General features: G+C 51.7%; 3 protein-coding genes across 3 annotated transcripts; 2 read left to right on the top strand and 1 right to left on the bottom strand.

The window, feature by feature from the left end:
- Positions 1-4,758: 4,758 nt before the first annotated feature.
- LOC119526544 (ADP-ribosylation factor-like protein 5A) lies at positions 4,759-6,466 on the top strand. Its single transcript, XM_037825733.1, has one exon. The coding sequence runs from the start codon at positions 4,999-5,001 to the stop codon at positions 5,536-5,538; it is 540 nt and encodes a 179-aa protein (XP_037681661.1). The 5' UTR covers positions 4,759-4,998; the 3' UTR covers positions 5,539-6,466.
- Positions 6,467-9,774: 3,308 nt separating this feature from the next.
- Positions 9,775-21,045, top strand: RHBG (Rh family B glycoprotein). The gene is made up of 10 exons (XM_037825732.1): positions 9,775-9,978; positions 14,973-15,159; positions 15,643-15,793; positions 15,904-16,051; positions 17,895-18,061; positions 18,358-18,495; positions 18,705-18,838; positions 19,336-19,457; positions 20,322-20,395; positions 20,602-21,045. Exons 1-10 carry the CDS (start codon positions 9,792-9,794, stop codon positions 20,668-20,670), a joined length of 1,377 nt encoding a protein of 458 aa, XP_037681660.1. The 5' UTR covers positions 9,775-9,791; the 3' UTR covers positions 20,671-21,045.
- A 14,725-nt stretch (positions 21,046-35,770) lies between these two features.
- On the bottom strand, positions 35,771-67,291 carry LOC119512751 (translation initiation factor IF-2-like). The gene is made up of 12 exons (XM_037807576.1): positions 67,286-67,291; positions 66,428-66,601; positions 66,064-66,280; positions 65,551-65,840; positions 59,736-59,887; positions 59,394-59,601; positions 56,840-56,913; positions 47,132-47,248; positions 44,987-45,082; positions 44,408-44,509; positions 39,033-39,092; positions 35,771-36,108 (listed from the first exon to the last, which is right to left on the bottom strand). Exons 1-12 carry the CDS (start codon positions 67,289-67,291, stop codon positions 36,063-36,065), a joined length of 1,542 nt encoding a protein of 513 aa, XP_037663504.1. The 3' UTR covers positions 35,771-36,062.
- Between the last annotated feature and the right edge of the window lie 2,296 nt (positions 67,292-69,587).

Genomic DNA, 69,587 nt, shown 5'->3' with positions numbered 1-69,587 from the left:
GGGACAGTCCGAGCCCCCGGCCCCTTGGCCCTAGGGTCTCCCTGGCAGTAGGCTCTCCCAGGTCTCTGGAAGTCTTTCTTTCCTGGAATTGGCAGAGCAGAGGTGCGTGCAGCCTTTTCCTTTGTCTCTGAGCGGTGGGCTGGTTGTTTCCCAGCTCTCCCCTTGCTGAGTGCTCCTCTCTCCACTCTGGCTGACTCTTCTCCCAAACCACAGAGAGGCTCCTTTAGTCTCACAATTCCTTTCTTCTCAGAAGTTACTTTCCTCTCTAGCTGCGTATTTTCGATTCCACTGCATCTCCCTGCATGGTATAAACATCCTTTAGGGTTTGGAGAAGCTTTGGGAGATTTAAGCCATTGCTACTTTACTCCTGAATTCATCACTAGGGTTTAAAGATTTTAGGCCCATAACTCATACTGTTGTGTGTAAACTGCTCAGAATACATTTTTCTCCAACACTTCTGCTGACAGTCACATTACTGTCATTTGTTTGGTAAGTAGGTTGATGAACAATGGTTTTGATGAATTCTAGCGTCTTACCAGCTCAAAAAGGATTTCTTGGCTATTCTCCACATGATGGCAAAAAACACAGGCAACAGTGAGTAACAATGTATTTTTCTTTCTATTTTTTTTTGTTGGTTGCATCTGATTTCTTTTAGGACTAGTCTTACTACTCTTAGTCTATTAGTTGGTTCTTAAAATATCTCCCATCAAAGAAAAGGAAAAAAATTCCTTGACCCTACATTCCCCTCTATCTACTGCTCTATTTCCCTGTCTCCCTTAGAGAAGAACTCATCGAAAGATTATGCTTGTTGTTCCACTTCTCTCCTCCCATTCTCTCTCTCTCTTTTTTTATTAGAGAAGTTGTAGGTTTATAGAAGAATCATGCAGCAAATACAGAGTTCCCATATACCCCCATTATTAACACCTTGCATTAGTGTAGCACATTGGTAACAATTGATGAAAGAATATTGTTATAGTTGTGTTATTAACCATAGTCCATGGTTTACATTACACTTCACTGTTTGTGTTATACAGTCCTATGTTTTTTGTTTGTTTGTTTTTTGTTTTTTACATTTTTATTTTGGTAACATATGTACCACCTAAAATTTCCCCTTCAGTCACATTCAAATATCTAACTCAGTGCTGTAAATTATATTCACAATGTTGTGCTACCATCACCTCTGTTTATTAACAAAACTTTTCCATCACCCCAAACAGAAACTGTACAACTTAAGCATTAACTCCCTGTTCCGGTTTGCTAATGCTGTCGCTTTGCAAAACACCAGAAATGGATTGGCTTTTATAAAGGGGGTTTATTTGGTTACAAAGTTATAGTCTTAAGGCCATAAAGTGTTCAAGGTAAGTCATCAACAATAGGCTACCTTCACTGAAGGATGGCCATTGGCTTCTGGAAAACCTCTGTTAGCTGGGAAGGCACGTGGCTGGCATCTGCTTGCTCCCAGGTTGCATTTCAAAAATGGTGTTCTCCAAAAGTTGCTCTTGGGGCATTTTGTCCTCTCTTAGCAGCAGCTCCTCTTCAAAATGTCACTCTCAGTTGCTCTGAGGTCCCTCAGTTTGTGAGCTCTTTTTATAGGACCCCAGTGAACTAATCAAGACCCACACTGAATGGGTGGGGCCACATGTCCATGGAAACATTCAGTCAAGAGGTCACACCCTAATCAAGGTGTCACTCACAGTTGGGTGGGTCACATCTCCTTGGAAACAATCAGAAGATTCCAACTGAATCAACACTAATACGTCTTCCCCCACAAGACTGCATTAAAGAATATGGCTTTTTCTGGGGAACATAATATACACAAACCAGCACACTCCCCCATCTCTACTCTCACCCTGGCCCCTGGTAACCTATATTCTAGTTTCTGACTCTATGAATGCGCTTATTCTAATTATTTTATATAGGTGAGATCACATAATATTTGTCCTTTTGTGTCTGGCTTATTTCACTCAACATGATGTCTTCATGGTTCATCCATGTTGTCACATGTATCAGTACCCTTTTATGACTGAATAGTATTCCATTGTATGTATACACCACATTTTCTTTATCCATTCATCAATTGATAGACACTTGGGTTGCTTCCATCTTTTGGCAATTGTGAATAATGCTGCTATGAATATCTGTGTGAAAATATCTGTTCAAGTCCCTGGGTATAAACCTAGAAGTGGGATTGCCAGTTCACATGTCAATTCTGTACTTAACTCTCTGAGGAACTGCCGAACTGTCTTCCACAACAGCTGCACCATTTTGCATTTCCACTAACAATGAATTAGTGTTCCTATTTCTCCACATTCTCTCCAACACATGTAATTTTCCATTATTTAAATAGTAGCCATTCTAGTAGGTGTAAAATGGTACCTCACTGTGGGTTTTATTTGCGCTTCTCTAATGGCTAATGATATTGAGTATCTTTTCATGTGCTTTTTGGCTATTTATATATCTTCTCTGAAGAAATGTCCATTCAGATCTTTTGTCCATTTTTAAATTGGGCTGTTTGTCTTTTTGTTGTTGAGTTGTAGGATTTATTTGTATATTCTGACATTAAACCCTGATCAAATAAGTGGTTTCCAAATATTTTCTCTCATTCTGTAGGTTGTCTTTGTACTTTCATGATAAAGTCCTTTGATGCACAAAAGTTTTAAATTTTGATGAGGTCCCATTTATTATTTTCTTTTGTTGTTCGTGCTTTGAGTGTAAAGTCTAAGAAACCACTGCCTAACACAAGGTCCTGAAGAGGCTTCCCTATGTTTTCTTCTAGGAGTTTTATAGTTCTGGTTCTTATATTTAGGACTTTGATCCATTTTGAGTTGATTTTTGTATATGGGATGAGGTAAGGGTCCATCTTCATTCTTTTGCATGTGGACATCCACATTTCCTAGCACCATTTGTTGAAGAGCTATTCTGTCCCAATTGAGTAAACTTGGCACCCTTGTCAAAAATTAATTGGCCATAGATCCATTCTCTCTTGAACTCACTTCCTTGAGGCTTTCACCACCACCAGTCCACTGTAACAGCTTGTGCTGTGGTCTCCAGATCCACTATATTGCCAAACGCAATGGGCAGTTCTCAGAACTCACTCTCAAAGTGGCGCTTGACACAGCTGATAATCCCCTTCTTGAAATATTTGTTTCATGTGGACTTCCATGACCTCATTCTCTCCTGGTTTTCCTCCTACCTTTCACTGGCTGCTCCTTCTTCATCTCCTTTGCTGGATCCTTGTTTCTCCTGCCCTCTAAGTGATGAGTCTTTTCTTCTCTATCTTACTTGCTTTCGAGTTGATCTCAGTCAGTCTCATGACTCTAAAGGCCAGTTCCACATTATGACTAGCAAATTTCTATCTCTAGCCAAGACCTTTTCCCGAACTCCAGACTCAAGTATCTGACTGCCTACTCAACATCTCCATGTGGATATCTGTTGGACATCTCAAACTGGATATCTCGAAAATGGAACTCCTGATCGGACCCCAGATGTACTCCTCTCTCATTGCCCCTCAGGGGCTAGCAAGAATTATACCACTGAACCAGGGCTGCTGTCCGGGCCATAGATACTGAGAGTATATCTCATCCATCCTGGCATTCTGGGAACAGAGCAGATGCTATTCTATTGGTAATGACACAGCCTGGAAGACATTCCCCCAGAATCCAACACAGTGCCTGGCACCCAGCAGGAATGCAAACAGAATGTGTTAAATGAATAAATAAATGGGAAAATTTGATGTAAGATTGTTGCCCTCTAGCAAACCTGTTTTTTTCAAGGTACATACAGTCGTTTTTATTTTATAGATGAAGAAAGTTTAGTAATCTGGTTCTGACAGACTTTTACACGGAGGCTCATATGTGAACTTGTGGTAGAAAGTTCTAAAAGTTAACTCTTAGAATGTGATGTATGTGGATATAACCACCTGGTGTTGCAGTAGCTGTGGTTTTCAGGGGAAACTGAGGTCTGGGATTTGTCCTCTCCCCCTACCCCTTCCACCACAGAAGTGGGCATTGAGGAGCTCTCTAGTATACCCTTTTTCTGTTTTCATACCAGAGTGTTCAGACTAAATGGAATCCCCCTCTCCTCCACCCCAGTTGCAAAATTGGGCCAGGTCTCAGTTTGAGCATCACTTCCTGTCGAAAGCCTTTCCATAACTACCCCCATCGTGTCTTAGGAGCTGCCCCCGAGTGTCCCCACAGGTCCTGTGTCTCCCCATTATAGCCCTCTGCAGTATGATTGCCTGCCTACTCATTCACAGATGGAGCCTCTGTTCAGGGCATATCGTGTTCCATTAGACTGCCAGCGCCTAGCACAGTGCCTGGCACACAGTAGGTGTTCAATATTGTTTGCCAAATGAAGGCAGCCTCTGCCTTCTCCCAAATCTCCTCTGATTGAGAGTTGTTATGACATTGGGGCTGTTGGTCGGCCCTTCCTCAGTGTGCCTGTCCTGGGTCGCTGGCCCTCACTGCCCACTCTCCTCCATCCAATGACAGGACAAATCATGGAGGTTATGCCTGCCCCTCCATCTGTTCCTGTCCTCAGAGATGCCCTGTGCCCTGTTGTTTTGGAGCCAGCAACCATTTGCCCTGCCTGCTCAGCCATCAGAAAAATAATAATCACCACATCTATTGAATGCTTACGAAAATGCCAGCACTCTACATTGATTAGTTGTAATCCTCATAACAATTCCACAAAGGAAATATTATTACTCCTGTATAAAAGGAAACTGAGAGGACGGTGGCCCGTGAGGCGAGGCGCAGACAACGCGGCGGCGATGTCCGCGAGCCAGGCGAGTCCCGCGGCGGTAGCTGCGGGGCCTCGCGCGCGGCAGGGCGACCTGGACTTCGGCTTCCCTCCGGTTCCTTGGAAGTGGGCGGGCGGCAAGTGCGGGAGCAGCAGCAGCCGAGGCGGAGGCTCTGGCTCGTCTCTCTCCTCCCCCTCAGCCTGAGCCGGGGGAGGCCAGGCGGCACGGGTAGCTGGAGGGGGGTCCGCTGCCCAAGAATGGGAATTCTCTTCACCAGGATATGGAGACTGTTCAATCACCAGGAGCACAAAGTTATCATTGTTGGGCTGGATAATGCAGGGAAAACTACCATCCTTTACCAATTTTCTATGAATGAAGTTGTACATACATCCCCTACAATAGGAAGTAATGTAGAAGAGATAGTCATTAATAATACACGTTTCCTAATGTGGGATATTGGTGGTCAAGAATCTCTTCGTTCTTCCTGGAACACTTACTATACTAACACTGAGTTTGTAATAGTTGTTGTGGACAGTACAGACAGAGAAAGGATTTCTGTAACTAAAGAAGAGCTGTATAAAATGTTAGCGCATGAGGACCTAAGAAAAGCTGGATTGCTGATTTTTGCTAATAAACAAGATGTTAAAGAATGTATGACTGTAGCAGAAATCTCCCAGTTTTTGAAACTAACTTCTATTAAAGATCACCAGTGGCATATCCAGGCATGCTGTGCTCTTACAGGCGAGGGACTGTGCCAAGGACTTGAATGGATGATGTCACGACTTAAGATTAGATGATCTCTGCTGACCTCTTCGCATAGACTGTGTAAACGAAGTGCTGGACTTTTCCTGAAAGCTGCAAAAATTAATGGTTTAGATATATTTATAATAAACTGATTTAAACTTTTTCTATAAGAAGAAAAATTAAGACCACTTATTTGAAAACAAAGATGAAGTCTCACCTTCCAATTGGCTTTCTCATTAGTTCCTTCCAAAGTTAAATCTTAAAGCTGTGACTGACATTTTTCTCATAATGAAAATGACCCCTCTCAGGACATTGTGTAGCCTGTGGTAAGTATAAAAGAAGGAAGACATTTAAGACCTTTATTGTCAGTATAAACCTCCCTAGTTGAATGTTGTTCTCTTCTTGTTCTAATAAGTCGCAGTACAAATCAGCACAGATATTCAGTTCCCAATATTTTAATGTGTAGTGTTACCTATGAAAAGTATTTTGCATTATGTTGTGTATGTATTGTGTATATACCTCAAGTTTGAGTTAATGGCTTTGATTTATGTTCTCAAAAAAAGTGAGTAACACGAAAATTAATTTATCCTTAGTTGTAACCATATGTGATGAGTACTGGCATTGGTGTTAAGTGCCATTTTGTACTTTCACCCTTAGGTTCTCTGTATTGTAATAACCAACCCCCAAATCATTGAACTGCTCTTAAAACAAAAAAGAAAGGAAGAAAGAAAAAGGAAAAAAACTTGATGTTGAGTACATATTTTTTTGTTGATCAAATCACACGGAAACATATACTGAAACTGAATGGAACTTATATCAAATTCTTGGCTTAAGTATTTCTAATGGGCAGAATTACATGGCGAATAATTATCAGATCATTCCGTGTATAGGTCCGTATGCCATCTATATTAATGAATAAATTGTTGATCCACTCATCAGTCATTACTTGTGATTAAAATTATCAAGTAATTTTTTTCAACATTAATTGAAAATGTTTTGTGAAACATGTCTATCCAGAGAAGTAATAGAATATTTTTTGGTATTAACTTATATGTTGAGCATTTAAAGTAAATTTCGGATGAAAAGTGAAGCATATTTTCTAAGCAACAACAATAATTTCATATTTCTAATTTTAGGAATTGGAATAGTTTGACATATTTTATTTCTGTTGTCTTGTATCATCTTCGACCACATGAACACAGTTTGACAATTAGAAGAGGCAGATGTTTTTTGAATGCTTTTAATTAAGAATTTCGTATAAAAATTGATTGATGTGATGTATCATTTTCACTAAGAAGTAACTTGACCTGTCATAACTTTTATGTTTACTTAAGGTATTTTTTTTTCATTATCTGAAAGTTGAAGGTATTTCTGTCATACTGTAAATTTATCATAAATGTGTTAAAATATATTCTGGGTACTCTTACTTGCATCTCATTTATGCCCTGAAAATCTGAAGGCTAATTCAAACTGACATGTTTTAGAATATTCAAGAAGAAAAATGACTACTTTTGGATTTCCTGAAGGTTTTAAGTGAGAAATAATAGTACATTCTATAAGCATTGACAAAATTTTGGAAGTTCATTTCAATAAAATAAAACAGCATCTAAATCCAAGTCAGACATGGGAAAAAAAAAAAAAAAAAAAAAAAAAAAAGGAAACTGAGGCTCAAAGAGGGCTCACGAACTTGCCCAAGGTCACAGGGTAAAGACACGATGAATGAATGAATGAATGAACAAATGAACAGTACCTTACTGACTCTGGTGCTCCTTTACTCTTTTGTCCCCCATAAACACTGGGGGTGGCTCAGTGGAACTAATAGGAGCCAAGTGGCTTTGGGGATTCCTGAGCCGAGAAAGCAGGGAGTAGGTTGGAGGTGACCCCAGTAGAGAGCAGCTCCAAGCAACTCTGAGTTACTCAGTAACCTCAGACGCTTGGTCCCCAGGGACAGCCTGGCCAGGCTGGGCTGGGGCAGGCAGCGGATACCAGTTCCCCTTGGCCCCTTCAGACACCTGGCTGGTCAAGGCTAGAAACTGGAGATGGAAGGTCAAAGTCTTCAGAGAGACTAAGAGGTGACAGGAGAGAGAGATGGAGGAAGCTGGAATCAGGGAGGCGTCTCTCAGAAGATGCTGGGAAGGTCCAGCCTCCTCCTCCTTGCTCTCTCTGGTTCTGCAACTTTTGAAGGTTCTTCCCCTCCCAGGACCTGCTTGCCTTCTGTTTGGACAACCCAGAGCATAAACCCCACTCTCAAACAGGGATCCGAAAGCAGGCTGCTTATCTGGGGCAGAAGGCTGGGCCTGGGAGCAGCCCCCAGCTGCCAAATTATCCAAGAATCATTATCCAAAGGCAGCTGACCAGGCATCTCCCCTTGCTGCTCCCCCCACTTCCCCCCAGCAGGACAGGCTAGAAAACAACCTTCCTGCTGATCAAGTGGTGACGGGGAGTCTCTGGGGCAGGGGTCACTGAGGGCCAGAGAACCTGCTCAGCCAGCTGGGAGCAGTGCTACTGGAGGGGGCTATCCAGAAGCTGCCTTCACTCTCCATGCCTGCCTGGCTGGGCACTTAGATCAGGAAAGTGGAATACCTAGAATCTATCTGTCCCCTAGAGCCCAGGCTGAGTGGGAAGAGGGGAACTGAAAAAGGCCTCTACCTCAGTAGGCCCTGTCCCTACCACTCCTGAAAAGGGTCAAATTGGGTTCTAGGAAGAGCTTTATCTGCATCCTTCTACAGAGTGGCTAGCCAGTCTGAGCCTTGGTCATTTACCTGGGAGTGGCCCTCTTCCTTCAAGGGGGTCTGGGACATCTTTGCAAACAACCATGGACCTCTCCCATACCACAGACCCCTCAGGCAGGCCTGGCTGGGATGGGCAGCAGTGCACACGGACGACCTGCCCTTCCACCAGCCCCACTAGCACTGGCCTTCACCTTTTCTTCTTTGAAGCCCCCTGGGGGACTGCAGGTAGAGATCCTGGGGTTAGGAGCTGTCAGAAGCAACAGTGCCAGTGGTCCCCCACCTGCTTAGAGCCCTCTGGTGGCCCAGTACCCATGGGTAAAGGCTGTGTGCCTCAGCAGGGTCTTCAAGGCCTTTTCCAGACTCCCCCACCTCTGGCCTCACTGAACACTGCCAGGCTTCTGCCTTTGCTGAGTCCACTTCCAGAAATGCCCTCTCTTCCTTCTTCACTTGCCCAGTTCTCCATATCCCTCTCTTCCCTCATTCCCTCCTCCTGGGCCCCCACATCTCTGTGCACCCCAAGGTCACAGTGCTTACCCCAGTGATGATTCATTTAATTCCCTCTTAAATGTCTGTCTCCTGGCTGGACAGTGCCTCCTGGAGAGAGGGGACATCTAGTTCATCCCCATAGCCTGGCTCACAGTAAATGCTCAAAAACATAATTTCCTCACTGTCTATCTATCAGGATCCCAGTGGATACAAATTTTGCTTGTATAACAAGGGGGCTGGGAAGGCCTTCCTTTGATCTAGCCTCTCTTCTCTCCAACAGCAGAGGAGGTGATCCAGGCCTTCTCATATCCACAGTGGGCGGTGCAGGGAACCCAGGTGTCAGTGAGGCCCCTGCCCAGCCTGTAGCACTGCAGCGGGGGAAGGAGATTGGGGGTAGGGAGGTGGGGGAGGCTTGGAGTAGGGTAAGGGACTCTACTGCTGAGGCTGAGATATCCGGAGCCTGGTTAATCATCAATGCCTGAGAGCCCTGTCTGTTAATCTCCATTCTCCATCTCCGCTGTTTCACTCCTTCCCTGGCTTTTTCGGTAGCGAAAAAGATTGAGTAACTCCCCCAACTCACTCCTCACTCCGTGTTAACCCTGGAGGGGCCAGGCTGGAGCCTTTCAAGGCCCTTATTTCTTGGGAGACGCCCCTCCATGTATGAGGGACGGATCCCCTCCCTTCCCCCTTCCACAACGGGGTCCCTTAGCTGCACCCCAGCTGGGCAGAACACAGGGCGCCTTTCCAGGGTCATTTCCAAGCACCTGTGCCAACCGGAACAGCGCCAGGGTCAGCCAGGCCAAAGGAGACAGACCTGGGGGTCTGAACTCCCCAGCCGGCCCCCTCAGTTCTTGCCCCACTTGAAGCCCTGGGCCCAGGCACCCGCCCGTGCCCCCTGCCCTACCCTACCCTACCCTCACCACCACTACCCGGGAACGCCGGGCTCCGGCAGAGAGCGGCCGAGAGAAGCCTCGCGCGGGCGGGGCCTCTAGTGGGCGGGGCCTTCCGGGGCGGGGCCTAGCTCCAGTGAAACCCTCCCCGCGCGCCCCAGGAGTGAGAGCCGGAGCCGGAGCTGCGGATCCGCAGCCATGGCTAAGTCTCCTCGCCGCTCCGCTGGCCGGCGCCTGCAGCTGCCCCTGCTGTGCCTCCTCCTCCAGGGCGCCACCGCCGTGCTCTTTGCGGTCTTTGTCCGCTACAACCACGAAACCGACGCTGCCCTCTGGCACTGGGGCAACCACAGTAACGTGGACAATGAATTTTACTTTCGCTACCCAAGTGAGTGCGGGTGAGGGCGCGCCGGGAGCAAAGAACCCCAAACTCCCGCCGTTTGGGGATGGAACGCTTGGGTACCCAGATCCACCCATGGGTGGGCAACTCTGCGCCAAAAAAGGAGGCGTGTTGGAGACTACCTAATGGCATTTCTTTCTCACTCTGAAACGAAGGTGCCCCAGGTTTATACTGACAAGCACCTTTCCATTAGTGTCTGCCATGTGCCAGAGTTACTGTGCTGAGAGGGCACTTGCATGATCTCATTTAGTCTTTGAGGTAGACCCTGAGGGCAAAACTGAGGCTCGGAGAGGTTAAGTGGCTTGTTCAGAGTCTTGCAGTCAGAAGTGGGGGAGCTGAGATTTGAACTCAGATCTAAAGTCTCAGCTTTAAACTGCAGTTGTGCCACCTCCCAATTGGCCTAATTGGGCTTTACTGGCCTAGGGGTTCCTCTGTGACCACAGGCAGGAGGATCCTGCTTGGGCAAGGGAGGCATGGAGGATGCTGGCCACCAGGCGGTAGTGGCAGATATTAGCTATGAAGCCCTCATCCCTATAGGCAGCCAAGACTGGTCTGACTCAGACATTTCTTCCTCAGTCCCCCAGGGCTGATCCTTCCAGAATCAGAGATAAAATGATGCAACCACCTGCCAGCTAACCATTCACAGAGTAGCAGCCCCCAGCCCTGAGAGAAGCGTGGGAGAGTCATTAGCCCATTTCACAGAGAAGGAAGCTGAGGCTTAGAGGAATTGTGACTTGCTCATAATGGCCCAGCATGTGAGAGGCAGAGCCGGAATAGAACACAGGCATCCTAAGCTCCTTGCATCACAGCTCAGCTGCCTGCTGACAAGGCCCAGGAAGGGGAGGTTCGACCCCCTGCTCCTGGCGGGGGATGGTTGGCAACTCAGGGTTGGGGGTCCTGCTTTGTGATTCAGGACTCGGGCAGCTAGGACCAAGGACATCAGACCTCCCAGACTTCTGTTATCACAGATGCTTAGGCAGATCTTCCCTACACCTCAGTTTTCCCTGTTTGGGCACTGGGGGAAAGGATGCCTCAGTTTGAAGGCTGCACATTCAAACAAGGCCCAGGAGGTGAGAGTCTCCTATTAAAAAGTCCCAGACTGTTATTACCCTTAATTCTGTATACAGAACTGGCGGCAGGCTGTCCCCACCCACCACCCTCCAGCCCCAACAAAATGAAGTTCACCATGCTGGGGAAATAGAAGGTGAGGTAGAGACTTGGACTTACTTGGGCATGAAGCACCCCATAGCTATCCAAGGCAGAGAGGGTTGCAGCTCCCTCCTCCCCATATTTCACCCCCAGCCCTGGCTGGAAAAGATGAGCTATGGAAACTGGAGATCAAAGGTGGAGCCACAGATCTGGGGTGGCAGACTCTTAGGGTCATGTATTTGTCTCGATGGAGAGGGAGTTGGGAGGGAACAGTCCAGAAGCTGCAAGAAGGAAGCTCTTATTCAAGGGTCAGATCTGGCTGCTTGCCATGAACCCCCACTTGCTTCTCCCACAGGGCTCACTCAGAGCCTCCCAGCCCTGCTTGTTTGGAAGTCCTTCCTGAAGTCTAACATCTTGTCCTTCTGCTGCAATGATGGACTCTCCTCAGACACATAGCTTTCCATCACTGGGTTGCAATAAGATGGATAATGTTAGGATTCCTACCTCTTTCTCTGCCCTGGGTTTCTATTCCTGTGGACTTAGGACTCTGCTCTGGGGGGAGGTTGGGGAGGAGAGAGATGTGAGGTCCCTGGAGTCTGGGGCTTTGATGAGCTGGGTCCTCACCTGTCCCTGTTTCCAGGGGAAGGGGTCAGGGCCAGAGGGAGGTGTAGCCCCCGCCCTTTGATTTGGGAGATGAAAGGGAGTTCTGCTGCTGTTGTGAGCTGCAGGGCTGGCTAATGTCAAGGGCATGGCCACTCTGAGGATCTGTTATCTCGACAGGAAGGGCTCTCCAAACCCATCTGGTCCACCGCTTTCAGATGTAGAGAGAGAGTCAGAGAGGTCATTGATCTGCCCAAGGTCACACAGAGAGTTACAGCTGGAGCCAGGCTAGAACCAGGTCTCTCGACTCCCTGACTGTGGCCTTTCATCCCTATGACAAGCCTCTTATTCCATGAGGCAAGTGATGGAAAATAAGAAAAAGAACGAGGACTAACAGGCCACAGAAGCAAACATGAAAAAGTGTTCTAAGAGAAAAGATATAAACAGGTCTTTTTTAATACACCTCAGATACCTTACTTGCAGGGAGAGGGATTTGGACAGATGGAATCAGGATCTTCCTACAAGAGGCAGGGATGGGAGATGTAATTGGGACCAGAGTGGTTTGAGACCTCTGCTTTAGGAGAATACAGGCCCATTTGCCTTCTTAGAGGCAGGTGGGTGTGGAGTGGTGGGGGGAGGGATGTGACCTCCCCAGCTCCCAGCTCCCCCCTCCCTTCTCCCTGCTCCTCAGATTTTATATCCTCATTTTACAGAAAGGGAAACTGAGGCTCAGGGAAGTTAAGTGTCTTGCCCAAGGTCACATGGTTAGAAGTGGGGGAGCTGGGATTCGAATCCAGATCCATGAATTGCTAAAGCCCCAGCTTTAATTGCTCTCTTGTCCCACAAGTCTCATCTTGTCCAGGGGTCATCTAGTGGTGTATGAAGAGGATGATAAGTGCCAGAGGGGTGCAATAGGTGGCTCTAGAGGGCATATGTCATCTCTCCAACCAAAGGTGCATAGTTTTGGTGGGGCTGGGGCAGTGTGGTGTACGTTACCTCCACAGGGGTCCCTTGAGCAGAATGTTGAGAGGTCATCTGTTCCATCCCCCTGCCTCTAGCTGGACTAGCCCCTCACACACCACAGCCCAAATAGAGTTTCTCTATGTGGAAAGTTCCTCAGGGAAGGAGACTTCTTGATGTTTAGACTTCAACTGGAAGGCCATGGGGTTGAGTTTTCACTCCAAATAACCCTGAGGAGGCAGATGTAAACATCACTGCCATTTAAGACACGCTCCGGGGTGGTTTGGGTGTACAATGGGCATGGGGCCCTGTAGCCCCCTGTCTATATTCTGCTGTCCTTGGGCACCATAACAGATGTGTGGCATCCTCTTTACCATGTGCACAAGGAAAAAAGAAGTCAGTCATCTAGGCCTAAAAGAACTTGGGCTGCAGGCTGAGTTCTAAGTTGATGCTTCTCCCTTTTGTTGGGCATTAAGATCTGGGAGGGAAGCGAGATCTGGGTGATTCCAGAAAGGGCAGGGCTGGAGAAGCAGTGCAGTGTTGGGAATATTTAGTGAGGCTAGTGACCCTTGCTCTCCTAGGCCTCTGGGACTGACAGCTGAGTTGCAGATCTCCAGTTCCAGCACACACCCAGCCCTCTGCCAGAGGCTTGCAATCTCATTCCTTTTCAGCCCAAATATGGCACATAAAAGCAGAAAAGTTTGCTTCTGTTGAAGTTATTGATTGCATTCTGAAGTTGAATAATAATTTTTGGCTTGTCATGCCTTTTCAGATGAAACAAAAAAGGTGGCCATGATTTATTTTTCTTTTTCTTTATGATCTCTCTTTCTACAAGAGATTTGAAGTCATTTACAACAAAAATATGTGTATAAGAAAAGAAAAAATCAGAGAAGCAGAATACAAATATGAACTCTGTCAGGGTCTACAGATGCTGCTACAGTTGCAGTTCCAGTGTAGCTCTGAGCTTCCAAGCAGCCAAGAAAAAAGGGAAACAAGTTATGTTGTTCCCATCGGAGCCAAGGAAGCCTCACACATGCAATTCTTTGTCTTCCATGCCCCCTTGATGACAACTACATTCCCAGAGCCTGGTCCATGGGTGCTCAGCACATACTTGTTGCATGCCTGAGGGAAAGCAGACGGGTTCCTTGGGGAAGCAACCTTTCCTAGCACTAAGTTCCAGGAGGAATTTCTCACATGGAGCTCTAAAGAGAGTTTAGGATGGTGGTGAACACTGTTTCTCAATAACATATTTACAACAAATAGAAGAACAGCACTCATGAAACTCTTTTTCTAGTGTCTCCTGATTAGTCAGAGATATAGGGTGACTTTACTGTATGCATAGACCCAAGACAAAGAAATAGGACCTGATGGATTAGCTGAACACCAGACTAGAATTTGCTTCAACCCCCATTTGCAAGTAGATGGGGGGAGGGGGAAGAAGAAGTTACAGAACCACAAATTATTTCTGTTTATCTCATTTTCAATACTACCATATATTGTTATTAGCTTAGTTTTTTCTTTTTCCTGCAGAGAGGTACAGAATAGAAAACAAACAAAAAAGGCCCCAAATCTCCCTACCCAGAAACCCCATTGAAACTTTAAAAAATTCAAGCAATTCATCTATAAAGTTAAAATATTCAAACTATATGAAGAAACAAACTGAAATCTAAAATCCTTCCCAGGGTCGCCGTTTTACACAACTCCAGGGACCATTATTCACACTGGAGTTGTGCAATGCAGCAGCCCTGCCCCCTCCCTTCAATCCCTTTCCCCCCAGGTAATCTCTATTAAACAGTCTAAAGCTATTCATTAGTTATTAAAAAACAAAGAAACAAACCTCCTAATGGAAAGGTACAGATACTGAAGTATGAGGGATGGAGTTTAGACATCAAGAAGGACTTTCCAGCAGAAAGGCAAATTTTAAAAGGAGTCAGAAGGGGAAGAGAATTTTGAGCATGGAGGGGTTGGGCCTGCAGCAGGAAAGAGCATAGGTTGGACTTTTAGCCAGTCTGTTGTAAGAGACCCAGGGATGGGAGCAGAGAAGGCCAGCAGGGATGGACTGGGTCCCACTGCCCCAAGCTGGCTGGCTCTACATCCATGGCCCAGGGCAGGGGGGCCCCCCCCGCCATGCCTGGGGAATTTTATAGGCTCAGCTCCAGCCTCGGGGCAGCCCTGGCTGGTGAGGGCTGGGGGTGCTGGCAGGTGGCTGCTTGGTTTATGGGTCGTGGCTAGAGCGGCCCCCATGTGCCCCTATGTGCCCTTGCCCACTGCAGGCTTCCAGGACGTGCATGCCATGGTCTTCGTGGGCTTCGGCTTCCTCATGGCCTTCCTGCAGCGTTACGGCTTCAGCAGCGTGGGCTTCACCTTCCTCTTGGCCAGCTTCTCACTGCAGTGGTCCACACTTGTCCAGGGCTTCCTCCACTCCTTCCACGGCGGCCACATCCACGTTGGCGTGGAGAGGTGGGCAGGCAGCAGCCCTCCCGGCTCCCCCCAGGAACCCTGTTTTTCAAGTCTGCTCCCTGACCTGTGTTTTGTTTTTTGACCCATCAGTTGATTCCTCTTAGGTGCCCTGCCTGTTCTTGTTGCCTGATGTCTTTTCTCATCCTTAACCCACACACTCCTCCCCATTTCTTCAGGACCCTCTTACCCAAGAACTATTAGAAGGATAGATAGCTTAGTGGAAAAGGGCAGGGTTTAGAGGAGTCCTTGGCTCAAGTTCTGGTTCTTCCACCTATCGTGGGCTCTGTTAGCTTAGTCAGCTAAGAACCTCCCTGAACCTCGGTTTCGTCATCTACCAAAAGGGCGAGGTGATCCCTTCCTGCCTCCCTGGGAAGGCTTTGGTGTGTAAGCTTGTTGGCCCCACTCCCACCCTAGTGCTGGCCCCGTTTGAGGCCTGCAGAAGCCACTCGCACCCTCCCCATCCACCCCACCTCCACCCCCCAGCATGATCAACGCTGACTTCTGCGCCGGGGCCGTGCTTATCTCCTTTGGCGCCATACTGGGCAAGACTGGGCCTGCACAGCTGCTGCTCATGGCCCTGCTGGAGGTGGTGCTGTTTGGCATCAATGAATTTGTGCTCCTCAGTCTCCTGGAGGTGAGAGCCGAGATGGGGTGGGGTGGGGGGCGTCCCTGGGCCGGGCTCTGGCTCTGAGCTGGGAGGCTGTGGGAGGGGACTGCCCCTCCAGCTCGGCTCCACCTCCCCAGGTGAGGGATGCAGGCGGCTCCATGACCATCCACACCTTTGGTGCCTACTTTGGGCTGGTCCTCTCACGGGTCCTCTACAGGCCGCGGCTGGAGAAGAGCAGGCACCTCCAAGCCTCCGTCTACCATTCAGACCTCTTTGCCATGATTGGTGAGGGCTGCCGAGGTGGGGGCAGGGCTGGTGGACCTGACCCGGGCCAGGGCGAACTGTCTCCCAGCAAGGCCTCAGGGTGCCACCCATGGTCCTTGGGGTGCAATCCCTGCGATCTGGCTGGGAACTCCCTACCCATTTGGATTCTGGGGTGAGAGCCCTGGGATCTGTGCTCATCATTCTCAGTGGCTTGGTGAGAGGTTGTGAGAACTCAGCCCTGGGCTATGCTCAACTTCTGACCCCATCAGTCCTTGCTTAAACCCTCCAGGGCCCCCACCCTGGAGGATTTAGAAACTCCCTGGAGGGAGTTAGAAACCAAGTTCCACAGCCTGGCACACCCACCACTGCAGGGTCCTGTGGGCACCTTGCACGTTCCCCTCACCCCACCCCCTCTCTCTGCCTCCCACTCAACTCCAGCCAGATTCAGCTTCTCCCTGACTCTTCCCTCCAGGCCTTTGCACATGTGGTCCTTGCAAACAGACAACTTCTGCGCCTTGTGCTGCCTCCTACCCACTAAGGGCACTTCCTCTCAGGCTCACACAGAAGCCCCTGCATGCTCAGATGGGGGCGGGGGGCTCTTGGGTCACCCCTGGGAGCACCCCTAGGAGCACCCCTGGGAACACCTTCACCACCACCTGTTTCTTCTAAGCACGTACTTCCATCTTGATCTCTGCTCCTCTCTCTACCTTCACAAACTGTAGTCAGGAAAAAGAATTGATATTTTATTTTTTGTAGATAAATACTATTTTATTATTACCTATTTATAGATAATCTATTATTATCTATTATTTCTTGGCTATTTTATTATTTTTTGTATTGTATAGTGACTGAAGTGCCAGTTCTTACATTAAAAAGGGAGGCTCTTTTTGACTTTTTTGCCTGCCTCCCAGGTTTGTTGTGAAATTAGAGCACACATGGAACCCTAGTTCAGCAAGGGCTCCTTGCCCTTTGAGATCCAGATAACGTTGGCTTGAAGTCCAAAAGCTTCCCAAGACTTCTGTGCATTCCCCGAAGGCTTCCATTCTCAGATCTCCTCTGCCTCTCGGCTCCTGTTGTGTGTGTGTGTGTGTGTGTGATCCAGACAGGAAATCTGGCCCCTTCTCTGATTCTCCTCAAAACTCTCCACTAGAGGACACCTGTGAGTGCAGTCGATTTCACTGAAGACCATGAGGGTGCAGGAAGAAGTCACATCACCCATCAGCCAGACACTCAGGACCGAGGGGCCGTTCCCCGAGCCTCCACCCTGCAGAGGCCCCAGCCTTTTCCCTGTCCTTGTGCCCTGGGCTCCTTCCCCAACTCACTCCTGGGAATCTCATGTGGGCAGATAGGTCATTTGGGGCTCCCAGCTCTTATCCCCAAAATGCTCAGGCCCACCCAACCAGGGCTTGGCAGACAGAGGCCTCTCATGCACGTTGCAGGGTCCATACTCCCTAGGAGGCAGATGAGGTTAGAAAACAAATATGTTTCCTGATACATATGCCACATACCCAGCATAGGGCCCAATATGCAGTGGTGGCATTTGCCTTTTTACTTCCCTTTTCTGATACTTATAAAAAATCTCAGCCCTCTATGGTCTCCAGTCAGGTAGCTGCCTTGTGCGCTGTGCCCTTCAATAGCTACCATTTGTTGAGCACTTGGTGCATGCTACACCATGGGCTATGCACTTTATATGCATCATCTCATTTAACCTGCCCTATAATAACAGAGGTATCTGTTATTATCCCCACTTTATAGATAAGGAAACAGAGGCTGAGAGTCTGTGATTTGCCTGCAGTTACACAGTTTGTACCTTGTGGGGGAGCCACTAACTTTCTCTCGCTTTGCCCACCTGCTCACCCTTTAGGGACCATCTTCCTGTGGATCTTCTGGCCAAGCTTTAACTCAGCTCCCACAACACTGGGGGACGGGCAGCATCGGACAGCCCTCAACACCTACTACTCCCTGACTGCCAGCACCCTCAGCACCTTTGCCCTGTCAGCCCTTGTCGGGGGGGATGGACGGCTGGACATGGTATGGGAGGGGGCCTTGAGACAGGCAAAGGGATGGACTGGGAGGGGGAGGAGGGGTCTGAGACCCTGCAAGGAAGAATCTCTAAAGGAACAGGTAAGGGCAGGGCCCAGGCTCTGTCATTGGTGGCGGTGAGGACAGAGTGGGAACGGATGACCCCATAGCAGGAGAGAGGTGGTTAGATGGCAGAAGGGACTTCCAGAAGCAGTGGGTGCCACTGGGGTGGATGGAATTGGTCTGGGTAAGTGTGTGATGATCTGAAAGTATCTCCAATACTTTGCTCTTCCCTGCTCCCTTAGGTTCACATCCAGAATGCAGCGCTGGCTGGAGGGGTGGTGGTGGGGACATCCAGTGAAATGATGCTGACGCCCTTCGGCGCTCTGGCAGCTGGCTTCCTGGCTGGAACTGTCTCCACACTGGGGTACAAGTTCTTCACGGTACAAGTTCTTCACGGTATAGATGCCTCTCGGGCCCTGGGCAGAACAGTATGTCTTCAGCACCCTGCCTCCCACCTTTCCAATAGGCCTGGGGTGGGGGTGGGAGGGGACACACGAGACTCTACTTTTTTAAGTAGTTTTACTGAAATATATTTACACACCATACAGTCCATCCAAAGGAGACTGATTCTTGATGTCCTGTCCTCCAGCCCCTCCTTGAATCTAAATTCAAAGTCCAAGACACATGTGGTGTCCACAATCTCCACGGGATGCCAGGGGTCCTGGGAGCCCTCTTGGGGGTCCTCGTGGCCGGGCTGGCCACCCATGAAGCTTATGGAGATGGGTGAGTTTCCCTTGACCACACTGCAGTCACTAACCCCCAGAATGACCTTCCTCTCTCTCTCCTCCATTTGTGAACCAAAAAAAAAAAAAAAAAGCAGTGTCTGTCTTTCATTCATTCATTCATTCATCCACGTTCTGAGAGCTGAGGAGACTGGGGTGAACAAGACCAACCCAGGGTCTGCCCTCCTGGTCCTCAGTCAAGTGGAGCAGAAGGTCACTGAATAAATGATTTCAACAGGGTTGAATGTTTTTAAAGGGTCAGTAAAAAACCATGAGACTTAAAAATGTATTTTTGCACATCAGGGCTCAGAGGAGAGGGGGACAAAGCAACCCGCAAATAGTCTTGAAAGCTGTGTGGGTACCTGCTGGCACCTGGGGAGGGGAGGGTGTCCTCGAGCCCTCCGGGCCACTGAGTGTTCACTGGTGCAAGTGCCAATGCACGGGCCAGCCCTGGCCCCACACGCCACCCCATCTCCCCATAACCTTGTCTCCCCACAGCCTGGGGAGCGTGTTTCCGCTCATGGCCGAGGGTCAGCACAGCGCCACTTCTCAGGCCCTGCACCAGCTCTTCGGGCTGTTTGTCACACTGATGTTTGCCTCTGTGGGCGGGGGGCTTGGAGGTGAGTGACCTTGGCTGGGGGTGGGGGACCCCTTCCCCTGACATTCATTCATTCACTCTTAGATATTTATTAAGCGCCTACTTTGTGCCAAGTGAGGGGTGGGATCCAGGGACAACGTCCTCTACGTGGGGAGGAGCAAGCGAGTGCTTGTTCCCTCCTGGTGCCAAGGGAGGCTGGGGTGCCGGCTGGGGCCTGTGTGGGTCCCTCTCCTCCGGTTCTGCGGCTCCCAGGCTGCCCACTAGAGGGCAGGCCAACCTCAGGTTGAGGCCCAGAAGAGCTTCTGTGGGGCAGGGACCTGGCAGGAAGGGGCCTGCCAGGCTCACCTGTAGACTGGAGCATAAAAACCTTCCCCAGAGGCAGACTTCCCACTGGCCCTGGGTCAGGGAGTCTTTCCTGATGTCTTGCCTTAGGTTTTGGGGAGCTTCAAAACAAAACCATGATTCAGTATTCACACCCTCCCGTTCCCACCTGAAGATTTTCATTCTCTGACAAGGTTCAGTTCATTCATTCTTTTGCTCACTTATTTATTCAATAGACATTTTCTGTGATCTTCCTATATAGGAGGCCATGGAAAGCTAAGCAGCTGTGGTTTGTGACAGAATCACGATTTAGTCCATTAATGACTGTGCACACTTGAACAAATTACTTAACTTCTCTGAGCCTTGGCTTCCTTGTCTGTAATACACCTTGCAAGGTTGCCTTGGTTACTCAGGAAGGCAATGAATGTCAGGCGCTTTGCACAGGGCCTGGCACATAGTAGGTGCTCAACAAATATATATAGCTTGCTCACGCCCCCAGCCCTTCTGTGCCCTGTTGAGCCATGGGCTGGGGGAAACCTCACACACCCTCCCCCACCGCCAACAGGGCTCCTGCTGAGGCTGCCATTCCTGGACTCTCCCCCAGACTCTCAGTGCTACGAGGACCAGATTTACTGGGAGGTGAGACACGACTGCAGCCCTCATGCCCATAGAGCCCTCGCAGCCACCAACATCCCCACTCTACTTCCTGCCTCACCTCCTGCAGTCCAGCCTGCCTCCTTCCTTCCCTGCTTGTTCATTCTCCCCTTGGTTTCACCCTTGAGCTGTGGTCTCCAGGCCCTTCCCCGGTGCTACCCTTTCACTTGGTGTCCACTCCCACCTGCCAGGTGCCTGGGGAGCATGAAGATGAAGCCCAGGGACCACTGAGGACGGAGGAACCAGACACTCAGGCCTAAACTGCTGCCAGTTCCCAAGAGGATGCTCTCACTTAAGAAGATGATGATGGGCTCTCGTTGGGAAGTTCTGCTTTTCTAGCTTCCATCCCTCCTGCTGCAAGAAAGGGGTCAGTGGTAGCGAGCCAGGAGCCTCCTTGCCATGGGCAGTGGGAGGGGCGGGGCTATAACTGGGTGTCATGGGAGAGCCTCACCTGCTGTCCTCCCTCCTGCTGGCCAGCAAGTGTGGGGAGAAGCAGCCAAAAGTGAGGCACCCAAGCACCTCTCACTTTGAGAAAGATCTGAAGCAATGAGAGAAGCTGGTCTACTGGTCCAGGGCCACATGATTACATTGTAGTCTGAGCCAGGGCCTAGTTCTCCAAGGGTGATAAACACCTCTGTCACTAGGGTCTCTGTCTCCTTTTTTGTGTGTGTGCTCAGAATATGGGAACTTTCTCTTACCCTCTAACTCACAACGTTAGACCCTCAGAGTGGGGGGAGTGTTTAGTAGTGACCACATCCTACCTCCTTGGGTACATGGAACTCCCTTCTAGGATGCTGTGTCCTGCTGGGAGCTGTGCCCCAGAGACAAGGAGCTCATCCTCTCCCAGAAAGTCTGCATCCATTACAGGATAGCTCAAGCTGCTGGAGAGCTCGAGCCCCAGAACTGTGCCCACTTTGACCGTCAGCTTGGGCAGCATCTAACAGAGTAGGAAGGAGGCTCCCGCAGGGCCTAAGAGAGGCATAAAGGGATGTTTGTCATCCACCCTCAGAAGCTGGGAGCAGCCACCACCCAGGCCCCACCTTATGCCCTTGTCCAGAGACCAAGGAGTCGGGAGCAGGAGGGCTACGCGTGGAGACCAGGGTTGCTGCCGCCAAGGATGGGGAATGATGGCCCACGGCCTCCGTTGGCCTGAGGTCATTCTGACCACCAGAGGGTGCTCCACACCCAGCAGAGGAAGGTGAAAACTTCATACCCCTTACTTATCCTCCTACCCAGGAATGGAAGTCCTTCCTACAACCTAACCCCCTTCCGGTCTGCTTCAGCCCTGGTCCTCTCGCATTCATGCCACAAGCTTGTTTTGAGCACTACTCACCTACCCACTACATGCCAGGCAGGTGCCAGGGGTTTCAGATCTCTCTCCATCCCAATCCATCCCTTTAGTAGACCAGAGCCCCTTAATCAATCCTGAAGGGCTGGGACCCCCTCTGCCATCTCCTGCCCTTCCCCCCAGATTTTTGGCAGGACTTGAGCATGAATACTGACATCCCCCCCCCCCAAACCCGGACCTATTGAGATCTAGGATCTCAGGGAGGAAACAGAGGGGTTCTGGGCGCGTGGCCCTGAGAAATGGAGAGACTGAACTTGGCTGAGTGAGGAAAGGACTCTTCCCCAGCTAAGAAGACAAGCTTGGAAATGAGAAGGAGAGGAAAAAGGAGGGTGATTGAGGGACAAACCCTCCATGGGAATCCATCCCTGCTCACATGCCCTGACTGCATCCAGCCCTTCAGCTGCCCTCCTTCCTCCACAGCTTCCCCTGCCCACTGCTGGCTGAGATAGGTTAGGGGAAAATCCCTGCACTGATTCAGGGGGACTACTGCTGAGATGGCCCAAGTTTCCATCACAGTCAGTTCCTGCTGGGAGGTAGGGAAGGCGTTTGGGAGCGCTGAGGCCCTGTCCCCCGTCTCACCCAGGAGACCTCAGCTCCCAGCCCTGCACAGATCCAGGGGTACAGCCCCTGACCTCCCCTTGCCCCACAGCTCCCCAAGCAATGCTTGAACAGAGATCGCCAAGAAAACTTTTGAGAGAGGGGGGATTCAGAGATGGGGTGAGATCCTCCCCGGCCTGGCCCATTCTGGAGTGGGAAAAGCTATGAATATTATTTATTCATTTCACCAACATTTTGCAACCTGGCCCTTTTCCTTTACTGCTAGTTCCTTCTTCGCCACAGTCTCCTCTTCTCCTCCTGGCCTGAAAAACTAGGCAGCGCCAGCCCAGAATTCTGCCCAGGGTTGAACTCGTCCTAAACCAGGCCCTTGGTTTTGCTCTCGGTGTTTCTTCCTCTCTCTCTCCCTGCTTTGCCTCTAGTGCCTGGCTCATGGTGGGCTCTCCGTAGATTGTTCCACTTAATTGGACCAAGCCATTATTTGCTGTCTAGGGTTGTTGGTGAGTGTCCCATCACTGCTTTCAGGCAGAGAGCTCAAAGGGCAGGAAAGTCAGGTATCCTTGGAGTTCCTGGGCTGGGCCGAGACTGAGCCCCTCCCCCATCCTCCCTGTCGCCCCTAGTTCAGCACCATTGGTCTCACACACGGTGGCCCATCCATTCAGGCTGGGTCAACAGAGTGACAATGAGCAGGTCAAGGAGATGGCAGGGACAGGGGCCAAGGGGGCTCCTTCCTCACCCCTTCAGGACACTGAGGCCTCTGCCCCTCAGGGACAGCCCCTCTGATCACTGCCATTATTACTCTCAATACAGGACAATCAGACACTTGCCCGCTCATGAACTCTGTCCAGCCCTGATGCCTGAGCTCTGGGGCTCTGGGGACAGTGATGGACGAGGACACTATGCCCCTCCCTGCCTCCCAGGCCAGGCTGGGGTCAGGGCTGAGGACAGAGCCAGAGGCCTTGAAGGAGGGGTCTCCGCAAGAGCCACAGTTCTGACTTAGCACAAGTGTTTGTGGGCAACAACATGGTTTCCTGCTCAAGGGCATCTAGATGGGAGACCTGAGGTCCCCTAAGGATCTCACGGTCACTCGTGGGTCTGTGTGGCCAGAACTACCCTCACCCCCACTAGGGTAGGGCCAGGAGCTAGCTGCTGCTCCTCTGACCTCTGGAGGACCTGGGACTGGAACCCTGCACAGCCTGAGATACCCTCCTCCCCCAATTGGGATTCACATCACGGTGCGCGACAGCCCCAGCTCGGGAAGGAATTAGACACGGCGTGGGTGTCCAAAGCGGGGGGCGGTGGCCATCCCGGGGCAGACAAACTCGGCAGCCGCGTCCCCCTACCTCACCCCGATATTCCGATATTCCTCTCCCACCGTCGGGATGGCCCCCACCCGCCTCCTCCCGGGTCTGCGCGCCCCGTCTCTTTTGTCTGGCCCGCCCGCCCGCTCCCAGCCGGGTCCGCCGCACCGCCCCGCGCGCCCCGGCCCGTGCGCCCGCCGCCCGGGAACAATGCGGCCCAATGTCTCCGGGCGAGCCAGCTATGCAAATGCCCAACGGCCTGTGAGAATCCCCGGCCGCCGCCGCCCCGGCTTCCACGGCCTGAAAGGGGCTGGCGGCCGGGCCCGGGCGGGGGAGGCGGTCACTGCATAGGGATGAGCTGTCGTCCCGGAGCGCCCGGGACAGAGCGCCATTGTCTGTGCCGCCGCCTTCTGATCGCGAGTGGAGTCCGCCAGCCCCGGAGGAAGGCGGAGAGTGACCGGAACCAGGCCTTGGGCTGAGGATGGCCGGTCACCTGTCCCCTCCAAACGTACTCCCCTCCCCAAAGAGGCTTGACTTTTAGGGTCAGGCCGTGGCGGGCCGCGACTCGGCTCCACCACTCACTAGCTCGCACAGGTCAGTCCATTTCTCTGAGCCTCTGTCTCAGAGAGTTAAACTTGGTCTACAGTTGGTGTCCGCCCCGTCCCCCCCTCCCGCCGCCTTCCTGCTAACCACACTTCCCTCCCAAAACGCCATTTATTTTAGCACATGTTGACCCATTGGGCTCTCACAGGTGCCAGTTCCTTCTGGAGCGCTGAAGAAAATACTAGTGTTATCCCCAGTGCAGGTTACTGGGCAAAGACACCCCAAGAGGTCCCTTCTGAACTATGAGCCCCCAGGCCCAGCACGGGACTTCCTTCCTGCCTCGTTCTGCCTTCCACCCCCAGTTAAGGAGCCCCACCTTTTACTGGGAGAAAGGCCAGCCCTGGCAGATCTAAAATAAATTTCATAAATTTCTCCAATGATGTGAAAGTAGGGTGTTGCCATGTAAAGCCCCACCCCCACCCCCTCCCAGTACTAAAAAAAGCTCCCTGCTCTGCCCCAACCCAAGAGCATCCATCCAATGGCAAACAGCAGAGAAAAATACCTGGACAGTGGGCAAAAGGAGCTCTATGCTGGAAGAAGAGCCCATCCCTGCCCCATGCTGGGCACTTGGCCCTCTGAACTTACAGGCTGAGCACCAATAAATGGGCTCAGGACTGTGCAAGACACAGGATCTGAGTTCATCTTTTCTAAACTCCCACCAAGACTTAGGACCAACGGCTGAAGCTATTTCAGGCGAGAAGCCATCTGGGCGATGGTGTTTGGGCCTTTGAAGCAGTGATGTATCTGCAGTGTAATGGTTTTGGGATGACTGGAAAAAGCGTCCAATATGAGAACTGTCCCAGGAAGTCCAGTTCCCTGGTGACAGAAAGGGAGAGAGGGCTGAATGAGGGGAGGAAGGAGAAGGTGCTGGTAGTGCAGCTGGGAAGCTGTGGTTCTGCCACTGGCCTCAGAGACCTGTTCATTTCAGGCTTGGCCCAGCCTCCCACCTAAGATGGTGAGTGTCCTTCCTTCCTGAAAGTTGGGGGTGGGGGACCAGGCTGGGAGCTGAGGCATTGCAGGAGGCTGGGGAAGCCGCCAAGAGCTCTGGTGCACCCCCACCTTTGGAAGTGGGCCCTCCTGCAGTTCCTCACCCAGCCACTCTCCCATCCAGATTTCAGATTGTGATGCTTAGGATTGGAGGGGATTGCAGAGGTCTCTAGTCTGACTCATAATCCCTCTACTGCATCCTAACCCAGGGCTGCCCAATGTCTCCGGAAACTTCTCCAGAGATCCCCAAAGCCATCTCTGAAAGACACCAAAGCCCCATCCTCACATCTCTCCACAAGTCACTGGAACCTGGGCCTGCCTGTTCCCCAGGGCTCACCCATCCTTCCCGCAGCCCTCCCTCTCCAAGGGCCTTTGCAGAAGGGCATCCTTGCTTGGGGAAGCCCCTGGAAGAGGGTTGTCCAGAGCTCCCTGCCCTGAAGACAGCCTTCTCCTTTTTGGCCTGGATGTCCAGGGCCTTCCAGGGACTGCTCTGTGCTGATCTTTGGGTCCCCAGGGAGGACCCAAGCAGGCCAGGTGTTGGCTCTGAGGCTGAAAGAGGAAGTGGGCTTTGTTGTGCCTTCGGCATCATCTTGATTCTTAAACTTGCCTTTCCCACCCTGCTCTTCTTGGCAGGGGAGCCCTCAACTGGAGACGCTGGCCCCAGCCCCCACCCCAGTGTCCCCCCTTCCCAGCACAGCACATCCATCTTCGTCTCCCCAGAGCGAGGAATGTGGCTCCAGGACACTGTGGGGCTTGTTCCCAATCCCCTTCTAGCTCATTTCACTCAGGCTTTTACAGCCTCGCCTCCATCCCACAAGCCGTTGTCTGGGCTCTGGCTCTGAAGGCACAGACAGAGTCTACCCCCCACCCCGGCCCCCACCCCCCACAATTCCTCACGCTTCATTTTGTCCTTACACCATTCTGAGGAAGCTGGGGGTTGAGGAACCCTGGTGTGGGAGCCGGTGGGGGGCGGGGTCCCCCTTTTCCTCTGTCTCTGCAGCAACCCAGGGCAGCCCCTGCTGCCAGTGGGACCCAGCACTACCCAGCGTCTGCCTCATTAGCCGGGCCGCAAACCATCCATCCCCTCACCCGCCCTTCCTGTCCACGCCCCACAAGCCTCGATTATTGGCAGAATTAGCACCAGGCTTCTTGTTGGCGGCTGCTAATTACAACCATTAATAAATGTGATTATTAATGCCGGAGCAGGCGGCAGCCTCCAGCATCTATCACCGGCACCGTTAGCAAGGTGCGGGGTCCAGAATGGCTTCTGCCGGCCTCCATCTTGGGAAGGGTGGCTCCATTTCATGGCCTGCTCCCGCCGGGTGAGGGCTGGTTGGCTCAGCGGCTCAGAGAGGGGTTAGCTGAGACTTCCAGGGAGGTGGAGGGGATGCCTTCACTCCAGGGAGCCCAAAAATTGGGACCAGGGAAGCCAGTATGTGTGTGTGCATGTGAGCCATGCCTCTCTCTTCCCCTGAAGGGTTGGGGGTGGATGAGGACACATGTCCAAGGCCTCTAGGGAGAGCTCGGCTGTGCCCCTAATGTGCACTCTCACTCTCCAGCAGCCCACAGCTCTCAGTGTCCTCCCAAGTCCCCAAATGCTGGCAGCTTCATTACAGGTGGTATCATATTCAAATTTCTCCTCTGATTTTGTACCCTCATGGGTTAGAGAACAATTTCAGTGAGACAGACACTCCCTGTAAAAAGGGGTTATGCATCTGAGTGGAGAATTAACTCACAGTTCCTGAGTCCCCACCATGTGCCAAGCCTTAGGGATGCATTCACAAATATAGTCATCTCTTCCAGGGACCAGTCCCTGGTCCCTCCAGCCTAGTTGAGGTCTGTCTCCTCTGCCTCCTTTGCCCCTTTTACACTTCAGTCCACCTCACATGGTATTGGAATGAGTTGTTCATTCATTTATCTGATGCACCAACTGGACTGTGTACAGCTGGGGGACAGCGGCTGGGTGTCACTTCTGCGAACAGTCGACACCAATCTGGCTTCCTTGGTGCAGGCTTTCCTGCCCTGTCTTCTTGCGATCTTTCTTTCCACTCCCTACCCTACCTTGCTCTCTCCTCCTTGGCCTCCCAGCTTTGTGTCTCAGGCTACCAGAGAAGGATGGGTGGCAAGGAGCCCTTTGGCCCAGTTTGCCTCAGTTGGATCCAAACAGGGGCAAGACAGCCCACTGGAGCCGAGCCCTCTTGGCCCAGCAGGCAGGGTTGGAGCCCTTGGGTGGGGGGCTTCCAGAGAAGCAGCTCTGCTCTTAGCAGACCTGAGTGGGCTTCCCCTCTGGCTTGGCCTGGGCTTTGCACCCCTTCCTCCATCCACTCATGCCCCAAGAAGTGGTCTAATGCGGCCCAGGAGAGCTTGGGCTTCCCCCTACACCTGCTTTCTCCCCATTCTTCTCCACCTCAACTTCAATGTCTTGACTTTTCCCTGCAGCTTTTGCAGGAAGTCTCCACCAAGACTTTAGTCTCCCCCAACCCAGGGGAAAAAGAAGAGAAAAGAAAGTCCTGAGGACAAAACCCCTACAACAACCTTAAAGTAGGAGAGATTGGTTGGAAGGCCTTTAATCCCTTAATCCCTCTCAGATGGGCCTTGAGACGCTAATGATTTTCCTAATTATTCCCTCCCATTTTCCCATCGCTCTGTAAGGACTTTCGAGAGGAGTGAAATTCCGAGTGAGCCGGTGTGGGATGAATGGTGGGCCCATCCCCCCTAAATCGGGCGCAGGGTCCCGGCGGCTGGAGAGGCGGGGGAAGGGCCAGAAGTGCTCCAGCTGGGGGCTCGGGCTTCGCTTCCACTGTCACCCCGTGTGCACACACAGCAGGCCTGGGACAATGGGGTGATCGGGGGCTGCCTGAGAGGGCCAGATGTGGGGCTGGGGTCTCCTCAGTGTGAATGGCCGATTATTGCGCCTTGAGGATGGGAGTTGAGGGTCTCTTTGTGTCCCCCAGGAGAGGCCCCTCTGGAGGATAATCACCCTGGGAGAGAGGTGGAGGTGGTGAGCAGGGTCTTTCAAGGGGACCAGGCCTGCTCAGAGAATGGCCGGCCATTCAGGCTTTGGCCTTTCTCTTGTCTCCAGCAGCCTGGGACCCGTGGGCCATCTGTGGTGGCCGGGGTGATGCAGTAAGAACAGAAAGCGTGGCCAAGTCCTGGGCTCAGGCCCCTCCCCCTCTGCAAGGCTGAGGTTGGGGTGATCTGGTCCAGGAATCTATCCCTAGATCTCCTTCCCAACCCCGACCTGGTCTTCGCGACCCTGGGGCCTTGTCTCACCCTCTCCCAGACACTGAGTTCCTCTGGGGCCAGTCACAGGTGTTCTCATTCCACACCTTCTACCTATGGGATAAGGGCATTAGTCCCATTTCACAGATGACAAAACTGAGGTTCAGAATGGCTAAGAGTCTTACCTAAGGTTACATCAGGAGCAAAACTGGGCTTTTGCACTTACAGTTTCTCTGCCTGGAATGCTCACCTCCCAAATGACCATATGTCTGCCTTCTTTGCCTCCTTTGCTCTTTGCCCGAATCACACACTCCCTGAAAGAATATGATGTCTGGGATTTGCTTCCAAATAACCTGGAGGATGGGGGAAAGTAGGTAGGAGTATAGATGAAGCAAGACTGGCAGTTGTTGAAGCTACATGATGGATCAGTGGAGGTTCATTATACTACTTTGTTGAATTTTGTGTCTATTTTTAAATTTCCCCAAGAAAATATTGATCTTATTATTTCAAAATCAGGCTGTACCCAACCGCCTTACTTTAAATTGCAGTTCACCACCCCCTAGCTGTCCCCCTTCCCTGATGTCTCCATATCATTTATTCCCAGTTGGCATTCTACGCATTTTACTTACCCATTTTGTTTATTGCCCATCTCCCCTACCACTAGCCTCTTGAGGTCAGAGATCTCAGAACCTGTTGTGCACTTCAGTGCCCCAGCACACAGAGCAGCAAACAGCCCTTACCAGGCTCTCCACACATACCAGGCTCTCCACACACACAAAGTCTGGGTGTTGGGGTGATGGCTCTCTGCAGAGCCACTCTGAAGCTGGGAAGGGGTGGCCTGTCAGCCTGGGTTGCTGGCTGATGGGGACCTTCAGCACCTGGAGCCGCAGCCGGAGGATTCTTCCCAGGCACCCCTCGCCCTCCCCCCCAGCCCAGTCTGGGCTAAGCCCCTAAGTGTCCCGTTATGCACCATCCACTTCTCCCTCTGTTGGCCTCATCCTTAGCCTCCTTCATCCTTTTGTCACAGGGCCCAGGAGCGTGAGGGGTTCTTACCACAAGGCCTCATTATTCCCAGCCAGAGCAATAATGAGGAGTCCCTTCCCCCAGCTAACACATTTTACAGGGTCCCTCCCATTTAATAACTATAATAACAGCCACCACTTATGAGCCCTCACTTTGGGCCCCGCGCCGTGCTGACCACTTTACATACATTATCTCATTTAATTCCTCTGCCAGCTCTGTGAAGTACCTGCTGTCTGTATCCCCATTTATCAGATGCGAAAGCTAAGACTGGGCAACCACAGCTCCTTCATCCACAGCTCAGCTACACAGGGTGGGAAGGACAGGGATTCACCCATGTCCCAGATGGGACACCCGAGATTCAGAGAGGGGATGTGGCTTGGAGAAGAGCACACAGCACCTTAGCAGGGGCCCATGGCTGGGGCTGGGCAGCAAAAGCCCCTCAGGCCTGGACAGAGGAGGGCGAGCAGCCCCCATAGCTCTCCTGGCCAGGTTCACCCTGCCTCAGCTGAAGCAGGGGAGTGGCTGTCACCATCCCACCTCTCACGGGGGCGGATGCTGGCTCAGGGAGCTTCCTGTGACTTGTCTGCCTGCAGACAGCTAGTGAGGATCCAGGAGCTCTGCCCACAACACCAACTGGAGAGGAAAGTGGCAGGGGAGGGGCAGGGAGCTGAGAGGCACCTACTCTCCTGGCCAATTCCGGAAGGCTTTTGGAGGAACTGGGCAGAAGGTAGTGTGCACGGTGACCAGGCCCAGCAGGGTGAAGGAAGAGGGAGGTAGAGAAGGGACTGAAATTCCACTGTTTCCCTTCAAATGAAGGGTCTCAGAGGTTCTTTCATGCTCTGGTTTTGGGGATTAAACAATGCGATAAAAATGCACTGCAATAATGTATAATATAACAATGCAATAAAAATGATTAAAAAATGCAATAACTAATATTTTTAATTTACTTCTGAAGAGGCAACCTTTTCATGTGGAACAAAACATGAAAGGCCCAAAAGGGGATACTATACAATATGAAATCTCTCTCCCACTCTGTCTCCACCACTCAGTTCCCCATCCCAGAGACCATGGTCCTGGCTTCTTGTGTATCCTCCCAGAGCTACTTTGTTTTGGGCCTTTTATTTATAGAAGTAAATACCCACTGCTCACCAGGCCACTCATCTGTTTCCTAAATACATGATGAGCACCAGGCCAGGCTCTGGGTGCCCAGAGATGGTCGACTCTCAACTCTCAGAGGAGCCCAGGGGACGGAGGGGAGAGGAAGGCCTGTCTGAGGAAGGGCCGTGCAAGTGGGATGTTCTTCAGAAATGAGTGGATGGGATATTTTCTGAGGAGAGGGAACAGCATATGCAAAGGCCCAGTGGTGTGACATCCCCTGCATATCCAGGCTCATTGTGTGCTTGTGACAGGAGAGGAGGCAGCCCAGGCTGGGGGAGGCTGAGCTCCCATAATGAGAAGGTTTGACCAACCGTCGCTTTCTAGAGAGAAAGAAGGGTCTGAAAGGGGCCACACCTTGGTCGTTCGGTGGGACCTCTGGCATCTGCTTAGCTAGGGGGCTGGGCCAGTCCCTAGAGGTAGGTGTCTCCCCCTCAGTCTAGCCCTGAGCCAGGGTCACCCCCAAATTAGCACCTACTTTCTGTGCAGTTGTGAGGATTAAACAAATTTGTAAAGTACTTAGTACAAGGCTTGAAATCTAGTAAATTCTCCATTAGTGTTGGCTGTTATCATTCCAAAGACAGCCCTCTCTTCTCTCTTCCCTCTCTGTGCCAAGCCTGAGCACCCTCTGCTCATTCCTGACCCCCAAAATTCATCTCCATGCCTCCCCTAAGTCCATTAGGCCACAGTCTTCGGCTTGGTTTCTCAGAGAGGCCAGGAGGGGGAGGAGTCTCCCCAGACGTCAGCATGCGAGCTGGGGTGTTCAAAGTGAAGAGAAACAATTGCCCTCCTGGCCCCTCAACTCCACCTCTTCTCATCCACCCCCTTTTAGAAACACCCCTACTCATTACAGAGCCCCAGCAGCCAGGCCCTGGCTAAAGGCAGCAATTAGATCGTTAGCACCAGCCCCAACCCACCTGCTCGGAGCCCCTCAAATACGTTTTAATTATAATCCCTTAATCTCCCTCAGATGCCGGGGGCTGGCTCTAGGGCTTTTGCCCCCACACAGCCTCTTCTCCCCTCCCTCTTTTCCCCCAATTAAGGGGTCCTCTCGGCAAAGAGCCCCTTTCCCAGTGAAAGGCCACTCAGGTTGGGAGGAGCAAGGTCATGTGCTCTGTCCCCTTCCCTATGGAGGTGCTATTCCACCTGGAAGTTCCTCCATAGGTGTAGCTGAAATCCCTCAGGCCGGGAGCCTCCTGGCGTGGGCTAGGCGTATCCGCTGAGATGCCCGAGGCTGTCTGTCTTCCGCCTTGGTTCTTTTCTGGTTCCTCTATATTCTCTGGCTCTTTCAGAGTGACTTCTATTTTCCCATCAACACCTCTACCTCCGCCCATGCCTCCCTGTCCAGCTCCTTCAGGTGGTGGCCATATATCGACCTCCAGTGGACCCCAGCAGAGCCCTGCCTTGACCTCCCAGCCCCTTGTGTCCACTCGGGGTTCTGGCAACCCCAGTCACACAGGGGTAGGCAGAATGTTGGGCCAGCCTCTATCCCTGGAGCTGTGATCAGGGCCGAGGCAGGGGGAGGGACGTGATGACCCAGCATGCGGCCCTGTCTGAAGCTGAGCCTGGATGAAGTTCTTTCCTGGGAAAGTTCTGTCACTAATTGACTTGCAAATGCCTTGCTTGTTTGTCCCCAGATTCGTAATTAGTCCTAAGCATTTCTAGGGCCCCATCCTGAAGGGGCTTCTTTTTTGGGGGCAGCCTGTTCCTCTCTCCTCTCTGAGGTTGGCCAGGCTGGGGGGTGGGTAGAGCCGGGCACCGGTGCCCAGCTGCCATCCAGCGTTCCCACGGCTCTGGTGCCAGCATGTGAAAGGCGAGGTGCAGGGGGCACGGGGGCTGGGGCTCCCCACCATCCTTCAGCCGGGACCACGGCCAAAGCCCCGAGGCTCCAGGAAACAGCAGAGCTGGGGAGTGGGCCGTGGCAGTGGGTGGGGGTTGGCTGGCACCCCCAAGAAGGAGAGCCCAGCCGGTGCCCGGGGCTGGCATAGGCCGAGCCTCCGGCAGGATGAATGGACCAACAAGGGGCCTCTCTTCCCCGTGGCCTCCCCACAAAGGCCTTGGCTACGCCATTGGACGTGGGGGGCCGGGGGCCACCGGAGGAAGAGGAGAGGCTATTTTCAAACACCCCCCCACCCCCAGCCTCTGTGCTCCCAGGAAGAGGCCCGGGGATGGGGGCCCAGGGACCTGTGTTCAGGCCCAGCTCATGCTTGGATCTGCTGAACAAGGGGAGCTACTCTCCCAGCTTCTTGGGCCTTGATTTCCCCCACTGTATTATCCCTGGCATCCTTCCCAACCTTTATGTCCCTCCCACTGGTTTCTGCCCACCCAGCTGCCCCCAACAGCCCTACCCCACACTCCACTGCCAGTTCCCAGCCCTCTACAGGCCCTAACTGGGCCTGAGGCCCAGCCAGGCCTCCCCTCAGGGTGTACAGGCCCCACCCCAGGCACTGTTCCCCAACTCCTGCCTCTTCTTCACCCCCCACTCAAGTCAAGGGCAGTTGTAGTCTCTGCTCAACAGCCAGGAATAGGAAAGTTCCACACCATGGCTGCCTGCAGGGAGTCAACCAGGCCAGGGCCCTGCCACTTGCAAACTGTGTGACCTTGTCACTTCTCTCAGCCTCTGTGTCTGTAAAAGGCCTTGCAGGGTTATCACAGGATGGAATGAGTCTATGAGTGGAAGCACTCCGTGTGGGGCCTGCAACAGAGTGGATGCTTAGTCAAGGTTCCTTTCCTTCCTTCCTTTCCAGCCTTCCTCTCAAAGCTTTCTGTCAGCCTGCCTGTGTTTTCCTGATGTTCATTCCACAGTCCAGCCCCATCTTTTCTGCCTGGCTCTCCCAGCAGCCCCTCTATATTCTCCATTTCATCTCCAACATCTTCCCTTGGTAAGTCCTTCCTGAGATCTAACCTCTACCTCTTCTACTGCAGGTTGCCCCGCCCCTGGCCTGGTCTCTTCCCAGGCTGCCCTGCAGCTGGGGCCCTGGGGGAAAGCAGGAGGGGATGGGCTCTATGGTAACCCTGAGAAGAGAATGCCCTCTCTCCTCATCTGCATACAGACGGGCTCATTTGCATACAGACAGGCCTCATCTGCATACGCTCAGTGGGACTCAGCGAGCACATTCCGAAGTGTCCCGCCTGGGTCCTCCCACCTCAGTCCTGGCATGTCCGTTGAGGGAGGGGTCCTTCCCTGCCCCTTCTGTCCCTGTCTGGGTCTGGGTCTTTTCTGTTTCCAAAAGGCAGCCCCCCTCTTCTGTCGCTCCCCTCCCGGCGGCTGTTGCTCTTAACCCATTTTCTTTTCTTGTGCTCAGAGGAGTCCTTCCTCTCACCACCTCGTGTCTGTCCCAGCTCCTTCGCCCAGGAGCCTCCCTTCCAAGCCAGGAGGCTACTAGAGGCAGAGGGTTGGCCCCAGTGACCAGCTGCCTCTCCCTGCCCGGGGCCCCCCCACACACGCAGAGGGTTAGCGGGGCCTCAAAGATTGATGCTTAGGCTCCAGGGTCCAAACAAAAGCAGGGGGAGGAGAAGGGCAGACCCGGGCAGCTTCCTCCGTGCTGACCCCAGGCCAGACCCTGCCTCCATTCACTGCCCTCCTCAGGGATCAACCCCTAGGGCCGCGGTGGGTCCTGGCAAGGCTGGGAGGCAGGGAGGCTCCCAAGGAGGGCTGGGAACCTCAGACGTACCCCCCAGGCCTAGGGAGCTGGGGCTCAGCCCCTTAAATACTCAGTTGTGATGCAAATGAAAGTCTCTTCCCGGCAGCAGCCTGTGCCTCAGCTAGCCCCACTAGACCCTGTCCCTGTGGGGGATGCTGGGACTCCCTGGCATGCAGGTCGGTGGGGGGTGCGGGGGTGGTAGGGGCACCTGGATTCTTCTTCTGATTGGCCTCTGCCGTGCCCAGGATCCTGGATATAGCCCTTCCTGCTCTCTGGCCTCAGTGTTCTCTGTAAAATGAAGGATTAGGCTAGACCAGGTGGCTGTTCATGTGAGCGACTGGCTTTCTCCCTAGCTCCCAGGTGCCCAGCCAACACTCTGCAGGCAATTTCAGAGAAGGCAAAAATCCCTGGAGTCCATCTTGACTCCAGACTAGGAGACCTGGTCTAGAGGAGCTAAAAATGTTGTGGGTGTTTCAATAGAAGGTAGGGAGGGGTGTGTAAACATATGTGCTTGGGTGCGTATACAGTATCTCAGGGAGGACACGGATACCCACAGTTGCCTCTTGGGAGAGAGGGTGCTTGAATGGGGACGGGGTGGGAAGGAGGCATGCTTTTTCCCTTTTGTGTTGTAAGAATTGTGCCATGTGTATTATCTCAGGTTTTTTTTATTTAGAAAAAATCCAGGATTGAAACTGTTATTTCCATGTGGTTGGATGGGAGGAAGAACTTTCAGGAGGATGGTAGAGAGCTTGAAAGGTGCTGGCAGCCTGGATTCTGCTAACACCCTCCAGCAGAAAGTCTCTAAAGGGTGAGAGAGGGGTCTTTTGGGGGAGAGTGTGGAATGTTGTGTTACAGGGGGAAATGGGGACAAGAGCACAGTTCCTGAATCCCAGCTTCTTCTCTTGCTCTGACTACCCAGCCCACAGATTCCTCCCCAGGTACTGTTATTGCTGGGAAGTCCTACCTGCTGTCTAACCTGAATCCCTCTTTGCTAGTCATATTCATTCCCATCTATGTCCACTGAGGGTGGACAGGGAAGAAGCAGGAGAGGGTGGCCCTGTAGGACAGAAGTGCTTCCTTTCTATGATCTGTCCAAACCTAGGAGGGCATTTCTAAGGAAGTTTCTCTTCCTTACGAGACAGAGAGCCACCCAGCTGCCTCCCAACCAGGCAGTTTATGGGAGCAGCACCACTACCCTTTCCCATTCTCTTGGTCCTTGGGATGGCACCTGGTTGGGGGTGCCTCCTCAGCTGGGACCATCAGTCCATTGCTGAGTTGGACTGACCAGATCACAGATGGCGTTCCCAGGAGCCTTAGGGTGGCTGAGACAGGTGCAGGGAGCCAAGGAGATGTTCCCTCCCCATCCCCACCAGGTGGACGCTCTGTCTTTAGCCAGGCTTACCCCATTTTGCTTCTGCAGGTTGGCTTCTGCAGCACTGGTCTCTGTTAGCCCAGGATTGCTCCTTCTCATTCAGCCCTTCCCCTCCCAACCCTGTCCAGGTATATCCATTACCACTATTACTGTTGTTCAATATTCAAGAGTCTTTATTAGATATGAGATGGGACTTTTGTCTCAGATGACATGGGAATCCCAGCTCAGATGACACAAGGTAAACCGGACAAGCCAGGATGGAGAGCTTGTGGATGCAGGAGCAATGGGTCAAGCAAAGACTCCCAGATAGCTCCAGGTGAAACAGGCTGCCCAGGCTGGAGGCTGGGTCCTTCCTCCTTCCATCCTGCCCAAAGGCTTCTTGGAGGAGCCAGACAACTTGCTCGAGCTCAGCCTCATCTTTTGATCAGTCCAGGAGGGCTTCTCAGAGGGCACCACGCCCTTTTTTGGTGAAGAAAATTCTTTTTAGTCTGAAAAAACAATTGTCAAGAATGAAAAAAAAAAAATTCTCTGGATGGAGAACTTAGCAGGAGGCAGAGGACAGACTTCCAGGGAGAACTTTCCAGCTGCTTAAAAAGGTGTCCTCTTAATCAGGAAAGGCAAGGAGCTGGGGAAGGCTCCAGTACAAAGGGAGCTGCCATGCTGGGGGCCTGAAACTAGGCAAGAGGGTGAAGTGGGTCAGGGCTCTAGCCAGGGCAGAGAGCAGGGGCAGGGGGCGGGGGGAGACACTCCGGGCGGGCACTCAGATCCCAGGCACATGAGAGATTAGGCAGTGAGCCAAGGGTGCTTGCTTCAGGAAGGCAAGGAGCGTGCTTACCCTTGAGCCAGGGAGCAACCCAGGGAGGATTTGGGTGAGTTCCACAGCGCCTGGGGCCTCTTCCCCAATCTTGTCCTCTACCTGCAAGGACTGTGTGAGCCTCCCTCACACTTCTCCCCTGCACTTGAGGAAAAGCACCCCCTTTCTCCCCTGAGAATGCCCCCTGCCCCTCTTGTCCTCTCTTCTCTCAGTGACTCCAATGGTGTGAGCTGTGCTCTACTGGAAGGCAGCACAGGGGAGGTAGAGAACAGAGGCTTTGGGGTCTGGAAGCCCTGCTGGAACCCCAGCTCGACCACTTCCTGGTGCTGTGACTCTGGACAAGTTGCAGATCCCTCCTGAGCCTTCGTTTCCTCCTTTTGTAAAGTGGGGACAAGGTTCACCCAAGTTTTAGGACACTTGGGAGGATTAACTGAGATAATGACTAAGAAAGGCCCTGTATAACCAAGTGGGTGCTGAATCAAAGTCAATTCTTTCTTTCCTGGGGGGGTGGGTGGGGGTTGGGGAGAGCTGTGCCTGGGAAAGACTAATAAAATCAATAGGGGCAGCCCAGAAATCAGGCATCTGGAGCACAGCTGGGGGCACAGCACTCCTTTCCTGTCCCATCTGCAGTTGGGAGAGGTCAGGAGCTAGCAGCTTTGGAAACCTCCAAAGTTCTGTCTTCTGCATTTTAAACGCTCACCTCACCCAGCTTCTCCAAGGGCCTCAAAGTCTGAGAAGAGAATCTCAGAAAGAGAAGGGGATTGCAGCTATATCCCCATGCTGCCAGCTCCACTCAGGTCAGTATCACCTTCCATCTACCTAGACTCTCCTCAAGGTTTCCAGCTTACCTCCCTCCTCCCTGCCCCACCTCTCCCCCCACCTCCAAGTCCATCGGCTCTTTCCCTCCACAGCTCCTTTCTTCATTCCTTGCTCCAGATCCTCAGGCCACCTAGGAGCCCTACTACCTCCGAGACTGGCTGGATTTGGGGGAACAACATAAGAGACTGGATTCTGCCAGGGTCTGGGGAAGGGTGGTGGATGGCCCTCCATGGTGGGGTGGAGGCATCCAGATGGAACAGTCTCCGCCTGTTACACCCTCCCAGCCCCAGACACAGCGAGCATCTCCTAGCAACTGTACAGTAGCAGGGGGCTGGGAAGAGTGGTAGCTGGGAAAGTGGGGCGGGGGAATAATGATATTATAAATTATCCCCAGTCCCTCCTCTCCAGCCCACCCTTCCTCATTTGGGAATGGACTCCTTTCTCTCTCCAACTGCTCCTCATTCAGGATTCTCTCAGCAAAGCTGGCCCCTGCTCAGTGCCCCTTAGAAAGTCCCTCCAGGTCAAGGTGACCATTCCCTGCCTTCTGGCTGGGCTCCCAAAGGAGGGAACTCTCACCACACCAGGACCTCTCAGGGACCCTGCTGGAAACTTCCCATTGCGGGGAGCCTGCCTTCCCAGGGAGACACCCCCAAGAGATCTGGGAGACCAGCACTTCCCAATGTTCTCTGGTTCCTGCCTTGTTCTTTGGGTGGAGACGGGAGCAAGAAAAGGACATTTCGAAGTACTTTGTAGCAATGACTCTTCTTTTTTAAACAAAGCTTGGGGTGGGGTTCCTAAGTCTTTGAGGAACACTCAGTTCTTTTACCAATCTAGCCACACCTGAGTTGGATGGCAGTTTCCACTTTACCTCTCAACTTCAACATTGTCAAGCCAAGGATCAAAGAATTGGTATTACAACAGTACAGATCTTAGTTAGACTTAAGACAGACTTCTCAAGAGAGGAATAAGCAGCATCGTGGAATTTTCTGGATGGAAAGGTGAATTCTCTCCTAGGTGGCAAACTCTCCAGTTCCTATCTCATTAATGGTTACTTAAGGAGTGTTTAGCACAGAGCCTGACACATAATTTTGGCTATTTAAAAAAATCATGTATTAGTTAATACGAATGATATTTATTGGATGGACATCAAGAGGAATGGACAAATCTCGGGAGACCTACCTCCCATACTCCAGGAGCCTCATGGGAAAATTCGGATATAAGGCAATGCCCTGAGTACAAGATGGCAGCCAGTTGCCATGGCAGCAGCAGAAGGAGCCTGGTTGGTTGTGGGGGTGGCACTGGGAAGCCAGCTGATGCTAGATGGACAAACCCAGCGGAAGGCAGCCCCAGCCGGCTGAAGCCCACGTCCCCTGTGCCCAGGGCTCTCCCTCCATATGCCAGCCTCAGCCTGGTCCATCCCTCCAGGCCTCTAGGAGAGATACTGCTAGAACCATCCCCACTCCCTATTCTTGCTTGTACATCAAGGGATGACTGCTTAAAGACAAAGGACCCTTCTCAGTCTCCCCGGCCCGTGGGTGAAGGGTTCTAAATATGTCTGAATGTGGTTCACTCCTGACAATGCTAAGGAGCTCTAACAGGGCTGCTGAGGACTTGAGAGGGCCTTAAATGGCAGGGCTTGGACACACCACTTTGTATACATTCAATGGAGGTTTCATCATGTCCAGTTTGTGCTCCCTCTGGAGAGTGCTGAGTTGAGGGCCGGGGGTGGGGAAGCGGGGTGCGTTATGGGCAATCTAGAGAAAGAGGGCTACACCCTACCCGTCCTCTCCTCCTGCTACTGCTGGACAGTATTCGTGCATGGTCAGCGGGAAGGTCTTCCTGAGAAGGATAAAAGAAGCTGTGATAGTGGAGTCCACCCCCTTGGTTGTTAAAAACAGGTCCCTCCCATCCCAGACTCACCTGATGGAGACTACGAGAGCTCCAGCCAGCCCACAGCACCCAGCCCCACTTCTCAGATGGGCTTTCCCCATCGATTGTGCCTGAATCCTGCCACTCTGCTCCCCGGCAATCCACGGCCCTCACCTCCAAGCCCTGGACGCCTTCCCTGATTGTCCACTGCCCACCTTCAATGGCTCCTACGACTGTATACCTCAGCATCTATTTTTAACACTGGACAGACTTACAAAATACTCTGACTCATATTACCCCATTTGAGCCTCAGGATAACCGTGGAAGGAAGTTAAGGGTGCAAAGACAAAGTGATTTGCCTCAGGTCACGCAGGCCATAAGTGGGGGAAGCCAGAATTTGTATCCTGGCTAATTCCAGAGTCAAAAGCCAAAACCACTTTCTTTTGCTGTTCTTCCTATGGACAGAGTTCCTTTATCTATCAAACCTCTGAGTGGCCTACATGCTGAGATTTTATCCACTGTTGCTCTATGGTTTCGGATGCCCCCGTCCAAACACTTATTAGGGGGACGGTGTGTACAAGGGCTTGGAGGTAGAGGGGAAGGCCGTTCCACACTGCTGACCAATTAGCAGCAAGCGACCCTGAGGCCAGACAAGGCCAGGCACCTCCCCTGAGGAGGACACGGCTGGGTATTGAGCCTAGTATGGCCTGAGGACCCCCTTTTGGCTCTGTTCCATTTTTTCTTTCCACCCTCCCAACATAGCCCTCCCTGGAGGGGAAGACCCTCTGCTGGGAGGATGAGAGGGGCCTCAGGCTGGGGTCAGTCCCAAGGACACCAAGGGAGAGCATAGGGAGGCTGGAGAGGCCTGGCAGAATTGGGAGCCACAGCTGGGAAGAAATGGGGATGCTTCAGGGGTTCTACGGGATCTAATGAGATGACGAAGAGGAGTTTGTCCTGGGAAAGGCTCTACCATGGCCTCACTGAGTGACCTGGACTGGCCTGGCCCTTCCCAGGCCTCAGCCTCTCTCTCCTTCCTGCTGGAACCTGGTTAGGGCCACCCCTCAGTCCTCTCCTTCCCCAAGCCCCACCATATTCCACCTCCCTTACCCCATGGGCTTTCCTAAGTCCCCTCACCTGACAAGGCCACTTCAGTGGCAACTCACAGAGAGTTCTTTGTGCAGAGGCTGGGCGTGGGGGATGGACGGTAACTTACACTCCACCCCACTGGCCAGCAGGGGCCTCATCAGCTCCTCAGCCCTCTCTCCAGCCTCTCACCCCCTTTCTCTAGGAAGAATCCCTCAGAGCCTGGCCCAGACTCTGCTTCCCTCCTCACTCTTTCCCTCACTTTCTCCTCTAGAAAGTCCCGGGACTGAGCCCCATCTCTGCTTCTTCACTCTACCCCCTCGGCCCTCAGCCTTGCAGCCTTGCCTTACCAAACAAAGTCAGGGCCAGGGCCAGAGCCTGGGACACCCGCCTCCCAGGCCAGTGCCCCTACCTCCCCTGCCCATCTCCTGTTCTGATCTCAGGGCACTCACTGTGCTTGGGACTAACCTTGGCTTCTCATCTTCACCAGAGAGAATTCCCACAAGCCTGCTCTGTGTGCATGCATGTGTGTGTATGTATGCACACACTGGAGGGGATTCTGGAGGGAGGGATGCTGAGACACATCCCTTCCTCGGGTGGCTCTAAGCCTCTCATATGTTCCTTCATTTGTTCAGAACCAACTGAGAGCCAGTTAAACATCTGGTTGGGTGCTGGGCTCAGTGGGCAGCCAGGCATGGTGCCCTCATGCCTCTGGGGAGAGGTTATGTGCTCTCCCCAGTCATATTCTGCACATAGTGTCTCTGAGCCTGTCTGCTAACTTCCCCAACACTCTTGTCATCAAACCCGGCCTCCCTGGGTACACTTGTTCATAGCTGAGCTTCTACCTTCATTTCTCACCCTCATTTCCCATCTCTCCCCAGCATACACTCTCTTTGATGGCCACTCTAATTCCCAAACATGCCATGTTCTCTCCTACCTCCCTCCTTGCCTTCAGAAGTACCCTTCCCTCTCCATCACCTACCTCCTCAAATTCCTTAGGCCAACAAATACCTGATTATCTGTTATCACCTAGCTGAACTGCCCCCTCCAGGAAGCCTTCCTTAACTACTCTAAGGTGGCCCATGGCTCCCTTCTCCATGTTCTCACAGCACTTTGCACTTGTCTTCAGGATAGCACTTTCCACACTAGACTGTAATTATTTGTGGATTGCTTCCCCCACTAGACTGCTAGCTCCTCAAAGCAGCTTGATATTCCACCTAGCCTTGCAGCCCTCAGCACAACACCTGGCACACAGTAGGCACTCAATAAAGGTCTGTCGAATGAATGAACTGAGATGGAGATGGAGGCAGCAGAAAGGGAAAAGAAAGCACAGGTGTGAGAGGTACTACAAAGGAGGAAGTGATGAGTTCTGATGTGACTGATTTAGATTTGAGGGCAAGGAAGGGAGTGAGTCCAGGAAAATGCTCAGGATTTGAACCCGATAGGCCCAGGAATTTAATGATGCTACTGATAGAGTTAGGGAAACAGGGGCATTGGGCACGACTGGAAGCATGGTGCTAAATGAGCAAGCATTTGAACCCTCTCCTATATCTGGGGAATGCCCTCTCAAGAGTTTTGGAGAGAAGTGGACTTATATGCCACTACAGAAGCTAAAAACAGATACTTCCCCAGCCCTCATTGCAGCTAAGGTCTGGACATGTGATCAGAGCTTGGAAAATCAGATGCACCTTTCCAGGCTCTGATCTGGGGGCGAGTGGCAGGACCACAAGGGTAGTAATTAGAGTGCAAATCTGCAGTTTAGGAGAGGTTAAGACTAGAGAAATGAATTGAAGAGTTTAAATTTCAGATGATGGTTGAAGTGATAAAAGTGGATGAGGTTGAGAAGAAAGGAAAAACAAAGAGTGCTGTTGGCAGAACCTTGGGGAACACTTCTGGCTGGGGAACTGGAAGATCCAGAGGAATAAACAAATGGAATCGAGAATGAATAATCAGAGATACAACTGAAGAATCAAAGGTCATAAGAGAAGACAGGGTGGATATCAGTATGAAATGTTCCACAAATGTCAAGGACCAGGCCTGAGGAGGGGTCCCTGGGTCTGGCCTTGAGGAGGCTATTGGGGTTGGGGGCAGCATTTGACAGGGTGCGTTTTCACTGGATTTGTGAAGATGGAAGCCAGACTGCTGGGCTGAGGAGGGAAGCCTTGGAGCTTCACCCCAAATAAATAACAGGCCTTCACGGGCCCTGGAGAGCCCTCAAACTGGCAGACAATCCTGCCTGCTACATCTTACCCTCTTCCTCCTTCTGCCCAGACTCCCAGTTCTAATTTCCCCAGCGCTAGTGTTTCCAGCCTTGGCCTACCCTGGTCTCTCAGCCTCATTCTCTGCCTTGATCTCCGTTTCGTCAGGATTCCAGAGCACACGGTCAGGATCAGCCAGGGTCAAGGTGAGGGTACTGATAATTGACACTCACAGCCTCCGGTTGGTGGTCAGCCAGCCCCAGGGTGAGTGGGGAGCAGGACAGGTGAAGGATGAGTTTACATTACCCACAGTCCTCCAAGTCCTCTACCCACTGTACCTGCTGGCGCCCACGAGAGGTCTGGGAAGTAAGCCCAGTGCCGAGGCCTCTCCATCACCCTGTTCCTGGGTGCAACATTGTGTCTCTTCTCCAGGCCGCCATTTTCTGGTCTCTCCCTTCTTCTTTCTCTCCCCACCCTCTCTTCCCTTTTCCATGAGAGGGAAGACTCCACAAGATTCCTGGTCAGTCAGAAAGTCCTTCTTGTGGTCTCATCTCCCTCCATGTCCTCCAACCAGGCCTGGCTCTCAGCCCACACCTGTCAGAGGAGGCCATTTCACAGGCGCCAGCTACCTAAGATGGCGGCCTCCCTCCCTCCCCTGCTTCCGTTCCCACAGCCCTGCCTCCTACCCCTGCCTCTTTCTTACTGAGGTCTGAGCCCAGCAAGGTGGGGGGCCAGGCTAGGGAGCCAAGGCCGGAGGAAGCAAGACAAAAAAGGACAGAAAAGCTGGCCCCTTGGCATCTCTCTTTGGCATCTGAGTCCAGCCCAGGGAGGGAGGGCAGAAGGGAAGAAAGAAAGTAGTGTGAGTTTTTATTTCTGGCCTCTTCCTGCTACCTCCCCCCACAAACACACACTTTGATAAAAACAAAATCTCTCCCCTTTTCTCTCTTCTCCAACCCCCTCCCCTTTTTTCCTGGCTCCTACCAGGAGCCTCCTGGAATGCAAATGAATGGTGTTATGCAAATATATGCAAATCAGGCTTAACGAGAGCGGAAGGAGGGGGCAGAATGCTTAATGAGTAATGGCGGAGGGTGCAGATGGAGGGTGGCAGGAATGGCCCCCTCCTCTGTTCCCACAGCCTGGAGGTTTGCTGGAGGTAGCGGGGTGACCCTTTACTTCAGGGAAAGAGTGGAAGGTCAAGGCCCAGTTGGCTCGGATGAGAAGCCCTGGGAGAGTTGACGGTGTGGCTAGGATCATCTTGGCTATAGGTGAGGAGTAGGAAAACTGGGAAGAAGGACCGGAAGTAGGTTAAGTGCAAGGGACTGGTGCTCACTTGCCCAACCTTGCTGGAGACTGGATGCACCAGCCTCCCTGCCTGTATGGCCTGCTGATGGCAGAGCCTTCAGCACCTGGTACTGAGAAGAGGGTGCTGCTTATGCATGCCATGGCTCATGCATCAGAAAGGAGGATTCCCAAGGGAAGATTCCCAGCCAAACCCAGGTTCTTCCTGGGGGTGGGGGTGAAAGCTGTCTCTCTTTGTGCTTTGGAAGGTGGGGGTTGGTGTGGCTGCCATGGTAACATAGCATGGAACACCCACCTCCCCAACATCCAGTCCCAGAGGACCTAGGAGTTGGGGGGGATAATGAATTGACATCCCCTGATGCCCCCACCACCTGGCACTGCCAGCCGGAGATGGCAGCATCAAATCCTAGAGAGAATGGCCCCTTTGTTTCTAGGCTCACGGTGTTGGAGGAGCAGCCTGGGCACACAGAAGGGCCTTTCCCAGGCCTTGTTCCAGTTTGTGTGACTCCCCCTGGCCTCTGGAGACTCCTTGTGGCCACCCATTGGCCTCCATGCCCTAACAGATGGTTGGCCCTGGCCTTTTCTTCCATGGGCTTGCCAGCTACCACTAGGTATGCCTTCCCCTGTGCTGTTCCCTGAGGCCTCCCCTCCATACCTCCTCAGACAGAACAGTCAGCCCCAGCTCTCTATGGCTTGCGTACATACCTCACATGCCCAGACATGCATCCATCCGTTTTCTTATGAGGATAGCCTGTGAACTCCCCTCCAGCATTAGGCCTGAGCTGCCCAACCCAGGGAGGGAGAATCCTAAAGGGGCCATTGGATACAATGGAAAGAGCCAGGTGAGAATTCAGGAGCCTAGATCTTAGTATTGCCCCAACCAGCTGAGTGACTAGAAGGTCACACCTCTTCTACTCTCTTGGGATCTCAATTTCCTCATCTGTAAAATGAAAGATATAGGGTTGCTGATAGCTGAAATTCAGTTTAGCTCTATCTGATCCACATACGCTGTATTGTACATAACTCCAGCTCTTACAAGCTTCCTGAAATCTAAAACTCATCCCTCCTATTGCTGAAGCTGCCCCTCTCATTCAGGTACAACCTCCCCCCCACCCCCTCCATACACACATAAGGGCAGACCCGATTTTCTGGAGGTAGGAATGCAAACTGCCCTCACCCTTTGCTTCTTGCTGAGACACCACAGCTGACTGCAAAACACTCCCACAGATTCAAAGCAAACAGGAGGAACCTCCCAAAGTGGGTCAGTGCTGAGACTGCACTCACCAGGAGCTGTCCGCGGTGCTGGATGTAGCTCCGGAGCACGTGTGGAGGAAAGAGGGCGGGAGGGTGGAGGAGCACCCAATCGCCCCAGGTGAGAAACTGAAGGGAAGAGAAGCAGAAACATTTGGAAACAGTAAGAAAAGATAATCTGAAGAAAGTTCCTCCTCTTTAAAGACCAACAAATTGCCAGCACTACTTCGGGGGAGGAAGAGCACAAAAGTCTATGTATCTCTGAACCTGCCACCCTTTGATCCCCAATGATTTAAGTGATGTGGATCAGCACAGTCCTCATCTGGATCCTATTTGGAAATCCAAGGGGATATGGAGTCATAGCTCCTGCCCTTGGGGCAGAGCTCAGATTGAGATGGGAGACACTGTACAGATCTCTAAATTCCATTCTAAATTCGAAGGCTCCTACAAAGAATTTGGTAATAAAGATGAGAAAGATATATGAGTGAAGACACAGAATATGCTTGATGGTATTAAAGATATCAGCAGCTTGAAAGGAGAGGTAGGGAAAGACGGGGGTGGGGTGGGGTGTGCCTGTGTGTGCGCATGTGTGTGTGTGTCCCAGGCAGAGAGATGGTCCTAGATCAGTGGTTCTTAAACATAGCTGCAAATTAGAAACACATAAAGAGCTTTTAAATGATGCTGATGCCTAGGACTTGTTTCCCAGACACACTAGTTTATTGGTCTGGGGCTGGGCCCAAGCGCTGGTGTGTTTTTTGTTTGTTTGTTTTGTTGTTGTTGTTTTGCTTTCTTTCTTTCTTTCTTTCTTTCTTTCTTTCTTTCTTTCTTTCTTTCTTTCTTTCTTTTTCCCAAAGCTTCCCAGATGATTTTAGGGCATAATCAAGTTCAGCATCACTGGTCTAGCAGAAAGCAGGCAAGAAAAGGTACAGTGGTTAAGCCTGATCAGTTGGCAGGAGAGGCAAGGCCAGGGTACCTGGAAAGGATGGGAATGAACGGTGAAGAGGACAAGCACAGAACTGCCCTCTCCTAGGAGCTCCCAGATGGCCCTAGAGACCAGCACACGTATAGGGCTTATCTCTTCTGTGCTGTGGAAACTCAGATCACCCCAAGGCAATGAGAGGAAGGGTCTCACCACTCTAGTTCCTTGTACTGAGACAGGGAATGGGTGCAATGACCCTGAGGGCATTCAGCTCCCCTTCACCCAGAGGGTGCCCAGGGAGGCGGCTGCAGAAGGTAAACAGCAACAATGGTCCCTTTCAGTGTCCAGACTCCAACCCTTCAGTCCAATTAGTAGACACAGCAAACAGCAATTCAGCTGCCTTCAGCTGCTGTCATAACAAACTCAGAGCTGCCTAATGGGGGGATTAGGGCAGGAGGAGGGGGGTGTCACTTTGAGCCCTGGGAGAGCCTGGGTGGCAAGGAGGGGTTCCCTTTTTCTCTCACATCTCTGCCAATCTATCCACCCACCCTTCCCTTCCATAACCCTGCTTCTCATTCTTCTCAAAACACCAACAAAGAAAGTTTTTATACTTTTTTCTTTTCCTTCCCTCCAATGATTTTAAAGCATTAATCTGAACTCATTTCTCTCCTAGGGAAGTTGGCATGTCCTGCCTCTGGACAAGACAGTGCTATAATCCTCAGATCTCTGAGGTCCCAATAGCAAAGGAAGGGAGGTAAGAGGGCCAGTCTGTACCCAGAACATTGAGGTGTGAGGGAGGTGAAGACATAAATACCACGATTCCAACTTCCAAACCTTGGGAAGTATAATGGATGTGCCCATTATAGACTTCAAGAAGAATTTCCAGAAATGAAAAATGTAGAGGTGCCCAGGGTTTTCTGATGGGATACCAACCTCGGGAATTGCATCAGGAGTGGGTGGGCCGGGAGGCAAGGGGAGAAAAGACACCCCTTCTGAAAGTCATTCTGTGATGAAGAAAAAAGTCCACAGGCCTCTATTTGATTTGTTACTTACACCCACTGCCTAACTGGTGCTTTAATTTAATAAACTGTTTTTAGTAACTCTAGAATTAGAAGCTTAAAGGCATAAACTTGAAATTATCATTTACACATACCATATTTCTATATCTACATAAGTCGGTTAACCAATCATAAACCCCACCTTCAGTGCTAAGATCCATTAGAGAGAAAAAGCACGTTCTTCCAAAAAATCATGGGTACTTCCATGTGAGCTCCAGCCTCTTCCCCTTTGAAGGCTTCTCAAGGATTGGGCCTCCTCTCCCAGGCTCCAGACACTGCCTACCCAGGTCCCCAGGTGTCCCTCCTTGACTCTCAAAGCTGGAAAAGGAGGAAGTTCCTCAAGATTAAATGTTTTGGGATCTTCAGTCAAGAACAAGCCAGAGATCAAGCATATGCCTTTTTTTTTTTTTTTTTTTGCATGCTAAGATCAATCATATGCTTTCATTCTTTCCAAACTGCAGCCTTAAACCCTTCTGCAATCTAAGAATTACCCTTTACCCATGGGTATCATAATGTATTATAAGGTCTTTCACATAGAATTCCTCATTTGTTCCATGTAACAACCCTGAGGGTATAAATTCTAATCCCCATTATACAAATATCTGAACTGAGGCTCAGAGATTTGCACAGCTGGTAAGTGACCGAGCCTAAACGTGGACCTCAGTTTGGTTACATTTGCTTTCTGCTTCTTTCTCTCTCTAGGCTTGCTGATTGTGATGATCATTATGACTGTAAAGACCTTTCAGACCCTTCCTATACCTGGAAGTGGGAAAAATTTGTCCCAGGGCGAAGCTGCAGGTAATAATGTGAAACATGAATCAAATTTTTAGGAGGAAATTGCCTTTGAACTCTAGGACTCAGAATTCAATAGGAAGGTATTAGGATGAAAGGCTGAGGAAAGAAATGGGTAAGAAACCAGCCTAGAATTTGGCTTTCAGTAGAAATAGGTGGTTGTTGCAAAATCTGAAGGATAGAACTGAAAATTCTTGGGCATATATAGGAGAAGAAATGTCCTAACTGCTACCTGGTGAGGCCTTTCCAGGCCCCTTTCAATCCAGCCTCCCTGCACCCTCTCTCCCAGCCGTTCTGTTGGGTTTGGCTGGAGGAAGTGCTATCTGGTACAAAGGAAGAGGGGCAGGACTTGGTGGTATCACTGTGATATCTGCATTTGGTAAAAACCCAGAATATCTGTTCCTACAGTAGATTTATGCCCATACATAGCTAGGCAACCCTCATCTCACAATCAAGCTTCCTACCCACCACGGAGTCACACACATCCAACCTCACACCCAGTTTCTCACCCTCATAACCAGACAAGCACAGCTCCCAAACAGTCACCCATCACTCTCCTGACAATTCCACCCACACAGCCACAGGCACACACCATATGTACACAGCAGGCAGACACAAGCCTTCACCCCCACATCCCTCCTGGCCTCTAGTCCTACTTTCCACTGATTGGTAAGGTATAAACCCTCAACCCACCAGTTCCCTCAAGCCCCCTATTCTCCTGCCCCTCTCTCTATAGCTCTTCTTTGTAGATCCTAAAGTCAAACATGCAAATGTGCTAATAAACCCCGTGTGGTTTATAATATACAGGTTCTAAGTCTCCTAACCAGCTACGTAAAAGGCCAAAACAAAATAAAATCCTCTCTTGGTGCTTTGCAAATCCCCCACCTCATAGCCTTTGTGTGCATTTACCCGTGTCAGATCTTCCCCAGCTCTCCAGCCATACTCACTTCCAAGCCTTTCCTCTCTCCGTGCCCCTTCCCTTGCCTCTCAGATACCACACCCTCCCTGCTCAGCTCACTCCCTGGGTCACGGTCTTCACCCCCCTCACTCTCTCTTTCTAGCTCTTCCTGTAGGCAAGCGGAGAGTAGTGGAAAAAACATGGGGTTTGAAACCATTGAGTGCTATCAGGAACTCATTTGAGTCTGGGGTTCCTCATCTGTGAAATGGGGCTAATAACAGCTGTCTCACATGGTTGGAAGATAGAAGAAAGTATGTGTGGTATTAAGGATTAGTAAATCCCTACCTAAAACCTGCTCCCTTCTTCCCTTATCCTGTCTGCACCTACCCCTCCAGTCTTCACCTGCCCCTCCTCCATAAAACTCGAACTCCAAATGGCTGAGAAAGCAAAGGCCACTGATCTCCCTCCCCTTCCTCCAAACCTCTGAAGGAGGGAGACCTATGTACTCCAGGCTCCCTGATGCCCAATTTTTTGTTTGGATTCCTCAATTTTTCTCCCACATAATATATAATTGAATCATTGTCTTCTAGCTATAAAATCAGTTTCCTGGGAGTAAATGTTTAATTTACACAGGAAACTGGAGTCAGTACAAGATCATTTTGTCCAGTTCTCCTGCCCTCCTTTTTTCTCCTTAATGCCCTGTGTCCTGGATTGTGAGAGGGTGGGAGATGGGATGGGAAGAGCTAATAAATGCACAGGGGACTACTTCTAGCTTTGGCTATGTTTACTTTTATTCTACAAAGTGACCCTAGACCATCCTCCTTTCAACTGCACCTAAACACTCTTTTGCTTAAAATATTTAGGTCAGGCCAAATAAATGGATTCTTTTAGGGAAAGCCTTGATTAATCTCTAATTCTTTGCTTTCTCTGGGCAGCATGGATGCTAAGCTAGAAATTCCTTTGTGTTTGAGCTCCTCAGAGCTCCTTGAGGCCATTTGTTCTTCTTGGAGAGGATTTCCAACACTGAGAATGGGGTGGGAATATAGGGTATCCTGAAAGACCCCAACTTGATCAGTGAAGACAAGCAGGCATGATAAGCTTTTCAAGACATCAGGTTCAATTACGTGGGTCAAAAGGAGGAAAGAATATGGAATTGGAGCTGAGACAGACTTTCTGTATTCCATTGCCCAAGTACCTAGGCTATGCAAAAAGGTTCCCCAGCCCACTTTGTCCTTGTTTTGAGCACCCACCACCCAGTATCTTGATTCCTACCCCCACCTATCTCCACTTTGCCACTCTCAGCTCCCATCTAAGCTGAAGAGCCCTACACGGCCTCAGGGAGCTGATCAAAGCACGGACTAGCATTCTCAGGTGATCTCCCGGAACCCACCCACTCCAACAGTATTTGCGGATAGCTTTCGGGAAACTGTTCACCAGCGCCCACCGGAAAGGCCTGACCCGGGAGCCCCAGGCATTGTCCCGAATAACCCTGCAACTAGATTTCAACACATCTCTTCCCTGGAGCGGCTTCCCCCGCCAAGACCCGACCGGGAGGCGCCAATAAGGCCCCAATCTGAGAGGTCACCAAAACGCCGCGCTTTCTTGCTTCTTCCCCAGCTCAGCGGGGAAAGATACTGCACCAGGCTAAAGTGCAATGGGACAACGACTCCTACCTGCGCGGACCAGAGTTGGGGAGCGGGAGTCGCCCGAACTGGTGCGGGCTCGAGGCTGGAGCGCCGTGGGGTCCTCTTCTCGCATCCCGCCGCCAGTGCCTCCTCGCGGTTCTAGCCGCCCCCGCCCGCCCGCGCTGCCAGCTTTCCCTGGCTCCCCTCTGCGCAGTGTATGGGGTTATTTTTACTTTCGGTTATCTAGCTTTATGAAGACTCCACACCACTCATACAGCTAGATAACCAAAGATAACAACCAACCCCGCCTCCTGGCTGCCGCCGCCGCCGCTTCCAAGCAGTCTCCGGGCTGTCGCCGCCGCCGCCAGCGCCGCTGCAGCCCCCCTGTCGCCATCGGTGGGGTTAGGGGCAGCGTGTCCGGGTGCGGGTCAGAGAGAGAAACAGAGACCGAGACCGAAAAACACGCAGAGACACAGGGAGACAGACAGCACAGAGACCGGAAAAAAAAAAAGGGGGGGGGGGTGACAGCCGTTGGCGTCGAGGGCTGGAGATCGTCCCTGCACCCAGATCCCAAAAGCTTCGGATGCCGCGTTTCCCGCTTCCCTATCAGAGCCAAGAGCGCGAGTTCAGCTGGTCCTGGGGAGGAGGGATTCGCGGGCTTTTCGTGCCACCCGGGAAGCAGTCTGAGACCGATGCGGAGGCCTTCCAAACCTCCCGGGGTCTCCTTTGCCCTCGTTTAGAAGATCGAGGGTGCACCCGAGAGTTTGAGCCTTAGCCCTCAGTGGAGCCCCAGCAGCCCCGGGGGAGGGGCTGAGGGACCGAGATCCGCGAAGCCGGCCCTGCCGTGGCTCCAACTCCCGAGGGCGGTGGAAGTGAAGCGGAGCCCGTGCGGGGAAAAGAGCTGGATCCAAGCTGCCGACTAAAAGGGGGGGGGGGGGCTGGCAAAAAAAAAAAAAAAACAACCAATAACCTTGGGAGTAAAAACCCCAGAGGCGCCCCAGTAGAAACGGGAAAATCCCGGCGACCCAGAGTGGGAGTAGAGGGGGGGAGACCGCGGTGGGGGTGGGATGAGAAGCGAACCCAGAAACTCCGGGAAGGGATCCGGGAGAGCACACAGGATATGGGGTCGGGGGAGGAAAATGGAGAGCGGGTCGGGCAGGCTCCTGGCAGGTCAGCCGAGTCCCAGGCCCTGCAGAGCCCCCCAGAGAAAAGGCTTTGTACAAAGAGGACCAGAAATCACCCAGGGCCGTGAAAATGGCCGGGGGTCCAAGGCGAGAGGTGCCTTAGAATTTGATGGGGGCTCTGATTAGAAGCGGGAGTCGACAAGAGGGAGGTCCCGGGAGCCCCAGGAGGGTGTGGGGCCGGGCGGCCCCTCCTGGAGGACGCGAGGACATGCTGGATTCCGAGGCGCTCGCACACCTCGAGCCCGGCCACTTACAACGAGCCCTGGGGTGCCCATTCGTGCTCTCCCGCGCAGTTCTCCAGGCGCCTTCCCGCCCACGGAGCGCTACGGCCTTAGGACCGGATTACAAGAGCTCGGCGGGCGCCGGAGCGAAGGAGACCGCTCGGCTCTCAGCCTCCGCCGAACCAAGGCGAGCAGAGCAGAGCGGGCCTCACCTCCGCACTCCCTGCTTAGCTTCTGCGGCTGTTCTGGCCCCGGCGCGCTCCGGCTCCGGACTTTTCATTCATCCTTTCACGCTCCCTCCCCAGGCCAGTCTCTGATTGGCTCCACCGAGCCTGACGTCACCGCCTCGTTCCCCTCCGGCCCCGCCCCTCCACTGTCCGGGTCCGGTCACCCAGCGCAGTTGGGACGCCCCGCCTCCGGGAGAATGGGGGTGGGTGGGCCGGGGTCTGTGTGCTAATTCTCAGCCTCTCGCTGCCTCGCCCACTCCCGAGACCCGCCTGCCGTCTCCAATCCAGTCCATTTGTGATTCTGATCTCCAACCTCACTCTTTTCGTAGCTTGTACATTTTCCATTTTGGTCCTAGGTATGTTGCGCCAGGACCAGGGTACAAAGATGGAAAAGGGATCCGGGGAAATCTAGGGCCTGAGGTTTTCTGCTCCCCTCAAAATGAGCCAGAGGTCTGGAGGCTACCGCTACCCGCCTCCTCCCATCAGAATATTCTTTGTACTCCGCGGGTTCTGTTCCCTCCCAGGTTGTGATCCTCATCTTTTAGCACCTGCGGGAACCTCTTGTCGGTTTTCGATCCAAAAGAGTGAGGGAAAGATTCTGGGAGTTTGGGACTCCTCGCTGGGAGGCCTCCTCTTCCGCCCTTGCAGAAATGGTCATACCTCTTGAACCTGTTCGCAGCACCAAAGTTCTAGGTGGGGAAGGCTGGAGGTGAGGATCCCAGCTGGCATCTGCCTGGGCAAGACCCGCAGATTTTGACCGAGTCACGGAGGCCCGCGCTAGCACCTTCTCTCGCTTCCCCCAGCCCCGTGCGCCTCCAACCTCGACCCCTGAGCCCCCCACCCCAATTCCAGCTCCGGGTGCTTGGAGAACTGGGGTCATGGGGAGGAGATAATTCCCAACTCTCTGCCCATCCCCAGCAAGCTTCCGGGTCCCGAGCTTTCCCGACCTGGCTCCCCATCTGGCCTAGCGCGGGGCACAGAGCTCGTCGGTCTCTCTGCTCAGAAAAGCGGAATCCAGTAATACTCGGTCCTAATCCCCGGCGGCCTATTCCGGGCAGCGGGCGGAATCCGGATTCTCGCTGCCTGGCCGAGGGCGCTCAGAGCCGGCCAAAGGCCCCTAGCAGTTCAAATTCCGGTCCGAGCACCACGTCCTTACCCCACCCTCCGCTCAGTTCCTTTTCTAAAAACCTCTACCATTCAGACGCCTGGAGCCTGTCTATCTGATTAATATGGGCCGACTCCTATAACCAGGGATCCCTAAACACTAGCCACCAGGACGTGCTAGGTGCTAGGTCCAAAGAACCCCCGGTTTGGCCATCAGGCCCGGACATTGTTTTATCGGCCCCAGGGTCGTGTGTCTGCACAAACCTGGACAAAGCCAGACCTGAATGCTATTCGGCTTGGTTAGGTTCAGGCGGAGGGCCGATGGTTCAATTTAGCGCTCCCCTCACAGATTGGGGGATGTCTGAATAATCGTTACTGGTGTTAGCAACACGAAGGCGGGTGAGGGACAGTTCCAAATAGTGTAAAGCCCAGAGGCCCTGAACTTCCCTACCAGAATAGCATTATGGGGCTGAAGCAAACCACCTGATTTCCCCAGCTCTCAGTGCATCGTCAAGACTGGACTTGGTGCAGCCTTCCGGGTCTGTCAGCCTCCACGGGATCTCAGGGCTCTTCCCCAAGGGAAAGGCTTTCTAGAAGCTTCCACAGCGCCAATTCCTCATCTTCCCAGACCTCGGAGCACACCAGCCAATGGTGGGAAGGGAAGGAAAGAGGCAGAGATAAAGTGTCCAATCCCACTTTTTTTCTCCTGCCCCCTCCCAGGTGCCCCTACATTTGCAGCAAAAGGGAACCCTACCCGAACGCTTTCAGAGATAGCCCTATCCTACCGGCTTACCACTAAATGTATTCCCTGAATACATCCCCCACACCCAGCCCCAGAGAACTATAGGTCCTCCAGCCTCTCCTCTTCCTGCCTAGAGGACCCCTCAAATATTTCTCCGTACACTGCCTCACACCCTTTTATAGGATATCCAATACTCTTCAGACATCCCAGCAATCCTAAATGGGGCCCACACTTCTCCAGGTACACCACCAATTTCCCCTACACATATCTCCCCTTTTGCCCTTCCACAAGATCCCTTAAAGGCACCTTAAGCCAACCTTCCTCCCCTCACCCAATGCCCAGGCGGCCAGGGCCAGCTTGTGGGGAAGGGCTGGTCATCCTGCTAGCTATCAATGTCTCCTTTCTTCTCTGTCACCAATTTCCAACCACATCCCATGCCCTCTGTGGGGCCCAAGCTTATCTCCACAACCCCCTACTCAGGCCTGAGCCACCCAGGTGTGGTGAGAGAGGGCTGGGCTCAGCATGAACTGACCCCTCTCTTTTAGCACCCCTGAATTTTTGTTGGGGAGTGGAGAGGGCAGAAAGGTTTGTTTGCCCAGAAGTGACACCCATTCCCCTTCTGGTCAAATTCACACTCCACTGGACTTCTTCAAAAACCAAGGTCAAAAGAGAAACATGCATTTAGCTGACTTCTATCTAAATATCCCCAAATAAGTGGATAAAGAGCTGGATTCCCCTGCCTCCTCTCGTGGTTCTGGGTTCTACTGAGGTGCTTCAGCTTAAATGGAGTGTCCAAGTTGGAGGACAAACTCCCACAGTTGGAGATTAGTCCAAGTTGCCCCGGCACTATCCACATGGAATCCCTCCTGGGTCTAGATTCCTAATAAAGTAATTTTTTGTTTGACATTGTCTGAGCAGATTGACAATCTGATCTCCTACCACTCCTGCCCAGGGATGAAGGTGTGTGGGGTGTCTGTCTTTATTTCAAATGGACATGGAGCTATAAGCTAAGTTCCCATAGCCCTGAATGAGGCAGAAAATTCTCCACCATCACATTACCTGGGATTGGTTTGTATACCAATCCAGGTTGTTCCAGTTCCAGAAAAGGAATGGCTTCAAGGGTGGCAAAGGAGACAGCTCTCCAGGACAGGGGCAATTTCATACATATTTGTGTCCACGGTATCTAACACTAAGCCTAAAACCCAGTGGCTACTCTCTAATTGTTGAATTAATAAAGGTCTGCGTGTACCTGTGGGTGTGCCTACAACTCTGTTTTGCTGTCATGTGGATTGTGTGCATGCATTCTGTAGGGTCTGCAGATCTGCCTATGTTGGGGGGGGTGTCTGTCATGTTACGTGTTAATGGCTCTTCTTCAGCAGTTCCTTTGAGCAGAGGAGACCCTCTACTATATGGAATTTAGCTACTGCAGGCCTGTCATAGCACCTGGAACAGAATGTGCACATTAGGCCCCCTTTGTACTTGGCACACCAGCCTCAGTCTCCCTAGGAAGGCTTGGCCAAAGCAGAGCTCTCTGCTTCCAGCCACACAGAACTCTGCTGTAGGGTGCTGCAGAGCAATGGTCTGTGGACTGCTGTGGAGGGAAATTCTGCGGGACTGTGGGTAGAGCACACCAAATTCCTGCTTCTGGCCCCAGTCTATAATGGTCTCAATTAGCCTAGAAGCCTGCATTCTTTGCCTGTGCCCATCCCCACCCCCATCCCCACAACCCCGGTGCCCACCCATTGTCTGTGTGCCTGAAGAGGCCCACGAATAGGAAAATGTGGCCTGAATTATGCTCTCTGGATGCAGCTTTTGGTCAGATCTTTATAATTCAGGTCCCAACATACATTTTGGTTTTAAGTCACTCTCTCAAAATATACAGGCAATTAAATATAAAGCACATTTTTTTCTTTGTTTCAATTACCAGGTTAATTTGCCTTGAAGATGCTGATGAAAGCTGCATTTGGGGGAGGGTGAGTTTAGATACATATTTCTGTCTTGCAAGTGCACCATTATTAGGAATATTATTACACATTATTCTTTTGCTATAGAATATTTGCATTGTCTATGGGATGGGGACTAATAAAAGCAAGAATTGGCAGTTAAAAAAATGCTGAGTATGTGTGGAAAATAAAAATAGGTCTGTTCATCTGGGTAGACTAGGTTAGAAGGCATAGAGACAGAATCTGGAGGATTTCATCCCTGTGGATACAATCCATCCCTTCCCACAAAGTGTTTTTTCTCCCGTGTAGGAGCCAGGCTGAGAATTCCTCAGGCCTGTCTAAGCACTGCCTCCCCTGCCTGCTCCTGATTCTGATTCTGTTCTTGAACCCACATATTGTTCATTTATTCACTTGCCTGAGAATCCTATGGAGTCGGGGTGGTGAGACCCTGTGGTAGAGACGGTAGAGGGTCGGCTTGTCCATCTACATTGAGCCCTTTCTACAAGACTCTCAGCTATCAGCAAACGGTCTCCTTAAAGGGCAAAAGCATGAGTGTGCATGGGTGCTGCGCATGCTCACACACACAAACACACACACACACACACAAACACGCACACTCAAGCCTATCAGCTCAGACAAATGCAATGACATCTCCACGGATGCTTCCAGCTTCACCACCAGAATCCTGGCAATGCTCACAGGCACCTACCCTGACATACATCCCCACTCACCGTTATTTGATCTTCCCAGGTCCCCATTCACCATAGCCCATGCTCCTCTCCTTTCTCACCCCTGTCTCCCGTGTACAGATATCTCTGCTCCCCCCTCTCAAACAACCACCTCCCCAAGGTCAACTGCCCTCTATCTCTGCCCTGGGGAGCCTAAGGGAGAAGGGGGGAAAGAGTTCCCTGTATCCCCAACACCTCTCCTCTCTCACACAGAGCCAGGCACAGTGTAGTCTTTCATTTCCAATCCATCTTTTCCATTCCCATTATCAATGACTAGGTAGATCTTACTACAATCAGAGTAGACCAAAATCAGGCTGAAAGATAGAAGAGGCAGGGAGCGGAGTACAGAGGTATAGAGAACAGGAGAAACAGGTAATGCAGGGCCAGCTTTCCTTTTCCTCCTCTGCCCACACCAACATCAAAGACAAACAAATAAAATAAATACCCCAAAAGCCAAAGGGGGCCACCTACGATGACACCAGAAACAAACGAGGCTGCTTCTTCTTGGATGCCCAGCTCCTGCCAAGGAGGAGAAGGCAGAGGTTAAAGTCCTTCGAGTGGCTCCAATCCTCTCTCCCTAACATTCTCCAGTCTCCCTATCACTCTCTCCCTAGCTCTTTTTCTCCTAGTCTTACATTTTCAGGATCTAGGCAGTCTGGGTGTCACTCTCCAGCTCCCAGGGCTTGAGGCTGCACAGGGAGACAGCTGAAAGAGAAAAGCCTGGACGTGCAGGGAAGGCAGGGTCCCCAGCCAGAACCTCTCCAACTTCATCTCCCCTGTACAACTCGAACCCAGCCTTGTCCTCACAGCCTCCTTCCACCTCCATCCAAACCCTTAGGGCACAGATGCCCTGGCCTTTGTGACTTAAAGCTAAAGAAGTTGTCCCCTGCCCAATGGACTATCTCCTCACCGATTCCTGTTGCTCATGGGCTACCAGAAAGCATGCCCAGGATGGAATGAAGGACCTGAGGTCGGGATGCACTTTTGTCTGTTTAGAACATACTGCACTGTAAACTGTAAAGTGCCATGTGAATTTAAGATATAATCAATCATGTCATCGTTCTAGCCTTCCCCACTTCTCTCTGTCATTACCTATCTACCTATCATTTGTCCATGTAGAACACTCAGGACCCAGAAACACATATTATGTAGCTATCAGTTTTCCCCCTCTCTTTCCTCTCCCTCTATCTCTTACATAGACAAAAGGTGTGAACACAAAGCAGGTTTTTATTTTTCATTGAATTTTAATGTTGGGTATGGCACCCGGTCTCAATACTTTATAGTCTCACCTTCTCAGTGTTTTGTTTTCAGGCTAAATTATTAAATGATGGTTTGTGGGAATGACATGTATACTATAGGTGCCTCCGCTCCTAAAATGCTGAGACAAGTGTATGGATGTGCATGTGTGTATGTTCGTATGTGTGTTGGGGTAAATTGGTGAATCCTTCTACCTTGAACTCAATTCCACAATGAATTAGCTTTTCTTTTCTTTCTCCCCCCCCCCTTTTTTTTAATCAGGAAAGTAACCTACTTAAAATGCAGAGAAAATTAGAAAAAAAAAAAGTGGGGGTGAGGGGACACTTAAATCCAAGCCTGATTTCTAGGAGGGGTGCTATGAGTGCCCCCCTCTCCATTTCTAACACCCTCAAATACCCATTTGACTCCTAGCCTCTCAGTTCTGCCAAACCCATCCATTTTGTAAAGGGATGTCTCAGCCCGAAATTATCTTCTTACCAAAGAAGGGGCCACCTGTACCCCACCTAAATTTGCAGATATGGTGGAAAAATAGGCACAAGGACAGTTGGGGAGCCTCTGGCTCCTTCCTCCACCCCAATCGGAGAGAGTTCTGGTCGGTCCCTGGGGCGATCGTCCCTCTCCTCCCTGAGCTCTGCCCCACCCCACCCCACTGTCTGTGCAGTGCCCAGGAGGACATGTGTTCAGGGACACAGCTCTGCAGGCATGGAACATGTGTGTGCACACACGAGGGCTGGCAGCCTCAGCGATCTGAAATAGTCTGCTCAGCTCCAGCTGCCAGTACCCGACAATGAGCCCATCCTGTCTTCCAGAAGGCATAGTGTGGGTGGGGGGCGAGGGGCAGAAATAGTGCCTTCTTTCTATATCTCCCTGGGCCTGCCATAAAAAACAGACAAACAAAAACCTGCATGAGATGGGTCTGAAGAGAGCTGGGTTAGAGCCCTCTCCCCTTCTAGAACCTAAGCATCTGCGCCCGCCCCACCTCACCTGCCTTTAGGTTCCCCTCAGCTTATGGCTAAAGGAGGGAAGAAGAATGAACTTAGCCTAAGGCATTTTTGCATTTTCCTCAGTTCTGGTTTCCACCTTTCTGGAAATGTGGCACCTTTCCCCCACCCCCGCCCCAGTCCCTCAGACTTTTGTCTTCCCCTAAAACCTGAAGTCTCTGGGGCAGAGAGGAATAAGAGCCAGGGCAAAGAAAGGTCAGGAGTCCAAATTCAGAACCATTTTTTCCTCTTCCCTCCCATCTCTACTACAATCTTCCTACCCGCCTCTCCTCTGGTGCAAGCATTAAGATGTTGGCCGTGTCTGGTGGTGAGAAGGGAGGGGCCGATTAATAGGATCAGTAACACCGTGACCCTAAAGCCCTCCTGAATCGCATTGACAAACTTAGTGAGCTGTCGCCCGGCCGGCTGGGGCTCGGGGACGGAGGGGGACTTAGATGTCGCTCTGGGGTGGCTGGGCAGGGCCACTGCCTGTAGCTCAGCCGTGGATGCCTGGGGAGCAGAGGCGAAACCCCGCTCTGCCAACTACTCCTCCACAAGCATGCCTTATCCCTTTTGGGGACCCCCTGAGTCTTTGATCAGCCTTTCCTTGCTGTAATTATTGCACCATCCTCCATTAGCCAGTAGACAAAGTAGGAAGGTTAGGGGGCCCTAACTGGTTTAGGGGATCCCTTCCCACCCCCCAGCCCAGATGTCTGAGGGGATGGTGGCTAGGGTCCCCCCTGGACCGGAATGACCACTCACCTGGCTTCTGTGAGGAAGACAGACCACGGCCGTGGCCCCTGCAGCTGGACTGCCTCTCTCTCCCCAGCTCCTAGCCTCTTGTGGAGTGGAGGATGCAGCTCCGATGACGTAGCATCTGTCTATCCATTCAGGAATTTTGCTTGCCTCTCTCTTTCTTTCTCTTGCTGCTCTCTCTGGAAAGGCAGCAAAAAGGGGGTGCTGCCCCTGTCTGGAGACACCACCACCACCAAAATAACAGCCCACTCTGATGACGCGTCCTCCTCCTTCCTCTAGTGCCTGCGTGGGAAGGGGTCTTTGTCATCTCCACCCCTTTTCCCACCTCTCCCGACCGCCTTTTCTAACCTGAGGCAGGAAGAAGGCGGGGGGGCGGGGGGCTCGGGGAAGCTATGGTTCCTCCAGGTCAGCGCCCCCCACCCCCCATGCCCAGAGGAAGCAAGAGAAAGGGTGGGACAGAAATAGAGGAGGCTTTTCCTCCTGTCCCCAGTCTCCGAGTTCTAATTCACTTTCAAACTTGAGAGAGTGGTTAAATGATGTGTGCATCTAGGGTGGGGAGTGGAGTTGATAAGAGGGGTGATAGAATGAGGACCCAGTTTGCTGTCTGGAAGCTCAGGGTGTTCCGGTCCCGGACGTCTTCTCAAACCTTCCCCAAACTCCCATCTCTGTCAGCCTGGCTAATCATAAATCCGGATCTTAGTGGTGAAGGAGAAAGAAACAATTGGAAGATGAAGGGTGAGAGCTGGGGGTGGGGGCAGGTGTGTGTAGGGGTGATGGAAGCTAGCATTTGGAAGTCTAGACGAGAGAGGAGAAGGGGTGGGACCACAGATTCAATGTGGGAGATAAATTATCTTGTTCTTAGAGGAGGGAGAGTGATTTGGGGGTTGGTTTCCAGGGCTGGGGTCCCGATATTTGGTGGAAGCTGGGGCCCCCCTGGAATGGTACAATGGCCGGCTCTCTCTCTCTCACATGTGCCCCCACCCTCGGCGCCTCCCTTTTTCTCCCTCCCACTCTTCCCCGCCTGCATGGGAACTCGGCCTAAGCTCGACGTGACAGACAGCAGGCCTGCATGCTAATGAAGTTTGTCTCAAGTTCATTGTCAAAGCACCCCCTTCCCCACGGCCCCCTCCCCTCCTCTCTCATACACAAATCTCCCTCCAACTTTTGTCCCACAGACCTGGAGGCCACTTGAGTCTCTGCCTGGTCCCCTCTCTCCCCCTCCTCCTCTGCTTTCGGTCTCCCCTCTCCTCATCACCTCCCTCTGCTGGGAGGTGGGGGCTCTCTTCTCCTTGGTGCCTTACCAGCCACCTTCAGGCCCAGCCACCCCTGAGCTCTGAAGGAGGAATTCTGAGGGCTAAGGTCTGAGTTCGTATACCTGGTCCTGCTTTCCCTACCCTAAAGTAGGGAGGCTTTGGGGATGTAGGGGAAGACATCAGATGCCCTGCACTCAAGGTTCCCTGCTCCCCAGTTCTCCGCCCTGTCCCGGCCCAGGCCCAGTGCCTCCATTCCAGCTCAGCTTGCCCCTTCCCCCATTCCTCCCATTATGATTATTTTGCTCTCCCCTTGATTACATCTGCTTCACTAGCTCAGAAATAAAGATCCTTTGAGACTAATTTTGCCCCCACTCCCCAGCTCCCCACCCCTTCCCTCCTCCCTCTCCCCTAGACCGGGGCTCCTGTTAGCTCCTTTCTCACCGGCTGGAAGACATTGAGTTCCTTGTCTAGGGAGCTGGGGGGTTGATGGGAGGGGGTGCCAGTGAATTGGGAGGGGGGTCTCTCCAGCTCTGGGACGTGTCCAGCAATCCAAACCTGTCCTTCTTTTGTTCCAGCAAATCTCTTCATACTGTCACCACCCACTGGAGTCTGCCTTTCTCCCAGGAACCATGGGATGGGGGAGGAAGGGGAGGAGGACCCTGAACCCACCCCACTCCTTAATTCCAGGGAAAGAAGGGAGGGGGAGAAAAGGGAAAAAAAATTTAAATCCCCCCCTCATTAGCCAGAAAGGAAGCGAAAAGGGATAATTATAATTAAAAGCAGACAGCTGTGGATTGCATCTTTTATGTTCCTCCAAGCTTCCTATCCATTTCTGCCACCATCACCCAAAATCTGCACAGCACCCTGTGCATCTTCCCCCTGGTTTCCCACAAGAGAGGGGAATGTGCTCAGGGACTAAGGAAGATTTGGGGGAAGGGGGTTCCACCTGCTTTGCCATAGAGAGTACTTTCTTAAACACCTCAATCAGTCTAGAATATGGGAGCTTTCTCTTCCTATCCCCCTACCAGTAACCCCAAATGTGGACCTGTAGGAGGTGGGTGCATTCAAGTGATAATAACTAATTCAATAATTTTTGGAAATCTTTGATTTTCCTGAAAATATCAATAACTTCTTCATAATGATGCTAATACTAAGAATTATATATAACCTAGAACATTTTCCCATTCAGGCATCTCTTTCCTCCTCTCTTGGAGTTGCCTCAAAACACAGTAGGGGTAGCTGAGAGCCAGAAGAGCTGGCGCCTGTAAGGGAGTGTGTTATAACAAAGAGAGGCTGGTAGATTGAGAGTACACACAAATGCACACGTATACATACATATACTTTATAATTTGGGGGGTGGTGTTGCTAGGCCTAGCTCTGCTATCCTATATATTTATAGAACTTGATCACAGGCCAGAACAGCAGGGTAATTATAGCATTATTAGCATATATGCAAATCAGGTAACCTATATACACTGAATGGAGGCAGATTATTATTTATTTCTCTCCCCCCTTCTCCTTCCCTAGTATCAGCTCGGGCTCCTCAGAGCTGCACACCAGCAATTATCTGACATTATAAGAGGGGGTTGTAGCCCTGGAGGAGGGGGCTGAGGGGAGTAGGACAGGGAAAAAACCTACAGGCAGGTTTTATCTCATTTTACTCAATGTTATTCTGGGAAGCGTGGGGAGGGGCTCAGTGAGAATCCTTTGAATTAACAAAAGGTGGGGAGTGACATGGAGAGCCAGAGACCTGAAAACAGAGACAGATGAAGCCAGAAAAGCTGTGAAGCAATGACAGAGAGGGAGAAAGACAGATTCGCAGTCCACAGGGAATTAGGGGAGCCAGAGACAGAGTCACAAACTCACAAGGAGAGAGGCATAAAGAATCCAGACCTGGAGAGAGAACAAGTGTCGGTGTATCTGGAGGTGGGGAGGGACGGACTTGGCAGGTCCTCTAGGACTTGCCCAGCGTGGGGGCCCTGGCCCCCTCCACCCCCTGCTGGCTCGGCGGAGGCTCACATCCTCCAGAGCCCAGCCCGCATCAGCAAGTCCTTTTCCCTCTTTCCACCACCTAATGGCTGGTCACTGGACCCCAAGCAGGGGCTTTTGGCTTATTCACTCACTCCAACCAGCACGTGATGGCACAAACTACCACATGGACAAAATCCGACCAGGCGCTCCTTCCTTCAGCCAGGACTGAGCCGGGAGCCCTTCCTCTCCCCTCCATGTTTGTGCTGCCATCCTGGTCTGGCCAGTCTCTGGCTCTCTGGCAAGGTGCCTCAGTCTCTGAGATGCCCCTGGTCTACTCCATCCCTTCTTCACTCAGACGTTATTTACGCCAGATGCCCCCGGGATGGGGGGAATCCGAGACCTTTACATTTTGTGTTGTTTCTCCTTCATGCTTCCCAGAACTTGCCCTACTGAGTTGGGTGCCCCTTCTCCTGCCTGGGGAGGTGGGATTCTGCTGGTCCTTGGAAGCCAAGGGGCAGGGACTGGGATTCCAGAACCTCACCCATGTTCTTCCCTCTACTAGACTCAGAAGAGGCCTCCAACCCCCAGGTCGGTTAAGGAAGTATCTGTTTTATGCTCCCTAGAGATACCTGATTCTGGGTCAGGTTTCCAGCATCTTTCTCCAGATCTCTGCTTGCATTGTGGCTATCTAGTTTTCGCTGTCTCAAAACCCCTTTGCCCACCCGAGCAAACTTCAAAGAAGGCGATGTTGGGGAGAGGGCGGGTTGCAGAAACTGCAGCGGGGTCTGAGGGCCAAACCTCCGGCTCCTGAATGGCGTAGTGTAAGGAGGAAGAGACACTGAGGGAAATGGATAGAGAGACAGACGCCCTAAGAGGCTGTGGTCAAAGGACTGAAAGGAAACAAAACTTCAAGGCTGTATTTAGATTTTTACATAGAAGCAAGAGAATTTGCTGTCATATATAGAGACCAGCAAGATGGCTGGGGTTTATCAATCAACGATCTCTACAACTATGATATGCATTTTTATTTATATCTGCTCCTGGATCTGGCTGTTTCTCTTTTGTGGCCGAATAGTACAGAATATTTAAAGAGCCAATATTTAAAGAGCCAAAGAGTCAGTGAGAGAAAGGCAGATAGATAGAGAGAGAGAGAGAGAGAGAGAGAAACCGAGAGAGGCAGAAACCTATTGAGAGCCAGCGACCAAGACCTAAAAGGGTGAAAGTGAAAGGCGCTGCAAGGCACCAAAACCCAGTCAAGGGCAGGGGAGACCCGCAGATCGACAGCCAGCCCAGGGACCAAGTTTCCATCCTCCATTCCACACGTTAGAGACCTAGAATGTGGGTCTGACTCCTGCCTGTTCTTCCCCCAGGCTCAGCCCAGAGATTAGCGAGAGGAGTTGCAATTTCACTGGGTGCCCCACTCTGCACTTATAACAATCTCGAGTCCTTTGGACAATGGATCAACCCTCAACCAGGGCTGCCCCATGGAGACCCGCCTCCACGCAGCCTGGCACTCTAGCTGGGGACTCATCAGCATTTCTCTTTTAATAGGTATTCTTTCCTACTTCTGTAGCGCTCCTGTACAATAAGTGGGCTCCAAACCTGTGGAGCTCTGTGTGTGCACATAAATATCTCTAACCACATCTTCTCTCCCACGAAATTCATCTCCGTGGCAATCCGATTGGACAGTAGTAACCACACATTGCCTTTTGCCCAGTGTGACTGTCAGGAGCTTTCTGTGTGTGGAGCGGGTCCATGAATGCCAGGAGTGGGTTTGTGTTTTTATCCGGCATAGCCTGCATGCACCGTCACCTGCCTGCAGATAGTCCCCACCACTGGTCAAGCATTTCCAGCCACCACTTGAGCTGCTGCTATGGCTGAGGATACCCTCCAGATCCAGGACTTGCAACGGGGTGCAGCCCTGACATGATTGCATATCACATGCACAGGGTTCTCCTTTAAATCAGCCTCACCACAGAGCTCCTATGTAACAAATCCACCTCTACCCTGGAAAGGAAACCCAGACCTCGCCGCAGAGGCATGAGCGAGCTTGCTAACAATGCCCATGAGCTGGACAGAGATTCTCTACTGTGTGTTTTGGAACCTATATTTGCACACATATACATGTTACTTTTATTCCTAGAACCACATACATCTCCTCTGCTTGTTTTCATGCCAGTAATGGTCTCTGTCTAGGCATGCGGGCGAACACCAGCTCTGTATGTGATACATGTGGCACAGCATACATACTGGCATGTTTATTGCACGCCTGCTTTATACTTCTGCAACATGGTGCCGTTTTCTTGGTGCAGTGCCGGTTTCTGTCTGCCTCACATAGGGCTCTGTAAGTCTGATGCTCATTTCTGGGGCCCAGACTCTCAGATTTTGGTTACATCCCTTGGTCAAACAAGCAGCCATTATCTCCCAGTTTTGGAGCTCGTGCAACCTCAGTCCAGGCAGAGGGACTGAACTCTGGGGGACTGTATATGGGGATGATTTCCCGATGGTCACCCCTGAGATGGGTTGACTTAATGCTGAAAGCCTGGCGGGCTGCTGAGTGTGTGTAAGTAGGTTCATGAGTCTCTGTGTCAAGTCTATCTGCAGTGTGCAATCACGTGTGTGCTGGCTGGTGTATGCACGGCATAACCATGCGTATGTCCAAGGGTCTTTGTGAGTGTGTGCATGTGTGTGTAGTTTTGAGCTGCGCGTGTGGTATTTGTTGATCTCGGTGTGTTTCTCGTGTGTGTCGTGTGTGCAGTGCCCTTGAGTTGGCTGCGATGTTCCTCTGCCGGTGTGGGTCTGTGGGGTTCTGGAGATGGTCTGCGGGTCCCGGGGTTCCAGCGTGGGTCAGCCAATGGCTTCTGCCTGTGAACGGGGAGGGGCGTGTGTCTGTCCTTCTGTCTGCCCTTGGACGAGACCAAAGTCAGGCCGGAAGTTGCCCGCAGGGCCCCCTGCCCGCGCCCGCTGCCTGGTCTCTGAGCTCTGGCCGGCGGCGGCGATTCGAGCTCCCGCTTCCGACAAAGTGCAAGCTCCGCAGCGGCGCGGGGCGTGGACTCCTCGGGAGGCGCCGAGGGCTCTCCGGGCGGGAAGGGCGAGGCGTGGAGGACACTCGCTTCCTCGCGGGGGCCCGGACCGCCGTGGATGGTACCCGACGCGGGAGCTACACGGCGGCGGGCGCACCGAGGAGAAGAGGGAATGAAAGCGCGAGAAGAGCCGAGGCGGTAGGGAGCTGAAAAAGAAAATAGGGGATCGTAAACAGATAAAAAGGAAGAATAAAAAATCCATTTGAAAAGAAATAGAATGTTAAACAAAAGGGATAAAATAAGGTAAATGAAATACAAAGGAAACGTTACAAAGGCACTAAAGATGTTAAAATAAATGATAGAAAAGGCAAGGAAACAAGATGAAATAGAAAAAAGCTCCAGGGCATGGGAAGGGAAGGTGGCTTAGACGGGGCGACGCGGCCCTGGAGAGCTCCGGGAATCGGGGCGCGGAGCTGGGGGCGCCGGGGAAGCTGGAGCCGACCGGGCCTCCTCGGCTCGGCCGCTCCCCGACCCGGGTCCGGCGAAAAGCCCCCGCTTCGGGGTCTGGGGTCCCTGCCTCCCCTCGCGCCAGCAGCGGGGACCAAGGGCCACCTACGCTCCTCCACTCCGCCGCTGAACCCTTCCCCTCGGGGAGAGAGAGCCGCGAATGACCAACCCGCCGCCGTTCAGGGTCAGTTCTCCCGGGGGGTTATGTTCTTGGCCGCGAGGCCCGTGTAGACGCTGTCTCTGGATTCGCCGCGCCAAGCGGAGCCTCGGGAAAGTCTAGACCCGCCGAAAGCCCGGGACCCCGGAGCTGAGGCCGCCCCCACTCGCTGCCCGCGGCTCCCAAAGCCAGGCCCAGGCGTGAAGTGGACACAAACCCCTTCCGCGCAAATTCCGCGGAGCCAGCTTCGGACTCTTGTTTGAGGCAGGGACAGCGGGGTGAACAATCAATAACTAGGCGATGCTGGGGCAAGAGGGGCGCCTGGCAGACCCAGGAGAAGAAAGGAAAGACAGAAAGAGAGAGAAAGATATATATATAGAGAAAGACTCCGGGAAAAGAGGGACTAAGAGCGAGGCGGGCAATAGAAACCAGAAAGAAGGAAAAGTATCAATAGATAAAGGAGAAAAGAGACGAAAATCTCTTTCGGTGTTGGAAGAGGCAGCTGATTCCCCATCAAGGAGTTTGGCCAAAACTGAGATTCCCCGTTGCTCCCCTCCCCTTCTCCTGCGTCGCCACTGGGAGCCTCTTCCCTCCCCCCCCCCCTTTTTTCCCCTAAACTGAGGAATATGCCCCCAGACTGTGGGTCCCCAGTATCCAAACAATTGGGAACGTATTGACTTTGGGAGACCAAAACTGTGGCTCTCGGAAGCAGAGAAAGGGGATGGAGAGATTGCTGGGCGATGGGAAATCTGTAACGCTGTAGGACACAGAGAGGGTGCTTCAGAGAAGGACCTAGCGAGCGAGCTCCTTCGGAATCCAGGAGCAGATCTGCTTGTGGGGTCACCATCCAGAGATGGGTTGATCGGTTCCAGAGTTAGTCCCTCTTAAGGCCTAGCTGACATCTATGTGTGTGTGTGTGTGTGTGTGTGTGTGTATCAGTGGCCATTTTACACTAAAAAAACCTGGACAAACATTCCTCCAATATACGCACATATTCGGGGTATTGGCCAGAAAAGGCCCTGGGCAATGGCCTTGGTTAAATCACTTCCTCCATCCCTTTTCCCCTTTATAAAAGGAGGGGCTGGGGCTGGGAGCCCCCAAAGTCCTGCCAGTCCTGCCAGTGGAAGGATGATCAGAGCTAGATAAGGAAAGAGGGGGACCTGAAAAGGAATGAATAGGATTTAGGGGTCAGTCCAGATGAGATCCACCCAGATTTGGTGGGCCAATCAATCTCATTCCAGAACATTTTGGACCTCATCAGGAAGCATATTGTGTTGTAATTTGGGGCAGGGTTTGGGCCAATCTAAGAGAAAGCCGTCAGTGGTGGGAGTGGGAGGTGAGGAAGGGGCTGTGAGAGAAGCCCAGGAGAACAGGGAATAAGAGGGTTCCCTGGGAGGGTCCCTGCCATGAGGCAACGACCGACCAAAGGAGGTGCTCTGAGCAGAAGATGGTGACCTAAAGGCGGGACAGCTTGGGAGAGGGCACAGGGTGGCGGGAGGAGCAGTCCACTTAATTGGCTGCGTGACTCTAAGCCAATTACCTAAACTCTCTGAGCTTCCGTTCTAAGCCGGTAAAATGTAGGAGAGAAAACCAACCTGCTTCCCTGGTTGTTGGTTGTCTTGTCGTAAAGACTCAGTGATCAATGCACCCAGTGTCTGCCTGCTTGACACTCATAGCTTTTCAAGAAATAGTAGCTTTTCTCCCAATTCAGGAATGTCATGTCAACCTTTTGATTTTCCTTTGTGGGGGAGGGGGCAGGCAATGGCTTTAGTTTGCTGCCTCTCTGCTCTGCCTTCCTGTTTTAACCAGTCAGCCTCAAAATGTTATTTCAAATAAATACATAACATGAAGTGTTGCTCTTTTTTAAAAAAAAAAAAAAAATGACACTAAAATAAAGTAGAACATCCCTCAAGTACATTCAAATAGCCTCAAATAAAATACAGGACATGTCCACTTCCAACCAACCACCTGCTACATCTTCTGCAGTTAAAATTAATACACTCATGGATGTTGGAATTTCTATTTGGAGTTGAGTCATTTGCTTGTGCTGTCTGTCTGTCCTCCAACCCTCTTTCTTTCTCCCTTCCTTCCTTCCTTTCTCTCTCTCCTTCCTCTCTCTCTCTTCCCTCTCTCTCTCTCCCTCTCTCCCTCTCTCTCTTTTCAAAGAATTGGAAACTCCAAGTATGGAGAAATGTGTGTTTTGACTACTTGTGTTTTGTTTTTTAACCCCCTAATTAAATCTGTAAATTTAATGAAATTCCAATCAGGTATCTGTTGAAGAATGGTTATAATCACAATGTTTTAGAGATAACTTAAACGTTAAAATGAATAAACAAAATGTAATACAGTAGTTAAAAGAAAGATCTAGACCTATATTTATCAGTGTGAATAGATCTCATAGAATAATGTGGGTGAAAAAGTTAAAAGTTGAATGAGATAAATAACACTATTCCATTTATAAAAGACTAAAAACACATGAAATATGATTGTACACTGTGGATGATTGTATGGTAAGTGAATATATGTCAATAAAACTGAATTTAAAATAAAAATATAAAAATTTAAAAACATTTTAAAAAACACATGAAATAAACACATGTAGCATTCATAGTGTGTTTGTGTAGTAGGGAAAGGGACACAGTGAGAGTCAAAGCCAGAGAAAACGTGTGTGTTCCACAGGAGCCTGCAGGAAGCTTGGTAGCTTGGAAGATCGCAGACTGGGGAACAGGAAAAGCCAGAATGAAGTCAAAAAAGTTAAGTTCCAGTCCTGGCTCTGTCACTTACTAGGCTGTGTGACCCTCTCTACACCTGTTTTCCAATTTTTCGAATGCCCTCCTAACTCCGTTGTTATGAAACCCAAATGCAATTCCGTACATCAAAGTTTCTTTGTGCTTATATGAATGCAAGATATACACCTTTACCTTACCAACTGCAAATGCCTTATATAAACCAACTGACACCAATGCCTCCTACTGACACCAAACCTCCTATTGAACAGGTCTCCCATATGCCCCCAACTGAGCAGCACAGATTCTCCAGATGGAGGGGATCCTAGCCCTGGAGGCACTTGGGCTCTGGGGGATGGAAGGTGAGTTAAAGGGTGGAGGGGTGGGCAGAGTGGTTCATTATCACCTTACCTCCCCTTTCACATTTCTCCCCTCTCACCAGTCCCTTCCCTCAATTGCCATTTGCTCCTCCCCCCTCCTTGTGGCTCTTTCTCCACTTGGCTTTCAAGTGTATGGAGAGTGGAGGGGGTCCTCCTGGGCTATCTGGAGTTGAGGGGGTGGGG

This window comes from Choloepus didactylus, chromosome 2 (genome assembly GCF_015220235.1).
Source record: "Choloepus didactylus isolate mChoDid1 chromosome 2, mChoDid1.pri, whole genome shotgun sequence".
In the NCBI taxonomy this organism is placed as follows: Eukaryota; Metazoa; Chordata; class Mammalia; order Pilosa; family Megalonychidae; genus Choloepus; species Choloepus didactylus.
The sequence above is the reverse complement of the archived record's forward strand: the minus strand, read 5'-3'. Positions and strand labels throughout refer to the sequence as shown.

Coding starts and splice junctions, on each gene's coding strand:
- LOC119526544 (XM_037825733.1), top strand. CDS start 4,999: ATGGGAATTCTCTTCACCAGGATATGGAGACTGTTCAATCACCAGGAG.
- RHBG (XM_037825732.1), top strand. CDS start 9,792: ATGGCTAAGTCTCCTCGCCGCTCCGCTGGCCGGCGCCTGCAGCTGCCC. Junction 15,160..15,642: donor ATCCACGTTGGCGTGGAGAG/GTGGGCAGGCAG, acceptor TCCACCCCCCAG/CATGATCAACGCTGACTTCT. Junction 18,062..18,357: donor GGGATGGACGGCTGGACATG/GTATGGGAGGGG, acceptor CTGCTCCCTTAG/GTTCACATCCAGAATGCAGC.
- LOC119512751 (XM_037807576.1), bottom strand. Junction 65,841..66,063: donor CTCCAGGGCCGCGTCGCCCC/GTCTAAGCCACC, acceptor TTTCTTTTTCAG/CTCCCTACCGCCTCGGCTCT. Junction 56,914..59,393: donor GTCTTCCTCACAGAAGCCAG/GTGAGTGGTCAT, acceptor CCTCCTTGGCAG/GAGCTGGGCATCCAAGAAGA.